At 39.3% G+C, this 72,089-nt stretch overlaps 3 protein-coding genes and 4 long non-coding RNA genes across 9 annotated transcripts; 4 read left to right on the forward strand and 3 right to left on the reverse strand.

Annotated features, from left to right (window-relative positions):
• The first annotated feature begins 3,425 nt into the window (after window positions 1-3,425).
• Window positions 3,426-9,994, forward strand: LOC309496791. Its single transcript, XR_014205243.1, has 2 exons — window positions 3,426-3,592; window positions 9,621-9,994. It is a non-coding gene; the product is annotated as an uncharacterized lncRNA (long non-coding RNA).
• On the forward strand, window positions 5,645-9,122 carry LOC309496206 (uncharacterized protein). The gene is made up of 4 exons (XM_082166166.1): window positions 5,645-6,202; window positions 6,300-6,419; window positions 7,100-7,659; window positions 8,649-9,122. Exons 1-3 carry the CDS (start codon window positions 5,681-5,683, stop codon window positions 7,367-7,369), a joined length of 912 nt encoding a protein of 303 aa, XP_082022292.1. The 5' UTR covers window positions 5,645-5,680; the 3' UTR covers window positions 7,370-7,659; window positions 8,649-9,122.
• A 2,734-nt stretch (window positions 9,995-12,728) lies between the features above and the next one.
• Window positions 12,729-14,681, reverse strand: LOC309497521. The gene is made up of 2 exons (XR_014205597.1): window positions 14,034-14,681; window positions 12,729-13,361 (listed from the first exon to the last, which is right to left on the reverse strand). It is a non-coding gene; the product is annotated as an uncharacterized lncRNA (long non-coding RNA).
• A 12,895-nt stretch (window positions 14,682-27,576) lies between these two features.
• On the forward strand, window positions 27,577-29,908 carry LOC309497471. The gene is made up of 3 exons (XR_014205542.1): window positions 27,577-28,977; window positions 29,203-29,271; window positions 29,556-29,908. It is a non-coding gene; the product is annotated as an uncharacterized lncRNA (long non-coding RNA).
• Window positions 29,909-30,779: 871 nt separating this feature from the next.
• On the reverse strand, window positions 30,780-33,951 carry LOC309497434 (uncharacterized protein). Its single transcript, XM_082167721.1, has 4 exons — window positions 33,609-33,951; window positions 33,383-33,433; window positions 32,910-33,041; window positions 30,780-32,391 (listed from the first exon to the last, which is right to left on the reverse strand). The coding sequence occupies exons 1-4, from the start codon at window positions 33,916-33,918 to the stop codon at window positions 32,090-32,092; spliced, it is 795 nt and encodes a 264-aa protein (XP_082023847.1). The 5' UTR covers window positions 33,919-33,951; the 3' UTR covers window positions 30,780-32,089.
• A 2,529-nt stretch (window positions 33,952-36,480) lies between these two features.
• Window positions 36,481-51,903, forward strand: LOC309497457 (uncharacterized protein). Of its 3 annotated transcripts, XR_014205527.1 has the most exons (7): window positions 36,481-37,495; window positions 38,034-38,149; window positions 44,455-44,550; window positions 45,139-45,234; window positions 45,749-45,844; window positions 47,792-47,905; window positions 49,063-51,903. XR_014205527.1 is itself a non-coding variant. In XM_082167758.1 (5 exons), exons 1-5 carry the CDS (start codon window positions 38,075-38,077, stop codon window positions 47,837-47,839), a joined length of 411 nt encoding a protein of 136 aa, XP_082023884.1. In that variant the 5' UTR covers window positions 36,481-38,074; the 3' UTR covers window positions 47,840-51,903. The 3 variants fall into 3 exon arrangements, 1 of the variants encoding a protein (XP_082023884.1); XM_082167758.1 differs by having other exon boundaries at window positions 36,481-38,149; window positions 47,792-51,903; XR_014205526.1 differs by having other exon boundaries at window positions 36,481-38,149; window positions 44,455-46,046; window positions 46,129-47,905.
• A 2,351-nt stretch (window positions 51,904-54,254) lies between these two features.
• On the reverse strand, window positions 54,255-54,919 carry LOC309498046. The gene is made up of 3 exons (XR_014205832.1): window positions 54,893-54,919; window positions 54,745-54,813; window positions 54,255-54,455 (listed from the first exon to the last, which is right to left on the reverse strand). It is a non-coding gene; the product is annotated as an uncharacterized lncRNA (long non-coding RNA).
• Window positions 54,920-72,089: the final 17,170 nt, after the last annotated feature.

Consider the following 72,089-nt stretch of genomic DNA (forward strand, 5'->3'; position numbering starts at 1 on the left):
AAAAAAATGCAACAGAAAAATGGATCTATCCGGAGCTCCCGAGAAGAAAAAGCGTCTTTGTTCGTATAATAAGGAATGGGAGAAAAAGTATACATGGTTAAAACCAGTTACAGGTGACCCTAAGAAAGGAGATTGCAGTGTATGCCGCCGAAGTTTCACCATCACGCATGGAGGTGAGGGGGATATAAGGAGGCACGGAGATGGGGAAAGTCACAAGAGAAATGCACAACAAAGAAATGCTAACGCTAGCATGACAAGTTTTTTCTCTCCACCGAAAGATAGCAACCAAAATAAAATCACAGCAGCTGAAGTGACAAGTGTCTACCATAATGTGCAGCATGGTTTATCGTATAGGTCAGGCGACTGTACTACTAAACTTGCCCCAGTCATTTTCCCCGATTCAGAAATAGCAAAGAAGCTGGCTTGTGGAAGAACGAAGAGTGCATCTATTGTTACAGGTGTGCTTGCACCAGCATCTTTAGAAACATGCTTGAAACAGTTAAATGTACGCTAATGATTGCAGATAGACCGGATTCTCTTCCGCACTTCTCCATTGCGTCTGATGCATCAAACCACGGAACAACCAAGTTATTCCCGTTAGCATTAAGATATTACACACCCGACCTAGGAGTGCAGAACAAACTGTTGGACTTTTATGATGATTGCAAGGAAAACTCTGATGCGATTTTCAACCAGGTCGTTTCAAGGCTCGAGGAGAGAAACCTGGGGTTAGAACGGATCTCTGCATACTCGGCTGATAACGCCAGCGTCAATTATGGTGTGCATAACTCTGTGTATAAAAAACTGACGGACAAGAATGCATCAATTATCAAGGCCAACTGCGTGGCCCATATTCTGCACAACTGTGGGAGGTATGCAGGCGATAAGCTGAGAATTGACATTGAGAACATAGTCACAAAAGTTTACAACCACTTTTCGTCTTCTGCTAAACGTGTGCAAGAATTAAAGGAAGTGTTTGAGTTTGTGGACGAGGACGAGGAGTACGCGGCTCTTTACAAGAATGTGCCGACACGGTGGATAAGTTTGTGGCCTGCTGTCAAACGTCTGCACGACTCCTGGCCAGCTGTCAAAAGCTATTTTTTATCTCTTGGAGAAGAGCGCTGTCCATCAGCACTTCGGAAATTGCTCGCAAATTGTGAGGATGGAGAAGACGTGCCCTGTGAACTCCAGGCATACTTGTTGTTTTTGCAAAATAGCCTCAACGTTTTTTTCGACGCAGTGCTTAAAGTTGAGGGAGACGAGACAACTGTGTGTGAACTTTTCGAGTTGATGACCAATCTCAAATTGAAACTAGCGCAAAGGGAAAAGGATCGATTCTTTGGATTCGAGACCAGTGCTCTCCTGCAACAGTTTCCCACCGCACAGGTTGCTGTTATAGAGCAGGACTTTCTTATGTTCTATGAAAGAGCGCTTGCTTACCTACACAAGTGGTTTGATTTCACTGATGGCAACTACCTAAAGCACATCTCATGCCTGGCTATCAAGAGGGAATTTAGCTTCCAAGACCTCCGTGGAGCAGCTGAAGCATTAAAAATGAGCTTTAAACTGGACATGAACCAGTTGTATGATGAATTCTGTGTTCTTATGCCGCACGTAAAGGAAATCGCAACAACAACAAATCCTGTTGCATCTAAGTGGACAGCTCTGTTGAAGCACGTCCGTGCCCCAAACATAACAGCTCTGGTATCTTTGGCTTTGAGCATTTCTGTCACCAACGCGTTCGTGGAGAGGGTGTTTTCTCTGATGACTGCTACGTGGACAGAGACAAGGAACCGCGCAACTGTGGACCTCATAAAAAGTGAACTCCTGGTGAAAGTGAACTACAGCTACACCTGCCAGGAGTTCTACAGACACATAATGAATGAGAAAGCCCTACTCGAAGCTGCCAGATCAGACAAAAAATATAAATTCAAGATGCACTGAATCCGGTAAGAACGCATTTAATCTTTCCTAATGGAATTTATGTGCTTATTTGGAAATGTGCTTTTTAGCGATTGGATTATTATTTTCACTTAATTATTTAGATTGAATAGACACGTGCTATTAGTGACGTTCACAGCGCCGGTCAGCGCCGTCATTAACATTTTTATAAAGCCTATTAGCAATTTAAAACATCACTGCAAAAAGACATCTAATATAAAATCAATATTTTTTCACCTAGTATAATAATAGTAAGTTCTCTCCCTCGTGTCCCGCATTGTCCCGCAAAATCAGGTCTGCTGACCTGCAACAGAGCAATAGCCAGGTGGTCACCCTACACGCAACTGACGTATCAGGTGCAAGGTTTTCCTGACGTATCAGGTGCAAGGTTTTCAGCGAATCAACGATCAGAGAATACTGCAGTGAGAACGTTGTAGGCAGATGTTACAGCTATGTGCCTTAAACTCCTCTCCTGTCATTAATACGCTATGGTATAGTCATCAACAGAAAATTAACTGATTGAGAGGGGAGAAACCTGGATTTTGGCGTGACATTTCTTGCGTGTGCGTGAGAGCGTGAGATTGATGCTGAGAGCGTGAGTGTCACGCCAGATGCGTGAGAGTTGGCAACCCTGGCCAGTAGGAAGTAAAACCCTGGAAGTGTTCGAGCGGCCATCTTACGATTCCCTACCAGCAGAGGGCTCCAACGCCGTTATACAGAGATTGGTAGCTCCGACGGCACTTTTAAGATGACCCGCTGTGCAGCATACAAGTGTAAAACGACGTTCACAAAAGGATGTAGAAAAATTGCCCACAGGTTGTAATTCAAGCCCTATAAGTAGTAATTTATATGCAAAATTGTCGCTATGCCCGTGTTATTTTCTCCGAGGCAAGAGTAATGCTGCTGCTTCTTCAAAAAACAACGATAACAGTCAACAGTAGCCTATAAGAAACCTCAGAGCAGCAATAATCACAATTAAGTGTCCAATAGCGACACCATTTGACAGCTTCAAAAGAGCTTCGTACAGTGCGTTTACCGTTACATTAACCCATACAATTTGTATTATGCATTTCCTGAACATGTACTTGTTAATCAAACACTTTATATGAACAAACTACTAATCTATAAAACACAATCGGTCTTCCGACCTTTTACTATTGTGTCAATTGATGTTGATATGCGCGAGGGAGAGAGAGCAATACAGCGCTCGTGTTGTTTGAAGGCGGTGAGAGTGCGCGCGGCTGGGGCTCGCTCTCTCTCTCTCTCTCTCTCTCTAGCTGTGTCCCAATGTGAAGGCTGCATCCTCCGAAGGCCGTATTTGAAGGCCGATTGGCCGCATTTGAAGTCCGATTGCGTCACAGCGGCGCGACGAAGGACGTCCCAATTCAAAGGCTGCATCCTTGGAAGGTCGCATTTGAAGGCCGATTGCGTCATGCGACGCGACGAAGGCTACCCTGATTCAAAAGGGACGCCAAATGCGTCCTTCGTTTCCCCGTGAAAGGAAGGATACATAAATGAACACTTATCGGCCTATCCTACCCTATTCTACCCCATAAGTCATTGCGCGCCGTTGACGACAGCATTTATTTATTTATTTTTAAAGGCGGTCGAGACTAGAGATCGGTGGTGGACAGCAAATTCACATTTAAATGTAAGTATTATGTTTTCATTTATTTAAATGGCTAGCGAAACCGAGTTAAAGTTTATTATAAACTTCATCTTAACTCCTTCGTCACCATTGCGTGGCTTCATTTGTCAGGTAGTTTGAGGCAAAACTTGTGCTAATATTAGTTTAACGACCTATTTGTAATATTTGCATTAGTCTATCTCACTTGTGTATTAGGCTAAAAGAAATATGCTAAAGAAGTAAGCCCACAACAATAAGAAAAGCAGTTGATAAGGCAATGGGGTTTCACTTTTATGTGTTTTTGTAGTGCTGTCATGCAAGCTATGTGGTTTTAACCAAATTTGAGTAAATAGAAATATGATTTCTTAAGTATTTTGTATGCATGTCTTGATGTGTCATATTTTGCAGTGTTAACAATGCACTTAAGATCGCACCCCTGTATTAAGCTTTTTTAGAGCAATTCAGGAGAAAAAAACACTTCTTTGCTGAAATGTATTGTGCTGTTGTTGTTAAAGGGAACCCCGATTATTAAGACACATAGGCCTAAATATGCTACAATTGCTCTCTCCTACAAAATACATAGTTATAAATACATAAAATATTTTCGTTATTTAAAAAATCCTCAAAGTGTTTTACAGAATTTGAGCTACGAAGGCCACCATTATTTTAGCGCGCGCAGTGCATTCTGGGTCGATGACGTGTATTGGTTGCGTTCAGAGCAGAGAGAGGTGAGCTAATGACGCTGTAAACTGTAGCTACATCCTAAACGTTAATATAATGCCACATTGTGCAGCGTTTGGTTGCAATTTCCAATCCAAAGGAAATAAGGGGAGTGATGTTAGCCTCCACTGCTTTCCAAAGGAGAAAAAAATACGAAAAGAGTGGGAAGTTGCTTGTGGACGAGTACAACTCCCTAAAGACCCACGGCTGTGTTCCCGTCACTTCAGCCCTGATGCATTTGAGGCATTTAGTCGGCTAAAAGAGTTCACAGGTGCAGCTGGTTACAAGCGAAGGCTAAAACCAAATGCCGTGCCTTCAATTTTCCCCCACAAGGAGCCTAAACGTCCGCGCGTAGCGAGTGAAAGCCACGCTAACAAGCGTCAAAGGCAAGAGACTCTGGACACTCTCCTGCTAAGATGTAAACAACCCACTCCTTTCGTCGCGGAAGACGAATCATCGGACACGACGCCGATCATGGAGGTAACCGACAATCCACCAGATGCTGTTAATAAATTCGTAACTGTAGGCCTACAGTGTTCTCCAAGTATGACCAATGCAGCAACGCAGACGGATGTTTACAAGTCGGATGCAGCGGTACAGTGGTCAGCTGATGTGGACTACTCGGTAAAAAAGGACCATACTTACACAGGTAAATATGAAATTGAGTTGGGCAAACCTGTACAGGAGGATGACGTTGATAACTCCCAGGATCTGTTCCTCTCAGATGATGAACTTAGTGAACAGAGTCAACCACAGTACAGTCACTGTGATCCGGAATACATTGCAAGTTCATCTGAGTTTTCTCAAAGCACCCAGGGATCACAAGCTTCAACTAACACACATAAAGAAAATAGGATTTTTCTAGTTTTTGAGGAACAGTTAAACCAATTGCTTCAGCGTTGTTTAAAGTGTGGCTCCCTGATTGTCCAGGAAGAAGTGAAAGAGCTAAAAAATTAAGGATCACAGTTGACACTAGAGCTCACATGTGCTAACAGCTGTAGTTACAGATGGCAGTCTCAGCCTACTCTGAGCGGGACTAAAGGGACAGGAAACCTGCTTTTAACAGCATCAGTTTTCTTCAGTGGCATCCATTTTGCTAAATTTGAGTGTTTCTGTAGTAACATGAACCTCAAAACAATAAGTGAAGACACATACACATCACTGAGGAAGAAGTTTGTGTTTCCTGTCATTGAAAAAATGTGGATTAAAGAGCAGAGTACAGTGTTAACTAACATGAAATCACAAGAAGTTGTTGAACTCTGTGGAGATGGCCGGTGTGACTCTCCGGGGCACTCAACAAAATACTGTACATACACTTTTTTAGATGCACAGAGTGAAAAGGTTGTGGACTTCAAGGTAATAAGCTGCACCCAAGTTTCAAGCTCTAATACCATGGAAATCAAAGGTTTTAAAGATGCTCTCAAAACCATAGAAGAAAATGGAGTGAAGGTCTCAACCATCTCCACTGACAGACATCCACAAATCATCAAAGAAATGAGGGTCAGTAATCCAGAAAAACACCATGAATTTGACCCTTGGCATGTGGCAAAAGGAGTGTCCAAAAAATTGGCAACTGAAGCTAAGAGAAGGGAATGTGAAGGCCTGGGACAGTGGATTCCATCCATTATAAATCATTTCTGGTGGAGTGCACAAACCTGTGAGGGTAATGCCGAAGTGTTGAAAGAGAAGTGGATATCTGTAATACACCATGTTACCAACCGACACGACTGGCCAGGGAACAGGCACTATCACCAATGTGCTCATGAGCCCCTTGATGAGACGGACCAGAGAAGAAAGCTTTGGTTAAAGCCAGGATCTGAAGCCCACAACGCACTTGTGAAGGTTATGAAACACAAGCGGCTTTTGAAAGACCTGGATCATCTGACAAAGTGCATCCACACAACAAAACTAGAGGTATGATCAAATACAGACATATTTAATAATTATGCCATTCATTATGATGTGACTCACATATTTTAATAGTTTAATTTCATATTCAAATTTGTTTCAGGTGTATCACTCCATGTACCTGAAATACCTCCCAAAGAGAACACATTTTGGATATGATGTGATGATCCATGCCTCTATGCTTGCTGCTCTGGATCATAACAACAATGTGAACAGGGAACAGGTGTGTGAACTGTAATAAATCCTATCATTTGCAAGCACTATGGCTGCGTTTACACTTGGCATTAACATGCGATCACCGTGATCCGATCATTAGCCAATCAGGACACGGTGCGTTTACATTTGATCATATAAAGTAGCCTCTGTATCTGGATAACGATCGGATTTCTGTTTCCTGACTAATATTTAAAGGGATACTCCACCGTTTTTTCATATTAAACTATGTTATTCCCTTATCTAAGACGAGTTGATACAAACCTCTCTCATCTCAGTGCGTGCACTTAATCGCTCAGGTGCGCGCCGACACTTTGATAGCACTTAGCTTAGCCCAGTATATTCAGTGGTATCTAACAGCAATGAATTTAGAAGTGACCAAACACATCAACGTTTTTCCTATTTAAAAACAGTTACCTTTGATAGCACTTAGCTTAGCCCAGTATATTCAGTGGTATCTAACAGCAATGAATTTAGAAGTGACCAAACACATCAACGTTTTTCCTATTTAAAAACAGACCTTTATATGATCAAATGTAAACGCACCGTGTCCTGATTGGCTAATGATCGGATCACGGTGATCGCATGTTAATGCCAAGTGTAAACGCAGCCATGGTGACACTGGATATTGCACATCAAACTGTTCCTATCACCTTGTATCTATTTTCCATTTTTCTGTTTTTTGAACAGGCTGTTTTTCAAGATGGGGAGAGTGTTGGAGAACCCAAGTTCAAAATCGCATGGAGCAAAGTCCACAAGGCATTCAGAGCAAGACCAGTGCCTGTTGAAAAGGACTATAGCTACATGACAGCTATGATTGCAGATGTTCTCTCCTCTGTGTTAGATTCAAAACAAGTCATGGGCATGAGAGTTAATCCAACACACGTCATGGCTCCACAAGACAGACTATCCAGATCACAGATCATTTTTCAAACACAGCAGTTTTCACGTTTCAAGTAGCTGCATCATTACGAAAACATGACATACACACCAGCATAGTTCAAATGTACAATATCTTTAATTTTGTATTCTAGTCAAGCACATGTAGTACTTCAAACAAACATTTAATATTGGAGTACATGCAACATTTTTATTTAAACCATAAACATTTGGTATGATACCCTATTTTGTTGCAAGCATAGCTTGTGCTCTTGCCAAAATGTCAACTATCCAGCTATATGTTATTAAAATCCCTCCATGCCTCATCTACTTCTGCACGATCATTGTCTTCATATTCAAACCCTGTATAGGCGGATCTTTTGTGACGTCATTGTTTATGTTTGTCGCGTTGCATCATGGGAATCGTGTGGCAGGAAACACCGCTAGATACCTCTAATTTGATTGTTTTGCACGTTTGGAGGAGGATTTAGAGAAGAGGATGGTTCACTCTTGCTGTGTGGTCGATTGTACGGCTCGTTGGGGGCCTGATAAAAAGTTTTTTCGAATTCCCTCCGAAAAGGATCGCGAAAAACGAAAGAAATGGTTGCGTGCAATTAGGCGATTGAACCTGGACGCTCCGAAGAAAGCCTGGATTCCTGCAGCTAACGTTACTGATCGAGTTTGTGAGGCTCATTTTGTTCATGGTAGGCCTAAGTCTAGTGACTATGTATTTATAGAAGATTGAATAAAAAAAATAATAAAACTGAGTCAAATCAACCGAGTCATATGTTTTCGCGTTCTGATTCAGGTGTCCCAAACCGCGATCCACAGCACCCAGACTATGTTCCTCACATCAAAATGGGCTATTCTGGATCGCAAAACTTAAAAGCAAAAGAAAAGGCTGTTCTAACCTCTGCTTTTAGCACGATCACTGCTTTCTGTTTGGCAGAAAAGATCGGCCCAACTTTTTGAAAAAACAAAATAATCATAGGCCTCCAGACTTTTGAAAGCCTTTAATCTTTCATGAGTGAAGGGTCCAGGGGTTTCTATTAAATAAGAATAAATGTCTCCCCAGCAGATTGGTGGCCAAGACACGGGCAAGTCGGACCAACGTTTTTTGTCATCCCAGATCTCATATGGGCTTTGAATAACTTCGATTTTGTCACCAATACAAATTTTGAGCTTCTCTCCAAACCTCCTCCGGTCTTCAGATGTTAAAGTGCTTATATATTGTGGATTTCGCCCGCTAACTCTCTTGAAAGTGCTCGTCGCGTCTTTACTGCCCGCAATACTGTTTGTTTTGTTGCCACACAACCACTCGCGCATGCGTACAAAGATGTCAACAAAGATCCTCCTATAGATTCCACTTGGTTCAGAGTAGACGTTTCTTATTTTGTTAACAGCACATGATGGAATGACTCTGCGGACTCTTCTCCCTAGCCAGCGATGCATCCACCATGTAAACTGACGATATGAAGCATATCTGTAAGACCTAAAAGGCAGAATTTTTAAAACAATTATACTATTACGTTATGAAATAATGATTTAAGCTGCTTGTCTTAACCAATAAAACAACTGAAGCCTTCACTGAAAGCGCATAGTCCAGTTAACTTTTTTTCCACTATTTGTAGGCTACTATGTAGGCATACTCAGATAACCATGTTCACGTTTGACTTGCCTATTACTGACCTGGTTACGATTTGGTAGACCAGCACTATGCCGGTCATGGAGGCTGACGAGGGCCGCCAATAAAACATCTTTATTGAGGCAAACTGCATTAAAGTTTTCATGTGCTGTGATACACGGAGTATCTGTAAATACAATCAAAGCATGTTATAGCTAAAAGCTCTTTACAGCAAACGCTCTCGTTCTCGCTTGGCATTGGCAAGCAGTTGCTGCACAGACACCATCTGTTTTGCCCCACTCTCGCTTCCTCAACTCTCTGATAATCTTCAGGCCTATTGTCTTCCGCGCTATTCTCCTGATCTAAGCCTACGGTGAGCTCGGGTTCAAACTGAAAAGGCTGAACGGCAGACGTGTTCATCTCGCTAGTCGCTACTGTCAAAACTTAGCTAGCTAGCCGGTACTGCTGCAATCCATTGACAGTAAGCAACCTTTACACGTCACTACCCAGAATGCATTGAGACGTAAATGACTATGGCGGCCTACGAGTGAACGGATTTTCGTCTTTTTTTTAATAAAAATAAAACCATTTGAAGTGTTTTTGTATCACCTTTTTATAGCTGACGCCTACGTTAATCTTATAAGGCCAACATGCCGCACAAGTCGGGGTTCCTTTTAACAAGCCATGGTTAATTTGCTCTGCCCTTAGGATTGCAAGTGTCCTGGGACAGGTGAGGGTGTGAGTGGGAAACCCACTGCTGAAACTCGGCCCTGGTTTGTCCTCAGGGCCCAGTTCGGCAGTGGGTGCCCACGGTGAGGAGGAGCCAGCACCAGCAGAAAGGCAGAGGCGAGGAGAGGAGGGAGAGGATGGACAGGCTGTTTTCTCTTCTTGAGAAAATGATTGATTTTTTTTTTCTACATATTCTTTAACTTTTTTCATTATTTTTTAAAAGGAAAGAAAATCTGTACATTATTTTTTATGCAACTTTAAATGTGTAAATAAAAGAGAATGAATTGTTCTGGACATTGTTTATTTTTTTGACAGTCATAATTTCTACTTGAAACAAACTCTTGTATACCTTTTTTTTTTTTTCAAATAAAATTGGTAAATGAAAATCATTTGTTCCATGGGCTACATTAAAGTACTTTTTTCCAACTATTAACAACATACGTTAAACATATCAAAATCAACAAACATTTACAGTACATAAAATAAGAAGGAAAAAAAACGATGTAGACTTTTATTAGAATTTATTAGAATAATAATTAGACTTTCAAAAAGAGTAATTTCTGAAAAAAGTACTTTTAATAAGTTTTTAGTATCAAGAGGACATTGATACTAACAACATTAACTAAAGGTATGTATTCTGCAGGGGAAAAAACTCATTGTCAGGGTTTTTATTATAGTTTGTATTTATATTATGATATTCCTGCATTTTACTTCTGAATATTTTCAAGGTTGTTACATTATATACTTTTGTGTAGTTTAATGTAAAATCATATGTGAGGGAAAAAAGGTACTTCAGTAGGTTACTTCACATTTGTACGTGAATATTTAATGAAATATGCAGTTCCGAAAATTAAAGTCTCATATAAGTTTGATATGTCCCATATCAAAGGGCGCATCTGAAGCGCTCGGACCGGTCTAGCCTACGGAGGATTGTTCTTGTCGCCTGGCAACCGTGACAGCTGCCGATGACGAGCGCGAGAAATACTGGACTTTTTTATATTCAATTGGGTTTTATATTCAAACAGGGCTAAACCAAAAATACATGACCTGGCAGCGCCGGGGCTGAAACATACTCACCATGTCCTCCAGTAAAATATAAAACATAAAAATGACAATAGCCAATTCTGGCTCCATAGCTGTTTACTCAATTAGGCTATATCAAATGAATGATCAGGATGGCAGCTGTCCTCTCGCACCGTTGAGGAGCGGTGATCAGAAACACCTGGTTGCGCAATTAGGAAATCCTATGAAGGCTACATGGTGCGTCCTTCAGAGGACGCAAAGGCTGCATCCTTGAAGTCTTCAGTCCTTCGAAGGATGCAGCCTTCACATTGGGACACAGCTTATGTCTCTCTCTCTCTCTCTCTCTCTCTCTCTCTCTCTCTCTCTCTCTCTCTCTCTCTCTCTCTCTCTCTCTCTCTCTCTCTCTGCTCAATCTTATGCGCCCTGTCCACTGATCTAAATAATTAGTTGTTACGACGACTTATTTGTTCCCTTGTTTTAATAAATCGTGGACACGTTGAACTAATTCCCTCCCTCATTTTGATTTAATGAATTACAACGTGGCCACAATATAGTAAAACAAGGGAACAAATTAGTATAACGTGCTGAGGTATTATTAATTCGTGGCCACAAAACAATATTGACCTGAATATTCACCAATTCACAAAAATATAGGTCTTTAGCATTCACTATTTAATGAATAGTATCAAACTGTTTTTCTTACCTGTAAAGATAGCTCTTCAGTGAAGGCCGACTAGTGTTCTCGTACAGCTTTTTATTCCTTTTGCAAAGAAATTGCTGTTTTTTAATAAGCAGGAAGTACCATTGACTTCCATAGTAGGAAAAAATATATACCATAGAAGTCAATGAGACCAGAAACTGTCTGGTTACTGACATTCTTCTAAATATCTTCCTTTCTGTTCAGCAGAAGAAAGAAATTCATAAAGGATTGAAACAACATGAGGGTGAGTATATGATGACAGAATTTTCATTTTAAAGTGGAGTATCCCTTTAAACAAATACCCATTTAAATGCTTAGGATGTTTGCGTTGTGAGAATGTACAGGGAGACTTTAGATTTAAAAACTGTCTCTCGTTAGGCAATGTTTTTTCAGTCAAATCATAAAATTTCCTATTGATTCAATAGAACGCATGAGCTCACTAGGGAATACCAATATGGTGGCGCGGTGGCTTCACTGTTTATGACGTCATGAGCTATCAAGTCATTCTATATAGATCAGTCTGAGGCACTCAGAATGTCAACGAATGCCTCAACTCGGTCATATGGGCCCGATGTCCAAAAACAGTCTTTGTGGGGAAAATAAAGAGTTGAGGCTGCAGCCAGTATGGCTATTTCTATATTTAATGAGGGTGCCTCTGCCATGCTGGCTGTGATGGAGAAACTGTGGCTTCAGAGCACAGTCGTAACTGTCAATGCAATGAAGGATGACAACATGGTTAGGATTTCAAAAGCCAATAGTGTCCATTCTGCTAGTGCAAAACGTAGTGCAAAACGGAGCCGTAAAAGTTTAAGCACAGCCAAAAAAGTGAAAAGGCACCAGCAGGAGATGGAGGAGGGCCCTACATATGGTGCTGGCATGGATATGTAGACTGTAAATTAACTTGGGGGAACTAGGTGTAAAGGTTGTGTTCTGTCAGTTTGAAGTTTGTGATGTAATGGTCTTCAGTTGAAGGCCATGTTGATGTGTTAATCCAAACAAGTTCATTTAGCCTACTATTTGTATTTATAAGTGATTCTTTCTTATACGACAGGTTTAAAGGGTCATGAAACCCTAAACCAAATTTTCTGAGATTTTAACAGAGGTATGTGTGTTGAACACCATTGAAGACAATGTTAGCATCTGTTAGATTTAATAGTAGGGGGAAAATGGTTACATTTGAGTTTTTTCCGCTATTTTCATCTTCCGGGTTTAACCCTCTGAGGTCTGAGCTGTTTTCTGGGCCCTGGAGGTGGTCTGACATGCTCTGACATTTGTGTTTTTTTCTGTTACTAGTGACATTTTCATGGCTAAAGTCTGATTACACTGTATTCAGCACAAACTCTGCTAGAATAATATATCAGCAGCATGTATGTAAAAGTTTGTAGTTTTGAGATAATGACATTTATGCGTGGTTTGTGAAAATACAAAAAAAAATTCTCACTGAAATAAGGCCATGAAACCCATACTGATTATTTCTTCACAAGACTTTTGAAAATTGTATGACATAGCCTAGAATATTTGCTCCAAAACTATGTGAAAATCACCCTGACTGCTCATTCAGATAGGACAATATATTGATTTAAAATTTCTAAGACGTGTTTTGTGTGACAAAGCCATATGCGAAGAGGCGTGATCATCTCATGAATATGTAAGCTTTTAACACCTGAGAAAGACAAAGACACTCCCCTAACTGCCCTATTAGGAGCGATCAGGCCCTGTCATTCAGAGCAACCTTGCACAAAGAATGAGGAGATTTAAAAAAGAATGGCTTTTAGATTGTTTGGATTTATTTACAACACAACACAATCCAAAAATACAAATGACAAAAGAGCACATTGAAAACAATGATCCAAAGACAGAGACCTTTGTGCCATTCCTAAAAACATTGTAGGCTACATACCTTTCATTTCCAAGGTGTTTGATTTTCACTTTACCATGTTCATGTACAGAGACTCATGTGAATGTTGAAGTCAGCAGGACTCAGTTGCATCTGGTCCCTGAAAGAAAAAGAAAAAACTGTGAACATACTGATATCAAGAGAAACTATAGGGCTGCACGATTTTGGGAATAGATTGTAGATTTTTCTGGTTAAAATTTCGTTTTAAAATTCACAGAATACACACACACACACACGTTTCCAACAATATATAATGAACACCAGGTTTGTTGTGCCTTGTAGGCATAGGCTACGCAGTGCTGCATAAAATAATAATAATAACAATAAATTAAATCTTCCAAAAGATTTCAAGAACAACTACGCTAGAGAAAAATATATTGATTATCATATGTTACTTCAAATGTTTCCATTCGTTATGATGATATGAAATGAGATAATAGTAAAAACATAAAGCCTAATGTTTGGTGCATTTTTCCTTTCAAACGCAATCGCGCTCCAAAATATGATACATTAAAACCCACAGCGCGCTCCAAAATATGATACTCAAACCCACAGCACGCTCCAAAATATGATACATTCAAACGCCATCGCGTTCCAAAATATTAAACATTATGGTTATACATATCTATGTTTGAGCAGATATCCACAAACAGTATTTAACAGGAAACACGGGTCTAAATAGTATAATATTTACCATATATCTAGCAACAGTTCAACTGCAATGTGAAGTTTATGCAACAATACCATAAACTAATAAGTAAGAATTTCTTACCTTACATCTTTCTTGTCTTCAAATCGTGTTCTTCTTCTTCTGAGTTAAATCCAATGTAAGCTCAGACGTGTCTTCCAAACCCGACGAAAAGCAGAGACTTGTGAAGTTTTTTGGTGTTTTGTGTTTGAGGTAACGAGGGCGTTCGCGTCCCATGTGGAGATTTGCATGTGAATCTCTTTTGCGCGAGTGGGCGTGTCGAATTAAAAAGTAATTAGCAAGCGTTTGAGATACTGGACATCCTGTTGGTTTTATACAAATTACTTAAACAGAGAATATTTGTTTTCAGTTTGAATCCGATCATTTAAAAGTACACACTTAAATGTGTATAAAGGTATATGGCTCATAAATGTGTGAGAAGTATTCGCTGAGTTTTGTTTCAGTTTATAGACGTGCTCAAGAAAAAAAAGTTCACCGCGACGGAGAGGCAGAACGCACACCCTGTTTATTTTCTTTATTTTACAAAAGCACAATGTTTTGATTTGATTGTAAGTGGACACATACAAAAGGAGAAATATCACAGATTCTTTTTTTATATTTCTTTTTTCTGTATGACCATAAATGACGGAGTAATTTAAGTTTATGTTGCTGCTATGTGAAAAAAATCCAGCAAAACGCGTCGGCGCGTTTCTCGACCTCAGAGGGTTAAAAACTTCATCGTGTCCACAGAGCACCATAGTACTTTGATGACTCATCGGTGTCTCATAATTATTCATGACTGACACTTGCTCTTAACCCTCTGGGGTCTGAGGGGTTTTTGGGGTCCTTGAGATGTTCTGACATGCCCTGACATTTGTGCTTTTTTCAGTTGCTTATAAACATATTAATGGCAAAGGTATAATTACACTCTATTTAGTGATGTGAAATTCATCCTACCTAAATCATTCACATAACACAATACATTAATTTAAATCTTGTAAAACACTTTTTGTTTGTAAAGGCAATATGCGCAAGGGGCGTCAACGATTCAACAGCATCATGCATATCTAGTGATTCACACCTGAGGAGACAATGGGGCCCGCATACTTAATGAGCCATTTATTCAGGTGTGTCACCTATAGCCACAAGAAAGAATGCAAGAGCTATATATATATATATATATATATATATATATATATATATATATATATATATATATATATATTCTACCAAATTGGTTCACAGTTGGAAGCATGTCAATTTTTTTTTCATTCAGGTGTGTCACCTATAGCCACAAGAAAGAATGCAAGAGCAACAGTTGGAAGCATCTCAATTTTTTTTTTTTTTTTTTCACAAATTGTGCTTGCAAATTGGCCTATAATATCCAAGGAAAACATGTCTAGTAATTGTGCAGTTAATTCTTATACTGTATTTTCAGTTTTGGAATATGTATCCTCTCCCCAAATTTGTCACTAATAAAACACAATAAAAATTATTTAAAGAAAAGGATTATATTTACCTTTTAATAGTTTGTTTACATCTACCTTGTAAATATTTTTTTTATTAAAAAGGTTACAATTACAACAACAATTCAAGTGTAATCTTTCTTTGTAAAAACTAAAGTATACATTTTATCATACATATTTCAAAGTTAAGGATTTGATTGATTATTTTTGACAAAACATACTTTATTTAACATATGAGCAAAAATTGGCAAAAAAAAGCTTATTTGAGGTGGCAGATATTTTACAGTAAAAATGTGTAATCTATCCAAAACTAATCAACGAAATGTTGTCTTTCATATGTCTGTAACATAGGTCTTTCGTTTTTATTATAAGAAATATAAATGTTAATTTGCAGTTTAATACGTTGCTTATACAAATACATTTTATTTAAACATATTTCAGTCGATTTTTACTCAATACAGTTTGCTAAAAACTAAACATTCATTCTCACACAGAAACGCCTGAATGTAACGTTGTTTTTATGAAATATTAGGGCATATAAATGTTAATTCGATTTTTACTCATCTCAGTATAGCAATACAGTTTGCTAAAACATCATAATTCATTCACACTCAGAAATGCGATTTAAATTTAAACTGTCTTTTTGCGAGTTGTGGTAAACAGCGCATCTCTGCCGTTCATTCATTCACAAACAGAAACGCGATTTACTTGAGAATGAAAAAAAACTTACTACAGTATTCCATCCGTTGCTCCTCGAAATACCAGCACTTCTGAGGTACATTATCCATTATTATTATTCCTCACAGCGCTGCGAGACGGTGTAAACAAGTACAATGATCTGATTAAACTTGTGTTTTCTCGGGCGTTCACAGGTTTGCGTGGATTGCCTCAGTAATTTGCGTTTGAATAGCGCGCGCTCTCCGTGGGCGGGGCAGATTAAAACGTAATGAGCTGAGATGAGAACGACTGACATCTCGCTCTTTTCTTACAGATTACATGAACTGAGAATATTTGTTTTTTATATAAATTACTTCATTTAAAAGAAGAGAATTCAAGCTTCATGCCTGTGTGTCTGTATGCCTGTTTGACTGAGTATTCGCTGAGTTATTGTTCATTTTCGGACGCGTTTCAGAATGGACTTCACTGACAGAGAGAAGGCAGAACTCGCTTCGTGTTTATTTTTCTTTATTTGTCAAAAAGCAAAACACTTTGTTTTTATTGTGAGTATACACAAAAATAATACACATTTAACAGAATCGATTGATGTATGAAACGTGTTTGTAATATCAAAGTCAACAGAGCAAAATGAATCTCTTTTGAACTGATAAAAAAAAAAGCGAGCTGGTATCGCTGGCAATACCGCCCGACCCCAGGGGGTTAATTATTCATGACACCACGTGGAACTTTCCAATGACAGACATGTCAAACTAGGCTTGTTTGAGATGAGCAAAATCTGCGCAGAACCGATCACCGGTGATCACCGCGAGATGCATGCCGGTTAGAAATGTGTCCGAGTGCGGTCCGATTTGCTCTGATGTCATACTGACGTATGTCAAAAAACTCTTGCGATCGCAAGGCGGATGTGTCAGATTCTGTAGTCGAGCGCAGTTGCTCTCCACCGACTGCGCTGATCAAAAGCATGATGGGAAACGACTTGCTGACGACACAGCTTATTGCTCATTGGTTTAAACATCCGTGATGTAGGCTATTGTTCTCTTTTAAAATGTTTGAATTTAAAACTCTGATATCGTGTTTTTATGTGTATAAATTATGTGTGAGTATTCCCAAACTCTCTGACAGTGATCTCTATGGGTTATTTGATTGTTGTCATATTTATATATAAATATGTATATATATATATATAAAACATGTCTGTAATTAAAGTAAAAATTATTGATAAACACGTCTTTGGGGTATGTAATTAGGTTACACTTTATTTTGATAGTCCACTTTAGACATTCTACTAACGATAAGTAACTTTTCAACTTCATGTCAACTAACTCTCATTAGAGTATTAGTAGACTGTAGTAGACTGGTAGGTTATCACTCGTTATAATTTTTTTTATATTTCGATAATATAGAACGTATGCTTAATTTGTACAAATTTCTCTGTCACTGTCCATCTTTATTATGTGGGTTTAGGGGGCGCGTAGATCTAGGCTACGGTTTTTTTTTTAAGCGGAAAATGTATTATTTTCAAATATATGCATAGTGTCATGATTCTGCCTTCTTGTCTCTGATTTTCCCTGGTCTTGAGGCAGGATCATGACAGGCCCATGTTTTGTGTGTAAGCACATGGCCATTTGTTTGGCTGTGTGCTTGCGTTGTCTCGTCATGTAACCCCGCCCCCTTGTTATCTCATCTTGTTATCATTATTGTATCATCGCCGTCACCTGTTTCCCTCATTAGTTTCTCCCTATTTAATCCCCTTGTGTTTGCTGTCCTGTGCCGGTTCATTGCCAATCTTTATGTGAAGATTCATTTGTGAGTAACCTGTTGAGAAGTCTTGTGAAGTGTTTTGATCCTGTCTTAGCTGTTAGTTTTTTGTTCAGTTTTCTGTCAGTCTTAGTCTAGTCTTGTTTGTCAATCCTGTCTTGTTTTGCCCCCTCGTGGGCTTTGTTTTTCCTGTTATTTGTACAATAAACTGTGTTGCTGTGACTACTGTCTGCAATTGGGTTCATCTCCACACATCCTCATAACAGAATGAACCGGCCAATATTGAACCCAGCAGACAGTATGTCCTTTCCTGCCAAGCGACAATCTTTTGAAGGGACCCGGTTGGTCGTGTTTCGCGGGATCCGTGGAGGCCGCAGTAGAGGAGGTGATCGAGAGGGTTCTACAAGGTCTTCTTCTCCTGCTTCACTTCCTGTGATCCCTGAGGGTCGTCTGCTAGCCGTCGCTACACATGGGGACCAACCCAGCCCTGCCGCGACTCCTGAGACACCTTCCACGTCCATCAGTCTTCATGGTAAGCGTGGAAGGCACCCGTCGTGGGAGTCAGCATCAGAGTCTTCCTGCCCGGAGTCCTCCTCGCCTGCGCTGAGCTCCCCAGTTCCTTTAACGGTTCCTGCTTCACCTCCCTCTCCTGTCACCAGTCCGTCCATGGCATCAGCTTCGCGTTCAAGGAGAAAGAAGAGGAGAAAGGGAGCCTCTCGCTCGTCATCTCTAGCTACTGTAAGCGCTGTTCCAGAGCCCCTCTCCTGCAAGCGCTGTTCCAGAGCCCGCTCCTGCAAGCGCTGTTCCAGAGCCCGCTCCTGCAAGCGCTGTTCCTGAGCCCGCTCCTGCAAGCGCTGTTCCAGAGCCCGCTCCTGCAAGCGCTGTTCCAGAGCCCGCTCCTGCAAGCGCTGTTCCAGAGCCCGCTCCTGCAAGCGCTGTTCCAGAGCCCGCCACTGCGAGCGCTGTCCCAGGCGCTGTCCCAGAGCCCACTACTGCAAGCGCTTTCCCAGAGCCCGCTACTGCAAGCGCTGTCCCAGAGCCCGCTACTGCAAGCGCTGTCCCAGAGCCCGCTACTGCAAGCGCTGTTCCTCAGCCCACTGCCGTGAGTGCTGAGGAGAAAGCTGCGGCCGATTCAGCTGCTGAAGCAGTTCTTCAAGCCGTATCAGCCCATCAAGACTTACCTGTTGTTGTCGCGGCAAAGACCTTATCTAATTATCTGTCATGTCTAGTCAAGATCCTTGAGGTCCCTGTCAGTCCTGTCAAGTCCTCTAGTCCTGAATCCACAGCTGCAAGAGATCCGGTTCCTGAGTCAGCTGCAGCCAGTGTTGATCTGAAGCCCGCTACTGCAAGCGCTGTTCCTGAGCCCGCCACTGCAAGTGCTGTCCCAGCTAGTGTGTCCAGCCCCGTCCCAGCAGATGTGTCCAGTCCCGTCCCGGCAGATGTGTCCAGTCCCGTCCCGGCAGATGTGTCCAGTCCCGTCCCGGCAGATGTGTCCAGTCCCGTCCCAGCAGATGTGTCCAGTCCCGTCCCAGCAGACAGGAGGATGTCTGTGTCCAGTCCTGTCCCAGCAGATGTGTCCAGTTCTGTCCCAGCTAATGTGTCCAGCCCCGTACCAGCTGTCACCCGACCTCTGTTTGTTTCCCCGGACACCCCTGTCACCACTTCACCCCGGTCTGTTTCCCCTAAGACTGTTCCTCGTGTTTCCCCATCCAAGTCTGCCCGGACCCCTCGTCCTCAGCCATCGTCCTGTCAACCCAAGACCCCTAGTCCACCTGTTCACCCTGGACTGCCCCCTAAGAACTTTGTGTTTCCTCCACCTCCCTTGCCTTGTTTATTGTATTTGATATGTCACCCCAACCCTGTTATTGTTTTTTCATGTCTGCCTTTATTGTTATTTGTCATGTTTTGTTGGTTTGTGTCCATGTCTCAATCCGTCATGTCACGTGTTAAGTGTTCCCTTAGGGAGCGTCTGGAAGCCGCTCCTTAAGGGAGGGGTTCTGTCATGATTCTGCCTTCTTGTCTCTGATTTTCCCTGGTCTTGAGGCAGGATCATGACAGGCCCATGTTTTGTGTGTAAGCACATGGCCATTTGTTTGGCTGTGTGCTTGCGTTGTCTCGTCATGTAACCCCGCCCCCTTGTTATCTCATCTTGTTATCATTATTGTATCATCGCCGTCACCTGTTTCCCTCATTAGTTTCTCCCTATTTAATCCCCTTGTGTTTGCTGTCCTGTGCCGGTTCATTGCCAATCTTTATGTGAAGATTCATTTGTGAGTAACCTGTTGAGAAGTCTTGTGAAGTGTTTTGATCCTGTCTTAGCTGTTAGTTTTTTGTTCAGTTTTCTGTCAGTCTTAGTCTAGTCTTGTTTGTCAATCCTGTCTTGTTTTGCCCCCTCGTGGGCTTTGTTTTTCCTGTTATTTGTACAATAAACTGTGTTGCTGTGACTACTGTCTGCAATTGGGTTCATCTCCACACATCCTCATAACACATAGTGTGTATATAAACAAATATATATTTTATAATGACATAATTATACATATACATGTACATTTATATGTTTTAAATACAATTATGATTACTGTAGGCTGTATGTAGCAGTGCATTCAGTTACTTTTGAAAGGACAAAAATAAGGTGTCAGTGTATTTCATTACGGTACACTGTTAACCCTTGCTGTAAAAAAAGGCCAAATTCTGCTATATGGGGAGGCTGCAGACCTGGAGCCGGTAGATCTACGCCCCTAGCAGTTTTACGCCCCTGGCAGTTTTACGCCCCTGCTGTTCCTGATGCGTCCAATAGGGGGATATGCTGCGAAATAACACCATTAAATCGATGCTCAAAACTTACACAATAATAACCGTCCAGTTCATAGATTTTGCCTGAATTTGTGGTTTTTGTTAATTTAAATATTACACGTTTTAGTATAAATCTGCACTGCACTATGGATTAAAATATCTCTAGATATTAGGTTGGGCTTCACTCAGCCTATACAGAAGACTATTTGTTTTCATGAATTAAAAAATAACACACATAGTTGGATCAGATGACAAGTAATGATATATGACCTACTATAGAATAGTTAATTGAATATTGAATACATTAATATTGAATAAATAGTAATAATAATAATACTAATTAATAATAATAGAATATTCACTGTATGTTTTTATACAGGAGACTGAGTGAAATATGTTGTTGTGAATTTATATAAAGTTACAATTAGATATTAAACATATTTAGCCCATTAGACATACAGCACCGTGTAATCATATGGATCCTGGATTAAATATCTGCTGTACTATTCACTTAGTCATCATACAGCTACAAAACAGTGTCCTTCATAGCATTTTATGAAGACAAACACAATTTATCCCTTTTCTAAAATTCCAAGGGCCATTTATAAGAAAGAGACAATATTTTTGTTCACAAAAACATTATTTATCAACACCATTTATGAATTATGATGACTCCCCTATGGCTTGCCACTCTGCTTTAACTGTTTTTCTATCCTCCTGTCAAAGTGCTTCTGCTCACTGATAAAAAATTAAAATAAAATTAAACAAACAAATGTAAAAAGGACATCCATGGTGAATTTTATTTTGTCAAATTCACAAGCAGCAGGACTCACTGTTAAATTTTGTATAAAATTCCTGAATCCTTAATTTTTTATCACAGTTGCTTTTGTTCATCATTATTCATTATATCAATTCATTTTTTCCTTCATTAGTGAAATTCTAAATACACCTCCGCAATTCATCAATTCAGGACACATTTACAAAATAAAGTGTAATAGAAATGTATTGAAAACATGCTTAACAGTTTATGACAACTAGTCAGCCATTTTGCATTTAATGACTTATGCAAGGAACTAATGCCTAGATGTTTTGAGGAGTATGACAATTCAACAGAGAAATAGTATAATAGGCCTATATTTTGATCAACAAGACATAAAGAGTTGATAATGTAGGAAACAGCAGACAGTTGTACATTATGAATTGCATGAATGTACCAAAGCATTTGCAATTTGTATAAAATGAGAAATTGCTTTTATGATGTGCACAAGTGAAAGATGATGTGATTTCAGGTGTGATCTGAGAAATGCACCAAAGCAACTGAGATAAACTATAATACTTATTGGAGACCCTGCAGAATCACTGACCCCATGAGTCACAGACCACATAAAAGAAAGTGTTACGAGAACACAAACTGCCTTTTTAATTTGCATTTCATGTGTGTATTTCATTAAAAAAAGCTAAACTTTAAAAAAATATAAAAAGGACATCCATGGTGAATTTGATCTAGTCACAGTGTGTGTGTGTGTGTGTGTGTGTGTTGCCCAGAATTTATGTCAGATGAGTGTGGATTGCATCAATTTGCTCCTGATCTTCAAAGTACAATGGCACAGGTACTTGTTGGTGGAACACTTTTGGAAAAAGTGTCAAGACACTTTGATTTCTTTTGGCCACTGATGATGGACTGTGCAGAGAAAATTAAAAAAATGACATTAAAAACATGTCCTTGTATGTCTCTGTAAGTCATTTATTTACTAGACAAGCTATTGGTTTGGAATGCAGTTAAAAAAGAGATGGGTGTTTATAGTTTATAAAAGTTTCGAGAGAGAGAGAGAGAGAGAGAGAGAGAGAGAGAGAGAGAGAGAGATTTCCATAGCTAAAGCAAACACACTGGGATGCATCATGCAAGTTACTTGGCAAAGAAAAATCCCACTTTAAGTGCACACAGCCTACATTTTAATCCAGATCAGTACGCTATTTTAAGAAAAATGTATATTTAGATATAAATGAGATAGTTAGATCTCATTTTATAAGAAACAACTCAAACCAGAAAGGAGTAAAGGAGTCTTACCAGAAGAGGCAAGATAAAGACGGGCAACAAAAGAACATTCAAAAGAAAATTAATTTTGAAAGTGAGTAGAGAAGACTAGGGGCAGCTAAACTTACACGTGGTAAGCTATAACTTAAATTTAAGCCAGACAGAACATCAACCTGACCGTCCAGAACTTTTTGTCTCTCGAAATAAATGATAGACCTATCCATTGATATAAATAAATGAATTGATATCTACCTATAGCTCTATCAAGCTATTCGTTTATAAATAATAAATGTTGCATCATTGCTAAACAACAATAACTTTAGCGGATTATTTATTATAACTCAATCAATTCGTGTCAATGTACAGCCTCCCCCTACTGGACGCATCAGGAACAGCAGGGGCGTAAAACTGCCAGGGGCGTAAAACTGCTTGGGGCGTATATCTACCGGCTCCAGGTCTGCAGCCTCCCCTTACTCAAATTCTGACAATATCATACCATTTTCCATTAAAACAGTAATATACCGTAGAAAACAAAACTAGCCTACAGGAATATACTGTGAATTAACAGTGCTCAAAGTCGACACTCAGAGGCTGTTTTCCCAATCACACCCTATACCGTCATTCACTATTGCCTACATTAGTTCACTAAAAAAGTCCCCTTGACAAAGTGAATGAAAAGAAATGAGTGAATTGAGACACTGATGAACACCTGATAAGCAGAATCACTGAAGGACAGAGAAACAAGAACAGAAAAAAGAGAAACACAAAAACTACAATTGACTTCCAGCGACACTGAGTGTGAAACCAGTTTACGATTATTTCTTTCATACATGTACAAAAGTTCTTGTTGAGAATTAACAGAGATATAGTTAATAATAAAGTTTGTTGTCACCATAATGGAGATCAGTATTTGCTTTAGTTGGTCACTTGTCCCTTGACTTCTTACCATTCATCTCTCTCTGGCTGCTGTAACAGTGAGTTTATAAAACACATTTGTTATGGCAAGAAAGAGCAAAGAGGAAGATGATCAGGTGTTTTTGGCTTTTGTGATGATGTCACAGTCATTCTGGACATGTCTGATTCTCTGATCTTTTCTGTATTTATTCTTTGAATTTATGGGTATTTCATATTTAGCATATATCTGTAAATCTACAACATAAAATCAATACTTCTGTAATAAGGTCTTCTAAAGAATATTGTAATTATATAGTGCATTAAAAAGCTCCTGCTTGACTCAGACTAGAGTTGTGACGTTCGCGAACGATCCGATTCTTTTGAACGGCTCATAAACATGAACGATGGGAGCCGAGTCGCGGCTGGAGGGGAGCCGTTCTTTCTGTCGTTCTTTTTTTCCTATGCGTGTTTCACACAGATGCACACAAATTAGTTCCTCCGCGAGACAGAACAGTTATAGGGGACGCACATGGCACCCTTTAGCGTCAATATGAGACGCAGATAGTCTATCTGCGTCTCATATTGACGCTAAAGGGTGCCATGTGCGTTCGATGTAGACGAAATGTCAAAAGCGTCAGTATATGACGACTTGGGATGAGAATGCGTTGGCCGAACAGCATGATGATAGTTGTGCACGCATCCTTCACGTGAGTACTCCAGTGGAAAAAACCCTGCGTGCCTCTGTCATTGGGTAGGAGCGGAGGCTGCCTTCACATGCTTACTCCAGTTTAAAAAAAAACAATAAAAAAAAAAAAACACGTGCGAGTGCCTCTCTGTCTCAGTGCCAACGTCAGTAATAGCGGGTCGTTAGGTATTGTGTGAATAACATAAGTCAACGTAGCTTTACACATACACACACTTTGTACTAAAGGTAAATCCAAAATAGTGATGTCACTGTCTAAGCAGAGGGATGTTGTGCAACCCTATGGAATATAGTCCACACATGACAAATGAGGTAATAATCAATATTTCAGAATAATTCAAACTCAGATATTGGTGTGTGATATCTGAGTTTTAATTATTTGACTACAAATCTCACCTCATAATTCCTCCCAGTGATTATTTCCAGGATAAACTGAGATGCCCCCAAGCTGGCTTCTTAATACTGACTAAATATTTTAAAAGAGCCAAAAGAGCCGTTCTTTTGAACGGCTCTTTGAAAGGAACGGATCGCCAAGATCCGGATCCCCTCAAAGAGCCATAAATCCCATCACTAACTCAGACACACACAGACATCAACAATCAGCACATGAATCTCAACAATGGTGACAATCAAAAGTTTCATGTCGCAATGCATGCTGGGTTCCAGGATAATATAAAACTCCCAGCATGCACTGCTGCATGAATAAAAATATATATATTGCCACCATTGTTGAGATTCATGTGCTAAATTGTGATATCTTTGTGTTTCTAAGAGACAGTGTAGCTCTGTTTCTTTGGTTATGCATGATGTGTTAAAAAAATGAATCATTGTAATTTATTGTTGTGGTTTCACAGTGGTGCTAATGTAACACTTTTAATTGAGGATGAATTCCTTAGTGAATGAACAGGCAATAATGATGATTTTGTCATCATAATCATCATAACCGCAATTATTCATAAACTGTGTGTGTACACAAGTGTGACTATTTCAAAAACACAGCTCAAGCAGCAAAAGAAAAACTAGTGTTTTAGCATCAGCATCCCAACTAAAGCAAGCACTGATCTCTATAATGGTAACTTCAAACAAAACATTTTCAATTAAACATCTTAATAACAACTTCTGTAGATGTATGAAATAAAGTCATACTGGTTAATAATAAGTGTAATAATGTGTAATGGCTGGAAGTTAGTTGTATTTCTTGTGTTTCTCTATTTTCTGTTCTAACATCAGGTGTTCATCACTAATGCTCAACAATCACTTACATATTCCCTTAATTATCTCACTGCAACACTGTCTCAATGTTACTTTTACTCTTTGTAGTGTGGATTTTCCTGTGGGGTTGAAAGGGTTAACAGTGTAAGATAAAAAGACACACCCACAAAATGTATTTTAACAGTAATAAACTGTAAGCTAAAAAACAGGTATATACTGGCAACACTGTTGCCAGTAGTTTACTGTAAAATGTATTTTTTGGGTCACCGTTGTGCAGAAGAGTAGAGCCTGTGCTTCAGTCCAGGAGAAGGTCTATAAACATTGATGATTTGCTGCATGTTGCTTTATTTAACAGGCGGTGACTGTGTAGTTGCTGGTCCAGTGGAAATCTCTTTATTTACAAAAGTTTTGTTGTGGTTTCAAATGAAAGAAGTTCACAGTAATACTTTGCTCATGTTATTAATGCATTATAAATTTTAGTTCATACATTTAAATGACAGTTGGTCAATTTAAGGCAGTCGGTTTCTGCAAGTGAAATTAGTTAACTCGAGTTTTAATTTAGTGCATTTTTACAGTAAAGAACTGCACAATTAACAGTAAATTTCTGGCAACAGTGTTGCCAGTATTTTACTGTAAAAAAACCCGGTAAGGTCTAACAGTGTACGTTCACACGGGGCGTCAGCGTCAACGCTTGACGGAAGGCGTGGCTGAAGTTTGGCACTGACGCCATGGTCATAGCAGCGTCAGCCAATGATTTATCCTCAGTTTGCTGCTCTTGAACAGGATGAACGTGATGAACGTGATTGGCTGCCGCCTGGCTACTGTATTTGCATAGAGCGATCCTGATTGGCTGACGCTTCCGTCTGCGGCGCTTCACTGGCGTTGCTCGCGGCAGAAGTTGAAAAATTCTCAACTTCTGCCGCGAGCAACGCCAGTGAAGCGCCGCCGACGGATCCACAATTCTTTTCGGCAACGCTTGACGTCACCCATTCAAAGTCAATGGGAAGCGTTGACGCTGACGCCCCGTGTGAACGTACCGTTAGACTTTAACTTTGTCAGCTATAAAAAATCTAGCATTTCCTCACGTTTTACCACTGATTTTTAGTGACAGTCGATATGCATGGGCCACTGGCGATGACAGTCATGACTGATGACTGTTTCTGGGGGACGAGTCTGAGGGAAGAACAGGAGACAAGGGAAAGGAGAATGCAGAAGACAAAAGGTAGGCAAAATAAAAAGTGAATCCCCAGAAACAGTCCCACGGACCCGGACCCAGCCCCAAACCCCATCTCTGCAATAATAATTAATAAAGGCTGGTTTCTAAAGTACTTCTTCCTGCCTCTATGTATTAATGCTCATGGATAGCCTAAATGGGTTCCATTCAGACCTTAACATTAAGTATTTTACTGTTATGTGTCAAGAAGATTCAACAAGACATTTTCACCTGGCTATACCCAATGTTTAGATCTGTTGTGGTATTTATGCAAATTATGACATACATAATTAGATTATGCACCGTTTGTTCATGTTAACAAACAATAAAAAAAAAAACTTGTAATAGATGTTTTGTTTGTCTTCATGTAAGTAATCAACTCAGTAATTTTCATGGTGATGTCTAAAGGTTACATTTTTACCCAATTCACGTAAGAAGAAGAATGAATAGGCTATATTTGGGTCTTTTTCTAAACTTTCCCCTAATGGAATTATTCGGGGCTTTTTTTTTTCCTTACTCAAGACATATTGAGGATACAAAATCAGTTGAGTTTGCTTCTGTTGCAATTTGTTCAACCTTTTTTCATAAAATGACTGGACTATTAGACACTAACGACATCTTGTGGTCAAAACATGGAAGAATCCGCCTTTCTCTCCGAGACGACCCAGCCATTTTTAGCCTATTTCATATAATAAATCCAAATAAAAAATACTCTTTCAAATATATTTTTACTTAAAAATGTTTATTAAATCAGTCTCTGAATAGGGGATGAAAACATTGTTAATAGCAAAATCTGTCTTGTGAAACGTATTGTAAAATACAACATGTAATAAATAAACACTGGGAAAGTCATTTAACCCTCTGGGGACCAAAAACGCGCCCGCGCGTTTTGCTCGTTTTTTTTTTTTAGCAATGAAAATAAACACTAAATGCTCTGTTAATTTTGATCTTTCATTTTCGTGTAATACATCAATCGATCCTGTTCAGTTTCAATTTTTTTTCTGTATATTCACAATAAAAATAAAGTGTTTTGCTTTTTGACAAATAAAGAAACTTTAACATGATGCGATTTCTGCCTTCTCTCTGTCAGTGAACTCCCGTTTGAAACGCGTTCGAAAATGATCTATAACTCTGCGAAAATTCAGTCAAACAGGCAAACAGACCCACGGGCATAAAGCTTGAGATCGCAGCTTTTAAATGAAGTAATTTATATAAAAAACAAATATTATCAGCTTCTGTAATCTGTCTAAAAAGAGAGCGATTCCAGTCGAGCTCATTACGAGCTCATTGACTTTAATTCGTTCACGCCTACTCACGGAGCGCGCTATTCATAAGATAATGTGTTAAGCCGTCTATGCAAAACAGGTAAACGCCCCCAAGCAAATGCATTAAAAGCTTCAAGTTTCATCATTCAGTCACCTGCGCGTTGGGAAGATGACACGGTACACCGGTGCGGAAGCCCTTCAGTTCGTCCTGGATACTAGCGACGAAGAGTCCACATTTTCATCAGAAGAGGAGCGCGACTACTCTGATGACGACCGTTTGTATTTTGAAGAGCGTCTTGATCCAGCCGTGGATAGAATTTCGGATGAGTAAGTATTTATTCTTACTTGCATTAGTTGACAAGCTATTCAAAACATGAGCTTACATATTATACTGGGTGGACTTGCCATCCAGAGTATTGACATTTGATATCTACCTATATTCAACACGATCTAATGAAAGTGCATATCTATACCATGAATTTAATATCTCGTACCATTTCAACGTCAAAAATGTTTTGTTTTGTTTTTTTTGTGTACATATGCTATACCCCTTGGTTAGGAAATTTGTATTTGTATGTGTAGCCTAAATGATATGTTTAGATCATTATGTATGAAAGATAGAATTTAGAAAGTAGGCCTAGTAGGTGTTTAGATTATATTTTGACTATATAAATGCTGCCTCATTATCATTAACGATGCATGCTCGCAAATATCAGTTGTAAATGTGTGTAAATGTGCTGAAATGTGTAAATATACCCAGTTAATGAAGTGCACAAATGTGTTAGGCTAATGTTTGCGGTGTGCCTCTCCGGTAATCGCCCATTGACACGCATATAGGCTTATTGCACGCGTCTAAAATTATTTACATCAGTTATTCATTATAGACTAATTCTACTATAGTTATATTTATGTAATAATATTCTTCAACTTTTTTAAAAGGAATGTAGCGTCATCACTACGTCCGCCTGCAACTCGGAGTGCGCTTAGCAACACAGTCAGAAATCAGAAAGAGTAAGTACATATTTACCCACTATTTTACAGATGTTAGTTACATTTTGTTTATACTTAGTGTTAATAATATGAGCCTGTATGACTTTATTATTTATTTTGGGAGATTGGTTGATGTTACATATGTTTTATGTTATCAGCATTGCTAAATGTCCATCAGTTATGCATGTGCTGGAATGGTACTCTGTAAAATATATGATAATAACAGTTTTTAACTTTTTTTAAAAGGAATGTAGCTTGTTCACTCTCGCCTTCCACTGCAACTCGCAGGACAGGCAGCAACGGAAATCAAAAAGAGTAAGTACATATTTACCTACTATTTTACAGATGTTAGTTACATTTTTGTTTATATACAGTACTTAGTGATGATACAAATGTAGCCTATATGTGCCTGTGTGGCTTTGCAAAAAATGTGTTGTTATGCATGCACAATATAACAATTATTGATTGGTAATGTTAATATAAAAGAGCTTATATTGTGTTGCTTTATCAGCATTGCTAAATGTCCATCAGTTATGCATGTGCTGGAATAGTACTCTGTAAAATATATGATAATAACAGTTTTTAACTTTTTTTAAAAGGAATGTAGCTTGTTCACTCTCGCCTTCCACTGCAACTCGCAGGACACGCAGCAACGGAAATCAAAAAGAGTAAGTACATATTTATCTACTATTTTTTTACCTACTACTGTGGCTTTGCAAAAAATGTGTTATGCATGCACAATATTACAATTATTGATTGGTAATGTTAATATAAAAGAGCTTATATATTTTTTGTTTATTTATCGCTCACAATTGCTTTGTTTATAGCCGACTGATTATTTATTTTGGTCACATTTGATTTGCTTAGAGCTCGCATCAACGGAGCATAAGCATTTACTGTGAGATACCTTTTGTTTTTACAAAATTACAATAAAACAGATTGAAAAACAAAACATTTGAATCTCCTCATTCTTTAAGGCTGCCTCACTTGATGGCCCATTAGCACTTGGGGGAGCGTCTATGTCACACCCCTGGTCTGAATCTCATTAATATTGATGACCCATTACCACTCCCACGCATAAACCTCTTCTGACAAAAAAACTGTTTTACAATGTTTAAATCAATGTTGTGTTTTATGTGAAAGATTAGGCAGGATGATTTTCAGATCATTTTGAAGCTAGAACTCAAAGGGACAACATCAATTAATCAAAAGTCTTGTGGACAGATATTTAATATGTGTTTTGTGGTCTTAATTCAGCAACTTTCATTTTAATTTTTTCCAAAAACCACGCATAAACATTATTCTCTTAAAAATACAAACATCTACATACACGTTGCTCGCATATTATGGTAGGCCTGTTTGTGCTATATAGAGTGATTTTACACCTTTGCCATTAACATGTTTATAAATAACTGAAAAAAGCACAAATGTCAGAGCATGTCAGAACATCTCAACGACCCCAAAAACAGCTTGGTCCCCAGAGGGTTAAAAAGAAGTTGTTTTCCGTGGTAGGGGCATTATACTATTTTACTGTAATTGTAGTTGACTAATAGTGGCACAAACACATTTATACATATTTTTTTCGTCAAATAAACATTAGAAAATACTGCTCTGAAACAATTTGTGTTGAGAAGACCACTATATAATGACGTAAAAGTTGATGATGATGCCAAAAAGATTTGCATGTGCAGGGTAAGATTTGTGGAAGTGTACGTAAGATTGTAAATTAAATTTAAATTCATATTTATGTTTATGTCGTTAGCGTGAAGCTGCAGTTTCACAATGCATGAATTACACTCACAGTACAGTACAAAACAACAGTAAATGTTGCAAACCTATTTTATTACGCTTGAAACACAATTTACACCTTTACACCTGCCATTTTATAATCTTTTAACATACCATACCAACATTTTACATTTGATTTTTGTGGCCCCCCAGAGGACTATTTGTTGATTAAACATGATGAATGTATTTATGATTATTAATGTCCTGCATATAACACATTAATTTAATCTATAAACAGTACTATTATTATTGTTATTATTATTGTGTATATATATATATATCAGTGGCGGCTGCTGGTCTTTCAAAGAGGGGAAGCTCATTTTCGGCCTACATCATACAAATTTTCTATTTATTTAAACGTAAATTCATCGTTCCTTTTCAGGAAAATGCTCTGTGACCCTGTCGTACCAACTCTTCAACTCAGTCTTTTCCAGTGACTTGACCAGTGTCCTCTCAATGGCCAGCAGAGTTAAATATAATAAAGGTATAAATAATAATATAATATAGTATAATAATACTACTACTAATAATAAATATTTTTTATTATCTTAATAATTGTTTTTTAATTATTACTACTACTAATAAAAATATATAAAAAGTAATAATATAATAAAGGTATAAATGTATAATTGTTTGAAATGTATTATGAAAATCTTTCGACTACACTTGAAAAATCCGCGATGGGACTGAGCTCGAACAGCTTCAGCGTCAGCGACTTTTTATTGTATGAAATCGCTGTCAATCAAGAGGAGATGCAGTCTTTCGACAGACCCTCCAATCATCAAGCAGAAGCCCAGAGTCCAGGCTAGCCCACTCCTCATTCACCCCCAGAGACGCTGAGCATCTGCGGGCGGGACATAATCGCAGCATTTATCCAATGACCGTCTAGTTTCAAAGCACTGAAAAAAACTGTTCAAAGCAGACCCACTGAAGTCAATGGACGCTGGGCTTCAACAGGGAAATGCACTGTGACGCTACGGGAATGTATGAGAAGGAAATTTGAGTCAGCTGACCTGCTATATGTAGCTGATTCTGAATGAACTCGTCTTTGAGATGAACGTTTTCAAATGCATTTTTAGTCATAAAATGTGAACACAATAGTACATATTTGACCATTAATATTTTGACATTATAGGGGAAGCCGAGCTTCCCTAACAGTCTTAAAGAAATCCCCACTGATATATATATATATATATATATATATATATATTAACCCAGCATTTTTTTTGAGTGTACAGTAAATTTTAAACTCACACATTATACCTCATTAATACAGGTTCATATGTTAATGATTCTTCATGATTTTCATCTTAAATCATACACTGAAGGTTCAGAATTATTGGAATCACATTCTGCTAAGCTCCTGTTCTCTTAAAGGAAACAGCAGGAAACCACTGAAAGTGCTGCGGTTATTCTGGTCATCAAATATCCTTGTGGTAGGCCAAAGTCTCACATAGACAACATCTCCAACCTCCAGGATCAACACAACTCCATTCGAGGAGTTTAACACATTCTGAGGCTGATGACCATATGCCAAAACCACACGCTCTCCATTCTTATAAATGGATGCAGCTGATGCAGTTGGGCCATGACCATATACAGAGACTCTGAACATGTACGCTCCTTTCAGCAGGGCTGTGAAAATACCTAAATCAAATAACAAGAGATACAGAATCAGATGTTTCCTGTATGATTGTTTAATTATCAAGCACACTATGTAATAGTTTCAAAAGATGGCAGATCATTTCAGGCTGTTTACATGATAACAATGAACTTAAAATGGAAAAGTTTTTTCTTTGCATTTTTTGCGGACAGATGTTGTCAAAACAATCCCCATTAACACGGATTTGTGGAAACTACTTTAAACGCTGTATTCTGCTGCCTAGCCAGTAGGTGGCAACGTCACTTTGTAAAGAAACACCACGCACCTTTAGACTGATCACATAATCACATTTTTGTTTTTTACATGGAGACGATAATGGTATTGTTTCCAAAAACTTGCACTTCAAAGCCCAATTTTCCAAGTGTTTAATTGAAACTGGGTGTCGTGTAAACAGCCCCTAATTCTCTTATACACATTACACAACTGCAGAGAGGTCTGAATGGAGCAGAAGGGTTTTCATTATTATAAATTGAGTTTTATGACTCATTTCATTGATCATTACCTGTAACTGGGTTGTAGGCGTTCCCTATGTTTGTGATGACGTTCCTGTAGGTTAGTGTGATTTCAGAGGTAAAAGGACCAATATATCCACTGCCAGATTGCATCAGTGAAGCTGAAAAAGCTATTTCTCTGTCTGTTATTGAAAAACATAAGCAATATTGTGATATATTACTCTATTACACTGAGAATGTACAGGTGAAACTCGAAAAATTTGAATATTGTGCAAAAGTTTGTGTATTTCAGTAATTCAAATTAAAAGGTGAAACTAATATATTTAGTATATATAACTATATACATATGCATGATTATACTTTTCAGATGGCTGACATTTCTGTATTTAAAATCCTTTTTTTATTATTGTTTTCATAAGCTGTAAGCCATTATCATCAAAATTATAACTTTTGCACGATATTCTAGTTTTTTCGAGTTTCACCTGTATAGACTGAATTTAACATCATTCAAGCACACTTTCACCTCTATTTTCCTTTCTCAACTCCACTTGACCCAGAGTAAGATTTGATATTTCTGTGAAGGAATAAAGATTCTGTTAAATGACATTTACACTGCTTATTGTAATAAATAACACAATTTACACAAGTATACATTCAATTTTAACTCTAACATTTACACTATGCAATGTATTGCATGGTGTTTTACTTTGAGGATCATTGATAAAAGAATGAATGTTTTGGTGAGATACCATCATTTTTCTTGTTCATCTCATCCCTCAGTTGCGTCTCTAAAGCTCTGATGTTTGCTTTCTGCTCTGTAACGGTGGCGGTCAGTTCTCTCAGCGCTGCATGGATGTCAGTGAAGAACAGATGGTAGTTTTGTTGGCTGTCAGTTGAAGCTTCATCTCTCAAAGTGTCTGTTTGAGGTGGATTCTGTCTTCCGTCCTCAGATCTGAGCTGTTGACTGATCTCATTCTCATTGAGTCCTCCATCTACCTGATGCTGTACGACAAACACAAAGGTTTCCAACAGCAGCAGTAAACATACTAAACCCTTCATTCTTCACTGATGTTTGTTTCCAGCTCTTGCTCTGTCATCCTCACAGCCTCTCATGTTGCTTTTATAGTGTCCTGATTTACTGTCTTTTGTAAATGATTTACATTGCTTCAGAAAAAAATGTAGTTAAAGTTAATTGTTAATCATAATCAAAGGAATGTTCCGGGTTAAGTAGATGTTTATCCCTGAGTCAAATTTTCTATTTCACAAATGTTGTGACTAAAGTTCAAGATCAGCGGTCGTGTCCTTATAGGATGCAGAGGGATAATCACAGATACACCTCTGGTCATTTGAATCAATTGTCATGAAGGGTTAAAATCTCACACTTTAATAGTACTTTAAAAGTTTCTTTTATAATAGCACCTAACATAATAAAACAGGCTCTGTGAGGAATGATTACCTCAAAACGTACATATGCAAGTTAAATACATCAGCTATTGTCACGTGTTAGTGACCCATGGGCCACTTACTGCTTGGCATTATTTAATCATATGATTATTTTAATCATAATCAAAGGGATGTTCCGGGTTCAGTAGATGTTTATCTCCATTCACAACATTTGTGGCACTATGTTGATCTCAACAGAAAATAACTTTGACTCATCTTATATATATATATATATATTTTAGTTATATTAGAATTATTATTATTGAATTTTTTTATAAGATCAGCGGAGGGATAATCACAGAAACACACACCTCCGGTCGTTGAATGGTTAAAATCTCACACTTTAATAGTATTTATTAGCACCTAAGAAAATAAAAAAGGCTATGACTGTGAGGAATGATTACCTCAAAATGTACATCCATATGAAAGTTTGAGTGACTTTATTTAAACTAAACACATCAGCTATTGTCACATGCCGGTGATTATCCTGACCTCTGGATAATCACCAGCATGGTGATTTTCTGGTATCCATGAGCTTATCTTACAAAAGTTACCAGGTTTATCAGATTTATGTTGACAAAATGTTGCTGATGGAGTTTAACTTGTTGAATCCACAAAATTCCTTTAAATTCCCCCACATGCAACAACATCCTATATTAACAGAAGTAGAACTGAATAAATGCATGATTAACTAGATGTACTGCTTGGCGGTACAAAATATGTACAAGAATGCCCTAGATTTTGGGTTTCCCATTAACTGGTTTACAATAACTTGTTTTATGGTACAATAATGTGAGCTGTTGTTTCGTGGTGTGTACTTTGACCAATCAGAATCAAGTATTCCACAGAGCCGTGTAATAATAAATAATGAGGTTAAAGGTGTTAAGATCAATAGCACCATCCAGCGGTATGTTATTCCCAGATAACAATCGCTGAAAACAGAAACACAGGCTCATCCGGGTTACTGAAGTCAGCAGTGCTATATGCTTGCTAGGAACAGGTTTTTTGGGGTTTTTTTTATTGCCCATATTAAACATTGCTGGCAATTTATGCTATAAGGAACAGTTTTTCTTTGTGGTAGTTTTGCATTTGGTAAGCTTATAAAATATTAAAACTTAGTCAAATCAATATTTTGTGTACAGTTAATTAATTATGCCATCCAGTATCATGGTAGGCTCGCTCTACCGTTTCATACAAACGAAGCCGCTGCCATTTTGTGACTATTGTTTTGTACACTGTCAGATTATAAGAAAGAAATGGGTATGACTTTAAAACAGTTTAATCTGAAATCAATATCTCCATAATTATTTAAGTGGCGAAATGCTGTGTAATAAGTGGTATGACTGTATACCGTATCACTTAAATGTCTGTCTAGTTTGAACTTGCCGCGTTGCAACTGCTCTCTCCGCGAAGCTTTGCGTTTAAAGACCTATTATTATATTTCAACTCAGATAAATATTTCAAGTGGCCGTGTAATAAGTGGGATAATGTACATCCAGCCGGTGGTTCTCGCAAAATAAACCCACTTCAGTCTGATGGAAGACCTCATGTACATCACCTTGTTGGGGGTTTATTCTCAGGTTAGGTAAAGTAAGTCAAGTCTTGCTCTCACAGACACTCATTCTTAGGGGCGGTTTACACGACACCATTTTCAACTAAAAACGTATGCATTTTGGGCGTTTGTTTACACGACAACAGCGTTTTGGTTGCCTGAAAACGCAAACTTTTGAAAACGGGTTTCAAAGTGCAAGTTTTTGAAAATGGTCTCCGTGTAAACAACAAAAACGTAAGTCTCTGAAGACCATGAGGTCATGCACATGCGTATTACGTGTTCAGTCTATAGTGTGTCATCGCCATCTAATGGCCTGGCAGCAGAAAACAGCATTTTTTGTCGTTTTCGCAGATCCGTGTGAATGGGGATTGCTTTGACAATGGTGTGGTTAGTTCATGCGTTCATGACATCAAGGCTAGATTATTGTAATGCTCTTATGGGTGGTTGCCCTGCACGCAGAATAAACAAACTACAGCTGGTCCAAAACGCAGCAGCTCGAGTTCTTACCAGAACCAGGAAGTATGACCATATTAGCCCCATATCAACACTGCATTGGCTCCCTGTTAAACCCTTAATCACTGTTAAAAAAGGACAACACTTAAGGTGTTTGGGGTCATTTTGACAAGCTTGTTCCATGTTGCATATGTGACATTTTATAGATTTATGCCAGTTTAGTTGATTTTATTTGGCAATTTCTATAAAAATGCTCTCTGTTGCAGTGACATACATGTGTGTGTTTGTGTGTGTTTGTGTGTGTGTGTGTATGAGATAGAAAGTTCGTTCCACTTTGGGTTTATGCTCTAGGACCAGACCTTGATTTAAATGTAAATTTTTTTTAGATTTATGCCAGTTTTGTTTATTTTATTTGCCAATTTCTATAAAAATACTCTCTGTTGCAGTGACATACATGTGTGTGTCTGTGTGTGTGTGTGTGTGTGTGTGTGTGTGTGTGTGTGTGTGTGTGTGTACTTGTATTTCTTACTTTGTGGGTCCCAGTCACCGGGAGCACACCAACGGTATGGGGTCCAACAACGTTGTGGGGCCCAAAATGGTGGGCCCCACACCGATTTCAACGTAAACTGCCTCAGTAGCCTCTGCTGATATGCCTCATGCTTTTTTTTCACTTTCCCCACAAGGTAATAAAAACCAGTTTTGAGTGTGTAAGTGTGTATGCTCTCTATCGCCCCTGTAGCTGGGAACGTGGTATTGCAGCAGATACACACTCCCGGATGTGTGTGTGGCTTTAGCCAATGAGAAAGGCCCACGGAGAGGGAGGGAGGAGCCGTGTAGTTTTATTGGATGCGCCCACGCACTCACGCACTGACGCACTGACGCACACTGTTTCTGGGTTGTAATCTTTAATTCCTCATGTTTTGACTCTGTTTCAACGGAAGAAACACTTCATGTAGACTAAGCAATAATTTGCTGTAATCCTATAGTATTTAACTAAACATTTGATATAGTTTCATGTGTATTTCTAGTCGTGTGAACAGAATAATGCTTAATGAAGTAACGTTAAGGTTTTAATCAGATGGCTAACATTAGCTGCTAAAAGCCCACGGACACGGTCAAGGACGGCATTTTAAACCGGAAGTTCCACGCGCTTCGACTCTGAACACACTCTCTTCATGTGAGAAAGAGGTAAGTGAAGTTATTTGACTTTGTACATGATATTCGTTTCAATTCTTACTCAATTTCGTAGCGCAACTAACGTTAAATGATAGTTAATGATGTAGCATTTTATTCAGATCGATAGATGATAATGTTATGAGCTGGTGATGCTATTTATAGATCGATAGCTGATAATGGCGGCTGCGTAAGAAGCATTTTATTGCATTACATGATAATTTGACTCCGTTTGCTTTATAGTTTTGCAAAAATCCACTAATGTATTGGTTTGACGCTTATATTTTAATTGAGCAGACATGATTGCAGATCGTGTGCAGCTGACAGACTAACTTAACTGTTTATTGATCTATCTTACAATATTTACAATATGCCTGAATAATCTAATTATCGTTTCTGTTTTATATCTGTTGTCTGGCCTGTGCAAGCTACATTTAGATCTTAAACCACTGAATATTAACGTTACATTACTTGAAATTGTTTGATTTAATTATTTTTTTTGTTTCCCCATGATAATGTAATTGATTTTTATTGTGTATGTAATTATTTTCAGCACCATAATGTTGAAAAGGAAGACGAGGATAAGGCCTGTTGATGATGCCAGGACACACATTCTGTCTTTTAGGGACAAACCTGGGTTTACGGAATGATTTATCGATAGTAACAAAGGTATGGGACAGCATATTACACATTAATTTCTTAGTACTGATCGTTTGCATACGCTTACATGATAATCCATGTCTTTGTAGTTGGAAAATGATAAATTAGCATTGGTTTTGTAAAAGTGTCCACATTGTGTGTTAATAACCTGAATCATTAGGGGTGGAACAGTACACAGAAGTCACGATTCGGTTCAGACATTACGGTTCGGTAGGAGTTCGGTACAATGGAGGGAAAAGCAAAACAAAAATGCAGAAATTTTTTATTGTGCATGTCTGAGGCTGTACCATAGTGTCATACGGTCTCTCCCCTGAGCTAGCTGCAACAGCCTGCCCTGAAGTGTGTAAAGTAAGATGTAAACAAGACAATCAGCTATAAAACTGAAAATAAAGCATCTCTTATTTATGCGAGGGCGCGTGGCAAAAATGTCGTCATTGCGGTGTTGGCGGTCGTGCGCGTTGGGTGTGCAATAGGGCTGCAACTAACGATTATTTTGATAATCGATTAATCGGACGATTATTTTTTCGATTAATCGATTAATCGGATAGGTTTTTTAAATTCAATTTGATTTTTGTTTATAACTAAATAAAACCCTAAATCAGGGTATTTATGTGTAAAAGTGTACTTTAAAAAGTGCAAAAGCCACACATTGAGTTTTACTAATATAATCTTTAATTTTTACATTTTAAACCCCAAACACAAAAGTTTGTCCAGTTTTTAAACAGTAAAACTTCTTTAAATATCCAAAATATAAATAAACAAAACAAAATATTGAGTTGCGCTGCTCATATAAACTTCACATTATGAAATTAGGACACAAACATGTTTGTAATAAGATATTAAGCAGCAGATTTTGAATTCCAATGTAGAATGCGATCTGTTATTTCTTGATAACAGACCGCTGCGAAGTATAACACACCAGAAAAACAGAGCGTTGCTATGGACGCAGGATTCTAACCGTAGAGACGGAACGGAGTATTTTCTTTAGCGGAAGCAATACAATCATTTTTAAATCAATAAACTCCTTTTTAAATCAATATTTTGTGTAAAATTATTGATTTATTTGGTGGGTAGCCATGTAATAAGCGGGATTATCCCTTACATAGTAGTAGACAAATGCTATAAAAAGAGAGCGGAATGGAGGTACGCAGCTGACAACAGGCTTGATTAAAAGTACAGGAAAAATTATGTATTACTGCACAAGCATTCGCTGAAAACCACTGACTACAGTGACTAAAAAACAATATTTTACTGCTGCTGTTATTAACTGCCTTTATATTTAGTGCTTCACTTTGTAAATACCATTTAATTTAACCTATTTATGCGGTAGCGCTATTTTAATCCATCACTTATGTTGCGAGCGAACTGATTGCGCAACCTGATGCTCGATACAAAATAGATCTAGTGTGACTGTCCCGAAGTTAGTAAACAAAGCTGTTTACACTGTAGTATTGAATTAAACTAGACTATACCATTTTCACATCATCATATAATGAGAATATACAGTTTTTGCTTGCCGTGCTGATGTTTCTCTCCGATTACTCTCTGCCATTTCGCGTGACTGCGTTGTCATGAAAGGGACGTCATCAGTAACGCTCCCCGTGACGTGAGCAGACCAACTAATCGACAATGACATTCGTTGACAACGATTTTCATAATCGATTATTATCGATTAGTTGTTGCAGCCCTAGTGTGCAAGGCCACATTTCGCGTAGGGCTATCACGATAACTGCAATATTGTATTACCGCTCTACTGACAAGCCAACCGCAGAGGAATTCAAGTAACCACAGCAACCGCGATATTTGCGTTTTCTTTTTTCATAAGGCTACACCCTTCTTGATTTGAACTTTGTGCATGTGTATTGAATGTTAAATAAGTTAATAATGATAATAAGACATGGTGATCATGGTTTTATCGTGGTGATTTGTACAGAGGCTTCGTGGAGTTGCACTTAAGCCTAAACGGACAGTGAATGAGAGAGATCGACTGAGCGCGTGCGATTACCTGCGTCTGTCTTTGAGGTCAAGTCATATTCGTGAAAAGGTTGCCGTGTCCAAGGAAAGTTAAATATTTGTCCTGTCATCCTTTGAACGTTTAAAATAAAGGGTATTTACCATGAATGGCATCAGCGACATCGCTGGTCAGCATCCACAGTGCGAGGAACTCGCGGTCGCGGGAAACAAAACTCAGTGAGTCACGCATTGAATCAATGCCATTTGTCTCTATGAAGCTTCAGCATTTCCCATGCGACGCATTGCTGGTCAGCTGAGCCTTGAAAAGTGGAGCTCAAAGTTAAAAATAATTAACCTTGTTTCATTACTATCTTTTAATGAATCAATCAGCGTTTTTGAACGTGTTGTTGAATGAATGGTTTAATGACTCACTCAACGACAGTCCGTTGCCGTAACAACTGCGCGCTGAGTGACAGGCTTTCAATGCGCAGAGACGCTTTTTAGTTTCGGTTTGTTGTTTACTTAAAATGTTCTCGCTTTTGTGCATACTGACCACATCGTGACACTTATTTATATAGCAACAAATACATCTAAATAAATTAATAAATGCGGTAAAACCGCATATCGCGCTATTGGCCCACTGAAAATTACCGCAAGGGAAAATCCTTCACCGCGACAGCCCTAATTTTGCGTGGCGGTGTGCAGTGCACGGTTTTTTAGTGTGCACGGCTCCGCATCCGAAGACGCACAACTTCGAGCCGAATCTGGCCAAGCATGTACATCTCACAGCACCGGCAGCCAGTTCTTGCATCTAAATGAGTTGCTTAATGTACATTAACAAAATAGCAGACATAAGCCCTTTAAATAAAAATAAATAGCCATGTTTTATAAAAAGGTTCACAAAACTAAATACAAATGTTTAGAAATTATGTAAGATAACGTTAATTTAGTTGTAGGTTACGTTCTCATATCCATTTTCTTCTAATGTCACGGAATAATCTGGTTTCCTGCTTTACACGATTCTTTTGTAGTGTGGTTTTGGTGTACTAAAGGTGTTGTTGTAGGCTACTAAAATAAACATTCACTAGTGTACCTTATTTCTCACCGCTGATTCCTGATGGACAGTTACACCGAGTCGCACCCTGTCATTTCAAAGAATAGTACACCGGCGAACGCAAAGTATAAATGCCTCGTCCATTTGGGGAGGCGCGCGCGCGCGGTCAGCGGAGGCTCGCGAAAGTATAAACAAACCTAGCCTAAGGCGGGGCTACAGATTAGGTGTCCCTAAAGAACCTGCGTATCTAACAGTAGTTCTGCATTACATTAATTCATTTGAACGCGAGTTTTATTTATTTTTATACTGTGTATTCTGTGTGTAAATTCATGCACCGAACCATGACACCCGTACCGATTTGGTTCTAGGGATGCACCGATCCACATTTTTTCACTTCCGATCTGATCCCGATACCTGAATTTGGATATCGGCCGATACCGATACTATTCCGATACCAGAGCTGTGTTTGCTTTAATATTATTATTATTATTATTATTATTATTATTATCATTATTGTTTATTTTATATGATGCTGAAATAAACTTCTCTCAACAGGCAAGTGTGATATGTACGTATACGCATGTATGTCCCAAAAGGCAACTTGAGAAGTATAAGGTCAGAAAAGGAAGTCAGAAAAACAGGAAATCCTGTTAACAGGAAAAATCCCATTCTGAAAACAAATATACAACTGTAAGGGTTTCAAATTGATTGTCATGTCAATATTTATTACATTCCCAAAATGTCAAATACTTGAGTCTTGAAATATAAGAAAAGTGCAAGTGTAATGTTAAACATCTTACACACACACTATCTAAAGGGTGATCCTCGTTCCGATGCGGTAACTCTCTCGATGAATGCTCGATCAACATCAGCCATCTTGCAAACAGACAAGCGGATTTCGCCTCAGACGTAGGGTTGGGTATCGTTTTAATTTTAACCATTCCGGTTCTGCTTATCGAATCCGGTTCTTAACGATTCTTGGTTTCAATTTCAATATTTATTGGAGAGAAAAAAGAGAGCAAATACTTGTAAAAATTCTACCTTTTATTCTTGTCACATTTAGGCTATTACCAGTAAAACTGTGACAATGCAAAGTATTTATATTTATAATACTTTAAGGAATTATCATGAAAAGCAAAAACATGAACATAAAATATGTAACAGAAGTAAAGACGTTACATCATCAGATGTAGAATCAGCAATTCTTTTGAAGAAAAATCAGCATGTCTGCCTTCTCTGGAACGAGAATCATTCATTCAAAAGATTCGTTCAGAAATGGTGAATCATCCATTAACTAAACAAGTATTTATGGAGTATCAAACAAGTATTCATTCAAAAAAATACATTTAATAGACTCGACTCGTATTAATTGTCTGATGCTGTCTTGCTCTGCGGTGTTTCCAGTGTGAAGTATTTCCACACAGCGGACATGTTGGCTAACCGCAAACTGCGGAATGGATTTCCTGAGCGGGGGCGTGTCTCATAACGCTGTGTCTCATTGAGCTGCGCCTCCGTTCGGGAAATCCAAATCCAAAGCTAGCAGACTAGCTGGCGGGAATCACTTTTGGAGTCATTTCAGCAGACAACGTTAAAGTGCAGACATGACTCATGGATATCGGATATCTCCGCAGGTTGGATCGGGAAAATCCGATGCGTGAATTACGCTGGTATCGGTCCCGATACCGATACTGGATCGGATCGGCCCCATCCCTAAATACGAATACATGTACCGCTCCACCCCTATGAATCATAGCTCCAACTTCTGTTGATTATCAGGATGTCTGCCAATCTTTAAGTTTTTAATTTGTTAATGTACAAATAATGCCTTAATTAGCATTTCAATGTCTTAAATCAAAGTTTCAAAGATCTTAAAATGCTAAATTGCAATGAACCATGACAGGCAGCCCTCTGTGTGCACACAATCGAAGCGTGTGTACTGAAAAGTCTTCTGTCAGCGCTAGGGCTGAACGATTAATTGCATTTACGATAATATCGCGATATGATGAAACGCGATTTAACCGCAAAAGCTGCGATTAAACTTTGGTCACGTGACACGCGTCAGCAGTAAAGCAGTCTGCACTACGCCTACGGAGGAAGCATCAACTTGGCACGCTACACATAGACCTGGCATAGGCTACAGGAAAGAACAGTTTGTGTTTAATTTATGTGATATTGTGTTATAGATTCTCTCCAACGATTTTGTATCTATTCAGATAATTCAGAATAGAGTCTGATCTTAGTTTTAAACACAGATAGCCTACGTGATGACGCTGCGTGTGCTTTATAAACAACAATATTCTGCTTGCTTCTAATTCCTCTGTCTCACACACACGCACACACGACACCACTCGAACCTTCCGAAAAATAATCTTTCATAAAGTTCGGAGAAGTTGAAGCGAATTACAAGGACATTCGCGGGCTGCATTGCACAAGATGCGCTATAAGATACGCATCACGCGTGCTTTGCTTGATGTTACTCTTGTAGTCTCGCCCGCCGGCGCCGGTATTTTCCTTACAAATGCTCTACGAAGGCATCATATGTCTTTTGGAATACAGTTGGCTTATATATTAAAAATATGAAAATCACTGACAGAAGCTGCTTTCAGTTTCAAATACTCACGCGCGCTTTGCGAAGAGCGCTTGAGCATGCGGCTGTGAGCGACTCCGTCTACGTGGTGAAATGTACTTGCATCTCAAAATGCTTTTATGACGCGAAATTAATGTAAACGCAGTTAAGTTATTTTAACAGACAGGACAAACCACATCTTATATTTCAAAAGAGATGAAAACGTTCAGACAGCCTACCCTTAAATACTGAAAGCACTCATTGTTTATTGCTTGTAATGTTTTTAATGTTTTTATTTGATTTGCTTTTATGTTTTGGAGCTATATTAGTTAAAATTCTTAACATATAGTTGTATTATTTAGTTTTTTTTAATGTGTATTTCTTTTTAAAAGTACTTATAATTATAAATATTTTAAGTTTTATAAAAAAAAAAGATTCCCATCCTATTTTACAGTGATGTATTGCTTGTTTTTGTTGAAATAATAGAAAAGATAAAGAGCTTAAAAATAATCGCATATTAAATCGCAATCGCAATATTGGTAAAAATAATCGCAATTAGATTATTTTCCAAAATCGTTCAGCCCTAGTCAGCGCTCAAGCATCCGCTTCAGTTCTTCTGCGCTTTACCCATTACATACACACATTCATCTTAAATGTATGTAAAAAATGATTATCTATGCATAGCTATGTGATCTCATATATGCATGATCTGTTTCTTAGAACTTTTTGTCTGATTTCCAGGAGCCAAAGCAGCAGACTTCTGTTCTAGAGACCAAAACATCCCTAACAGATCACTCTTCCCATGATGCCTCCATCAAATATGCTTTTGTCACGCAGGTAAAGGAATAATGTCGACTCTGTCATCACAATCTATTCTAGTCTTGCCCTCATGCTGCATGTCAAGCGCTCACACACACACATTTCTAGTCTAGGCCTTATGGGGCCCTCCCCTCAAATGAATGAATTCACAGTTAAGCTCACACACACACACCATTCCAGTCTAGGCCTTATGGGGCCCCCCCACACACACACACATTTCTAGTCTAGGCCTTATGGGGCCCTCCCCTCAAATGAATGAATTCAGTTAAGCTCACACACACACACATTTCCAGTCTAGGCCATATGGGGCCCTGACGTATGGATCTCACTCTTAGTGATTTTACATCATTGGGACAACACCTGTCAATATTTAAAGTAGTGTAATTGCAGGTGTAATTCAACACTGATCAAGCTGCTGCATGTTCAGAATGAGTATTTTGGATGTAATGCATTGCAACATATTATTTGTTGCTGTGACACTTGCTGTTACCTCTAGAAAAGACAAATGTATGCTCTTATATTTCAGCTGTGCTAGATGAGAAACTGTTTTCACATGAGCTAACTTTTGTTACCTTTGGTTTCTGTTGTTTTTTGTCTGATTTCCAGGAGCCAAAGCAACAGACTTCTGTTATAGAGACCAAAACATCCCTAACAGATCACTCTTCCCATGATGCCTCCAACAAAGATGCTGTCGTCACGCAGGTAAAGGAGTAATGTTGACTGTCATCCCAATCTATTCTAGTCTTGCCCTCATGCTGCATGTCAAGCACTCACACACACGTTTCCAGTCTAGGCCTTATGGGGCCCTTCCCTCAAATGAATGAATTCACAGTTAAGCTCACACACACACAATTCCAGTCTAGGCCTTATGGGGCCCCCCCACACACACACACATTTCCAGTCTAGGCCATATGGGGCCCTGACGTATGGATCTCACTCTTAGTGATTTTACATCATTGGGACAACACCTGTCAATATTTAAAGTAGTGTAATTGCAGGTGTAATTCAACACTGATCAAGCTGCTGCATGTTCAGAATGAGTATTTTGGATGGAATGCATTGCAACAACTTATTTGTTGCTGTGACACTTGCTGTTACCTCTAGAAAACATGAGTGTATGCTCTTATATTTCAGCTGTGCTAGATGAGAAACTGTTTTCACATGAGCTAACTTTTGTTAACTTTGGTTTCTGTTGTTTTTTTTGTCTAATTTCCAGGAGCCAAAGCAGCAGACTTCTGTTCTAGAGACCAAAACATCCCTAACAGATCACTCTTCCCATGATGCCTCCAACAAAGATGCTGTCGTCACGCAGGTAAAGTAGTAATGTCGACTCTGTCATCACAATCTATTCTAGTCTTGCCCTCATGCTCTACATGTCAAGCGCTCACACACACACATTTCTAGCCTAGGCCTTATGGGGCCCTCACACGCATTTCTAGTATAGGCCTTATGGGGCCCTGCCCTCAAACGAATGAATTCACAGTTAAGCTCACACACATACCATTCCAGTCTAGGCCTTATGGGGCCCCCACATACACACACATTTCCAGTCTAGGCCTTATGGGGCCCCCACATACACACACATTTCCAGTCTAGGCCTTATGGGGCCCCCACATACACACACATTTCCAGTCTAGGCCTTATGGGGCCCTCCCCTCAAACGAATGAATTCACAGTTAAGCTCACACACACCATTCCAGTCTAGGCCTTATGGGGCCCCCACATACACACACATTTCCAGTCTAGGCCTTATGGGGCCCTCACGTATGGATCTCACTCTTAGTGATTTTACATCATTGGGACAACACCTGTCAATATTTAAACTAGTGTAATTGCAGGTGTAATTCAACACTGATCAAGCTGCTGCATGTTCAGAATGAGTATTTTGGATGTAATGCATTGCAACATCGTATTTGTTGCTGTGACACTTGCTGTTACCTCTAGAAAAGATGAGTGTATGCTCTTACTGTCTATATGGAGCATCGGCAAGATAAGATATGTCAATGATGCTTAGGATCTGTTGCGTACCAGCTACTTCATCATTGTCTTATCAGTCATTTCTCCTTAAGGCCCGATATACTTCAAGCGAAATCGAATAACGAACTGTGACGTCATTCAACAAAATCAGGCCATAACAAAGTTTGTTTTGGGATTTCAAAGCGAACTTTCCAGAAAAGTTTGCTCGGGCTGGTAAACACCATCGTACTACCGTTGGTCCGTGGCGATTGCGTAATAGGTAGGTGTGCGTGGTAGGGATGGACTCTGAGTACTCGCAAATGACAGCGACGATCAATCATGAAAACGATGATCGCGATGTGACTAGTATTAAGTCTTTTTTTTTTTTCTCTAAGGAAAGTTAAAAAGCACAGCATTGTCCATCTATAAATCGTTCTCTTTTAGAACAGTAGATAGTATTTGATAAGTAATAGAATATAATTGAATAGAACAGAGTAGAAATTTTTGACCTCAACATACTGAAGAAGAGGGCAGGTTTTATTGTTATAGTCATTTTGTATACTCTTGACAGATTGCAGTTTCAGTTTTACAACTCATTCATATTCTATTACTTGCCGTTTTAGAGACTGTTGACATGGATGGGTGTTCACAAGAAAAATTTGGTTATGAAAGATATCTCAATTAAATTAGACAATTAAATGTAGATGTTATTGCACAATATTTATGGGATTCCACATATTTGGTTGTTGCATTAATATAACCTTTTAGTTAATTTATAGTTGACATGTTTTAGACATGCTGCCTGTTGCATGTGGGGAATGTTTGACATTGTTTCCAGTTAATTGTGTGGTACAGTAAGCTACACCACAGGTATAGTAGACGATCCAAAGGTAGACGATCTCCTCAACGTTCTCATCCCATTGCTTCAGGGCTATTGCCACTGTAATGTGTTCTGTAAGTTGCTTTGGGGAGAAAGTATCTGCCAAGGGCATACATTTAAATTGTGCTCCCAGTGTGAGTGCAAGTATGATTAAACCCGGCTCTCTCTACCACTGTATTGTAGAATTATGGAACCATGTGAAATTTGTTCAATTCGATTTGTTTATTTGTATAGCGCTTTTCACAATACATATCATCTGCAAGACTCGTGCCGTATACTGAATATTTATAAACTTGTACTGTTGATCATTGCTCTTGGTCACCATGACACAAATGTTATGCATGATAGATCCTAATCCAGTCAGTGTTGCTTACATTTTGATTTATCTTTCTTTAATAAACTTTTTTTTTTCTTTGCACTCAGATGACTTTATTCCAGAAGCACAGGAGACTGAAGTTGAGGACAGTGTGACATCCACACAAGAACCTACTTCCACGCTGCATTCCCAATACCAGAGAAAGTCGGCAAAAAAGAGAGGTGAGCTTAGAAATGTTAAGTAGATTGATTGTCCCGTTCGTCTTGAAGACACAAGCTTTATTCTGAATTATATTATTTGATCAAATCTTTACTCTTGATCACTGTACATTGATAGCTGTCACAATAGGTATGTTTACACAGTCTAATATTCTGATTATATTTGGTTTACAACCTCAAACAGAATTATTGAGCGTAAGGTTTAAAGGGATACTTTACCCCAAAATTTTTATTGTCATTTACTCACCTTCATGTTGTTCCAAACCTGTATGAGTTTTTCTTCTGCTGAACACAGAAGACATTTTAAAGAATGGGGGTAACCAGACAATTGATGGCACCACTGACTTCTATAGTATTTTTTTCCTAATTTGAACGTCAGTGGTGCCGTCAACTCTCTGGTTACCCACATTCTTTAAAATGTCTTCTGTGTTCAGAAGAAAGAAACTCATACAGGTTTGGAACAACATGTGGGTGAGTAAATGATGACAGAATTTTTGGGTTAAACATTTTCATTATATGATCAAAAGGAAAATTGTACTATGTAAATGTATAACACTTTGCTTAGATTTCATTCTAAAAGTGTGGGATGCACAAAGGGAAGATTTTGCGTTCGCACAAAAGTTTTAATACATTCATCTGCATATAATTTCCATATGCATATTCCCATCGATGTGAGACTGCCATGTTTAACAGGACAATACGTAAAATATGAGATGCGGACTGTAAAAGTCATTGCTAATAATCCTTGTCTTGTTTTTAAAATAAAAATGTCCATAAAACAAAGTACATTTGCCAAAATTGTATAAAGTACTTTAAGTAGACGGTCTACTAATGCTGTAATGAGAGTTAGTTGACATGTAGGTGCATTGTTACTCAGTTAACAGAATGTCTAAAGGGGACCATCAAAATAAAGTGCTACCACACATTTTACTGGATTGCACTGCTTTATTATTATTATTATTATTATTATTAGTCAAAAGTTTTATTCAGAAACAAACTAAAAGTGTATTTTTAGTCTCTGAACCAAGTCAATATGGCAATGAATGGCCTGTGTGATCAATCCAATAGTCTTTCAGTTCAGATTAAGGTTTAAAAATCCTAAACTTAAGACATTAACCTAAACTTAATAACATGTTATTTTTTTGTATACTTGGGTAAAGAAACTGCTGCCAAAAGAAGCTGGACAACAGATGAATGTGCGGCAGTAGAAAGGCACCTAAGGAAATTCATTGTGAGGAGCCAAGTTCCAGGGAAAAAGGACTGTCAGCGCTGCGTTGATGCAGAAGCTCAAGCTTTAGGAAATCGAGACTGGAAGGCGGTCAAATACTTCATCAAAAATCGTATTTCTGCCATAAGAAGGAAAGTACGGGGAAATACAGGTATCTCAACGTATTGGATGCCTTCCCACTAGCATTCACATCGGGACATGTGTTCTAAGTGTTTTCAACAAAGTTGACATTTAGTTTTTCATTGTATTATCCTCTTAAAGGGTTAGTTGTCATTTACTCTCCTTTGTTATTCCAAACCCATAAGAAATTTGTTCATCTTTGGAACACAGATGAAAATATTTTGAATGAAACGAGATATTTCTGTCCCTCCATTGTTCATCCTAAACTTCAACCTCACCCTAAACTTTCAAGCTTCAGAACATTTATAAAGTAGTAGTAATCCATGTGGTTTAATACCAATTTTATGAAGTTAGGTGAATGCACTTTCACTTAATCCACTTACTTAACATTATACAACAATGACAATAACAGTGAACTGGACTTTGCATTGATGCAGCACACACAATTATACACATTTTCTGGTTAATAGGGATTCTGTTCAATGATTCAATGAGTTGTGAAACTGCAATCTGTCAAGATTATACAAAATGACTACATAAATAGCTGAATAGACTAAAATTGTCTAGTTAGTCACATTATAACAATAAAACCTGCCCTCTTCTTCAGTATGTTGAGGTCAAATACTTCTACTCTGTTCTATTCAATTCTATTCTATTACTTATCAAATACTATCTACTATTCTAAAAGAGAACGATTTATAAATGGACAATGCTGTGCTTTTTAACTTTCCTTAATAATAAAAAAGACTTCTATATCAATACCAGTCACATCAAGCTGAATTTCATCCAGATTCTTCCCCTTGTATTCTCCTAGCCGTCCCTGTTCTGTAGTCTTGAGATTCAGAACAGTCGACAGAGTAGCAATGTGTTTCCTAAGTTTTGTTGAGGTTAGCGCTTTGGGATGTTTGATATCATCACATTCATTCACAAACTGCCTAATGCAATCGGAACCCCTCAAGTAATGGACAGAGAGCGGCAATGCAAACAAGTATCCGTTTTCACTCAGTACTCCACATTCTTCTCGCTTTTCAGAGTATCGAGCGATTCTCTCATGACCGGGGTAAGGAGAACAGGAACTTTCCTCCCTCTCTTTCCTACTATGGCAATCCGAACAAAATGTTTGCAAAGCTTCTGCTCCAGTGCTGTAAGTGCTAGGTTAACATCTTCGTGTGTTTCTGATGTATCCTTCTGCTCTGCGTCGGTTGAAGAGGATAACTTGCGCCAGGGTCACTTTAGCAACGTCCTTCCAGTTCAAGGGAGAAGGCTCTTCTTGCAGGGCATTCAATTGCTTCTGCTGTTTCTCAGACAAATAGCAATGCAGTCTGTGGACATCCTGTGTGAATGGTAGAATCTGAGGAGAATTCCACTTGGTCTGGTTAAGCTGAGTTAGCGCTTGACTTGCAATGTCAAATTTCCTACTTTCTTGGTATAGCAGTGCACATTCCTCAGCATCTTTGGCAGTCTGTTGATCTTTCATCTTCAATCCTTCAGATTTGATAAACATGGCTAAAGCATGCAAGCCATGTCCAACTTTGCGAGCAAGAGACGGACGTTTATATTTGCCAGTTTCATCATTGAGTCCAGCTAGGCATCTTGCAGCCCGAGACATGACTACTTTTCAGGCTTTATGAGTTCTTTGATCCAACAATTGCAACAACTGTAAACTGGACTTTGCATTGATGCAGCACACACAATTATACACATTTTCTGGTTAAAAGGGATTCTTTGCCTCATATGCCCTTTTCCTTGTTTGTTGTATATCGTTTTGCCCTGTTTTTGTGCTGTTGTTGATCTCACGTAATACATCATCCACAAATGCAATAACTGTGAACTGGACTTTTGCATCGCTGCAGCACACACAATTATACAAAATTTTTCCTGGTTACTAATGATTCTTCACCTCATATACGATTTTTCTTGTTTGTTATTTGTCGCTGTTCCCCGTTTACAAAATATGTTATTGCTGATCTCTTGCACAACATGAAATTGCAGTGTTGATTGTTCTCAACCCTGGTCCTCGAGGGCCACCGTCCTGCAGAGTTTAGCTCCAATTTGTGTTCATGAGTAAGATTCATGTGTTGATCTGTGGAAGTGAAGACAGATCTTTTTTTTTTTTTTTTTTTTTTTTTTTTTTTTTTGGCACACGAAACATTGACATTGCTCCATAAAATTGGGATTAAACCTCTGGAGTCACATGGATAACTTTTTTCTTTATGAATGTTTGAAAGTTTTGGATGAACAGTTTTTAAATGGAAAGATGGAAATCTCTCAGGTTTCATTCAAATATCTTCAGTTGTGTTCTGAAGATGAACAAGTTTCTTATGGGTTTAGAATGCCTTGATGGTGAGTGAATGAAGGCAGAATGTTCATTTTTGGGGGAACTAACCCTTTAAAGTTCTTTGTTGTCTTATATTATAAAGTAGACTGGTAGATCCATTCAAATGTCTTTTTTAATTTTAAATGTTTTATACCAAAAATCAGACTGTTGACTCATGCATTGTAATGCCATGAGTTTCTTATAGCATGTTTATTACTGTTACATTGACCAAAAGCTTTATTTTTTTACCCATTTGAAATGTAAAATGTTGTCTAACCTCTTTTTGTATGGAACTGGCCATTGTGTATTACCAAATACATTTTCATTGAGGACAAATCATGTTGTAAAGTTGTTGTTTTTTAATCCAGTGTTTAGTGTAAAAATTACTCACGGTATTAGTGCTATAATTCCACAGGGTCTTAAAGTCTTTATGCATCAGATGAATAGGGAGTTTTCATGTGAAGTCCTCAATTTAGGAGTATATTATCTTAGGCTGCAGTGAACATGACTGGCTAGGAACACAACTTCATTAGAAATAAAAGAAAAATAACCATGGGACAAACAAGATCCCCTTCAGCAAAACCGCACAGTTCATTCAATGACCAATACAATGCAGACAAAGTACAGTTGGTGTCCTGCAGACTGAAGCAGGTCAGGCTGTGACCAAAATTTGAGGGCTCATTGATTTAGAAAAGTCTCTGGATTGGCTTTTTATGCCATGTTAATGGCTAAACTGATATATACCAAGGGTTCACTCTAAGCATGGCGAATCTGCTTTTAGCTATTATGCCAGCCACAGCTGGAACCAGCTTCTAGAGGAGATCAGATGTGCTCCTACAGTGGTCACATTTAAATCCAGACTCAAAACACTTCTGTTTAGCTGTGCATTTACTGAATGAGCACTGTGCCGCTGTTCGTCCGACTGTTTGTACTGTACTGTATTTAATTTTTCTAAACTGTTTTAATTATTCTTATTTCTTTATTCTATTATTATTTTAATTTCTATGTAAAGCACTTCTATGCTATATAAATAAACTTGCCTTGCCAATATAGATGTGTGCAGATTAATTTAGAGGAATATACATTATAATATAAGAAAGTTTATATGGTAATCAAGGGCAAATAATAGAAGTAGTTGATGTTTTACAGATAGTGACTTTGGTCCCTTCTAAGATATAAAGATTAGAAATGTGTGTGTATTGGTCCCTTCGAAGATATAAAGATTAGAAATGTGTGTGTATCTGTGAAAGTGGACCCCACAACTCCTAAAAGTTAGATCCGGGCCCCACAAGTGACACAAAAACGCATGTGCAAACAATTTTGTTTGAATTTTGGTATATTGAAGTGATATTTCTTATTAGGAATTTTTTGTTATCTTGCTTGATTTTTTACAAGTCTGTAGAACCACTGGAAGTGGTGGACCCCACAAGTGGGCAAAAAACGGTGGTCCCCCTAATGGTAGAAAAACAAGTATGTGTGTGTGTGTATGAGATAGAAAGTTCGTTCCACTTTGGGTTTATGCTCTAGGACCAGACCTTGATTTAAATGTAAATTTTTTTTAGATTTATGCCAGTTTTGTTTATTTTATTTGCCAATTTCTATAAAAATACTCTCTGTTGCAGTGACATACATGTGTGTGTTTGTGTGTGTATGAGATAGAAAGTTCGTTCCACTTTGGGTTTATGCTCTAGGACCAGACCTTGATTTAAATGTAATTTCTTTTAGATTTATGCCAGTTTTGTTTATTTTATTTGCCAATTTCTGTAAAAATGCTCTCTGTTGCAAACACATACATTTGTGTGTTTGTTTATGTGTGTGTGTGTGTGTGTGTGTGTGTGTGTGTGTGTGTGTGTGTGTGTGTGTGTGTGTGTGTGTGTGTGTGTGTGTGTGTGTGTGTGTGTGTGTGTGTGTGTGTGTGTGTGTGTGTATGAGATAGAAAGTTCGCTCTACTTTTTATTTATGCTCTAGGACCAGACCTTGGTTTCTATGTAGAAATTTTCAGATTTATAATGGATTTACTTTTATTTTTTTGACAAATAAAAAAAAAAAAAGTCATTTTTTTCATTTTCCCATTCATTTTCAATGTGGGGTCATTTTGACCCCAAACACCTTAAAAGGTAAAAAAAAATGTACACACCTTTAGAACAACCAAATCAAGCCCAGTTTTTTTGTGCATGTTTAGATAGATTATTTAGGAAAAGTCCCAGAGTTTCATGCCCCTGAGATGAAGTTAACACTTTAAAAAAATGAAGGAAAAATCCAATGGGGTCAGTATGACCCCAAACACTAATTACATCATATAAATTTTTAAATATTGCTGATTACTTACAAAGCACTAAATGGTTTAGCTCCACAGTACTTTAGCGAGCTCTTAACACATTATAGTCCTTCACGTCTATTGCGATCTCAAAATCCAGTTGATAATATCTAGAATTTCAAAATCGACTGCTGGCAGTAGATCCTTTTCCTATTTAGTGCCAAAACTCTGGAACAGTCTTCCTAACATTGTCCGGGAAGCAGACACACACTGTCAGTTTAAATCTAGATGTAACCTTGCCCACTGAAGGAGCTCACAGGTAAATCATGTATAAAATGAACCAGCAGTCAGGATTTTGATATAAACGCTTTTACACAGCAGTTTTATTTAACAAAGTCCCTTCCATAGGGACACATAAAAGAAACATAATAATCAAAAAGAACAAAATAAGACAACCCAGGCAATACACTGAGGTACAAGTGGAGTGAATAAATAAATAATACTCCAAGCAAACAATTCATTCACCACATATTACCTATATGTGACACCCTCACACCAAACCACTGCATTCACTACAAGTAAACGCCACACGTGCGCCCACTGCCCCTCGAGTGCCACCGCCTGGGAAAACCTAACAAGAACAAACACAAACAGCAATCCTTCATTCTCATGAACACAATGCTATGTGTGTCTAGTCAAAAAGAGGGACTCACTCAAATTATGCTGAGGACACTTAAAACACAAATTCCAGTGAGTTCAAAGACTCATTAAAAAACACCATATTAGATTAAAAAAACTGTAGAAAACAAAACTCTCAATTAGACAGATAACAATCGGTGCCAGTCCTACAATAAAAAAGCACAAGCAAGTACATTTGTAAAACAAAACAATGAAATACCAACTCTCGATACGGCTAATACCTGGTTTTAGTAGCTCATCCTATCCACTGATATATTAGTCATCAGCCCCATTCCTGAAGCATCAAAATGCTGCAACAAACAAGGAACATAACATTACGCTTAAAAAACAATAAACAAAAGCAGTTACTACCTTGCCTTAGCAGCTTACGTTATGCACTGCAATAATCATCAGCTCGCTCCTGAACGATCAAAGAGCTCAGCTTCCCATTCACCTTCTACTCTTCTGATCGTTTTGTCTCCCTTTAAATTAGTTCTTTCACCTGGTCTAATTTGTGTGACAATTATTAATCCAAGTAGCACCCCTACCGGTGGTCATGCCTCACACAATTCTTCCCCAGGTCTCAGTGTCCCTCTACCTACCACATAGACTAAAAACACATCTCTTTTACCTAGCATACACATAACACATTATCAGCTTCTATAATTCAATGTTAGGGGACCCTTCCCATAAATCCTGATGTACTCATTACATCATAAGAAGAATAGCGTCTATGCTAATATTAGTCTCTCTGTTTATCCCGAGGTTTGCCACAGTCTGCCGGATCCAGTCCGTATCCAGATCTGATGAAGGACCTGCGCCTGGACACGATGATATCGCAGTCCTGAAGTGTCAACTAGTCTCTCCCCTGTGAAGGCCTCCTTCCGTTCCCTTTACCTCTGTTCAAATAAAACGTTCTCAAAATTATTCCAGTTCACATGGATACGTGGAAGCGACACAAATATTTTGTATTATGAATTTTTAAGGCCAGACAAGTAATTTGGTGAGGTCAATTTGTAAAGAAAGACTACACGCCCAGGGCCCTGGATCCAACAGGCCTGAGCAATGCCTCCCATGCTTTCATGCTCCAAAAAGGGAGACTGCAAAACCGCAAACCTACCATCACTGCACCGTCCAACGATCAACTCCTTGCCTTCTCGGCACTTCAGGAGGCAGCACCGTTCAGCGTGCACTCAGCAGGCCAGGACAGCAGGCTTAGACTCACCACAGCCATGTGCTCGAAGCCACCATGCAAGTTCCGACCCACAACAGCGTCGGAACCACATGATGGCAACTTGCACCATGACTTTTGACCCTCACGGACCCACCAACCCATTTTTCAACCACTTCAAGAATTGTCCACGAGTGCAACTGACCATGCAAGTATCAATTTAATGAGGTGCTCTGAAAATGACCAGCTGATGGTTCTTTTCATACTGAAATAGATCTTGCTCCATAGTTTTATCTCCTGCTTCCGGTTCCATAACACTCACCCCTTTACCTATGCATGTAGGCTATGTATGGATGAATGTATGTATGTTTGTTTGTTTGTTTGTTTAGTGTTAGTTATTAAAACTTGTGCACAATATGGATGTGGTTTCTAAGTGTCTCTGCTTGCATACAAAGTCCCTTTTACGATCTTGATCTTGTTACAAGCTCTAAGCACTGTACATGCTAAGGAATAATTATTTTTCAGTGACCATGAAAGATACACTTTTCTTAGAATAAACAAATAATCAAAGAGTTCGTTGGAACTGATTAATTGATTGTAATATTAATTGGCTTACCTCAAAGTTAATCTAATTAACTGACCCAAATATTCATAATTAATCATAATTTGTAATTATGGATTATTATTCATATTTCCCCTTTGAGCTAATATCACTACAGTAGAAATGTTTATATCTACAACTAACTTACCATTGAATCTACACTTGAATAAATTAACATATTACATTTGTCTTATATATTTACTAAAAACCTTTAATAGCAGCATTTCTTTTTCCAGTGAAGAGGGCTTCATTAGCCACTCTCCACTCAATGAGAACACGTGTGTGTTCATCAGCCCCTGCAAAATCAACACAGAATTTAACGTGATGAACCATGGTCAATCTATTAATGTTACATGGAAAAGCTGAGGTAACGTACACTTGTTAACAGTAGCTTGCTATTTAACCAACAAATATTTCATAATATCAACACTGGTAAAGGAGAAATAAAATCGTTTTAATTTACTGTAGTTTTGTAACCATCTCATTAAACTGTTTTAACCTGTTAAGCTGCAACCCCACTTTTGAAAAATCCCCAGAAATGACATACCCAAACTGAAACAGATACAGTTCATGAACCCTTTGCACTAAAAGCACAAGTATGATCTCATTTGAAAGCTGACACCTGGTAGTTTATTGTAAATGTAGAATTAATTATTGTCATAATGAATTTTTTATTTTTTTTTATCTTAAAAGTTTTGGAAAGTTTTTAGAAATTGATTTTTATGAAACATATTCATGAAAATAAAATTGAAGTTGGCACTGTAGCAATCTAGAAATGCACTGCAGCTAAAGCCACATGTGTGACCATGTTATATTTAAAATCTGAAAATGATAAGTCTAAAACTCTGTTTTTAGTTAAATGTTTTTCAAGATCATGTCAAATTACTTTATTTTGATTAGACTCTAAAAATGCTACTGATGTTTAGTCATCATCAAGTCATCTATTTTGTGGTGCAAACGAGCCCCATTCAGTCTCCCCATGCACACATTCACACCTCTCCAGCCTGGTTATGGCTCTAAATATGCATATCTTTTGTCTGCATTATAGTTACTATCGACTGGCTATTCATAGGGTTTCAATCCCTAATTCATTTTATCAAAGTTCTCACTTACATTTGAAACTGTATCAAATGCACTAAAACATTTCAGTAAGCATTACTCTTTAGAAAAAAAATCATAAAAGTATAACTTCTAGGTGGCAGGTGCACCTGGCCTAGCTAGCATGTTAGCTTAGCACACCATCAATACACAACCATTTATGAGATTAAAACCATGTTTGTGCTCCAAACTTTCTTTATAACGCAAGTCGAGTGTTTTAAATAATCTTCTGTGATCTAATTTGGCTTCAGATAAAAAAAAATCATACAGAAAATATATTATTTATAGTATTATGCATGATGATAAAGTCTATATCGATTAGCATTACATTATAAATATAATCTATTATTATAAAAATACCTGGCATTGCTTAAAGAACACAGGCAAATCAAATATCATTGCAATCATGTTTATTGTCTTCAAAACGTCTGTATCTGCATATTACAGCGATATCTGTTAGCTTTGTGTGTATCACATGGGCTGCGTTCGAAACCGCATACTCAACGAGTAGGTACTTCTTTTCAATAAGTACTTACTTAACGAGAGCTAAAAGAGTAGGTAATTAATAGCCAAATCTCGTTGAGTATGAATGCGGTTCGGACGTCATCCGCCATGTTGACGTTATCACAAGCGCAACAATTTAAAAGTTATGAGCGACAGGTGTGCACCACCGACATCTGATTGCATCAGTACCACCTAACCAGTCCAGAACGGTTCAGCGTCTGAAATGGTTGGCATGTCATCAATAGTTAGAAGAATAATTTGTGCACAAAGGAGACATCGGGTAGCTGCTCGAAGATCTCGCCTTTGGAGAAGGTTGATGATTTTATATTCAAACAAGGCAAGTATTACTACTTAAAAAATGAAGTCTACCCCAGAATGAATTGCATTACTAGCCCACCCCAGCACTTATGCACAATACTAATGACAAATGCTGACCAACACTTATTTATATAACATTTTCTGGTAACACTTTACAATAAGGTTAATTTATTAAACATTAGTTAATGTATTAACTAACATGAACGAACAAATAGTTAAAGTATTTATGAATATTTGTTAATGTTAGTTAATAGAAATAAAGCTGTTCATTGTCATTGTTTGTTCATGTTAGTTCACAGTGCATTAACTCATGTTAACAAGATTTTAATAAATTATTAGTAAATGTTGAAATTAACATTAACAAAGATGAATGCTGTATAAGTGCAGTTCACTATTAGTTAATGTTAACTAATGTAGTTAATGTTAACTAATGTACCTTATTGTAAAGTGTTACCCATTTTCTTAATGAAAATGATCTATTTTGGTAAAACAAGCAAACTGTTGTATTGTCATATGACATAGCTATGCATGAATACACACTAGACAAATGCAGCTGATGTGAATACATTTTTATTCAAGCAATGATTAATGCATGAAATTAATTGTTTTATTTACTGAAAACAATATGAAACATGAATAAAAATAATTAATAAAATAAATAATCACAATAAATAAATACATATACGAGTCAATACTACATGAAACATCGCTTTATTCAAGCTTTTTGTTCTAACAAACTATCATGTTTTTACAGGCGGTGAACCCCACATCTTACTGCCATCTCAATGGAGCTGTTCCAATTCTGCAGTTTTATTTTGATGAAGCAGCTGACCACCGTGCCCACCTTCGCCTGTCTCTTCCGTCCATCAGGTCCCTGATTGGTGTAGTCAGACAGGAATCTGACCATGGATGGGAAAGGGACATCGAGGTGCTTGTGTTCCTGCACTGGCTGGCCCATGCAGCATCTTACAGGGTGGTGTCGCAGACCTTTGATATCCCCAAGATCTCTGTGCATGACATTATCTTGCATTGTTTCTGATGCAGAAAAGTTAGTTCATGCATTCATGACTGGATTACTGTAATGCTTTATTAGCTGGTTGTCCTGCATCCTCAATAAACAAGCTACAGTTAGTCCAAAATGCCGCCGCTAGAGTTCTTACTAGATCAAGAAAATATGATCATACAACACCGATTTTATCATCACTGCATTGGTTACCTATAAAGTTCCATATTAATTACAAGGTATTGCTACTGACTTATAAAGCCCTAAACGGCTTAGCTCCAGTCTATTTAACGGATCTTCTATCGCCCTATAATCCATCGCGCTCTTTAAGATCACTAAATTCAAGGCTTTTGGTCATACCTAGGATATCCAGAACCACCAAAGGAGGGAGAGCATTTTCACATTTGGCTCCAAAACTCTGGAATAGTCTTCCTGATACTGTTCGTTGCTCAGACTCGCTCTCCCAGTTTAAAACTAGATTAAAGTCGCATCTCTTCAGCCAGGCATTCATATGATCCTACAGTTCAAACTACAATCCGGCCTCTAGCTCATAAATGCCAGAGGAGAACTGGCCCCCGACTGAGCCTGGGTTCTCCCAAGTTTTTTTTTCTCTCCATTAGGTCACCTGATGGAGTTTTAGGACACCATTAGGTCACTTGATGGAGTTTTTCGGTTCCTTGCCACTGTTGCCTTTGGCTTGCTCATTTGGGGATATTTAATTTTATCAATCAATAAATTCCACTTGAACAAACCTTGTTGTATTATTTTAATGTAATACTGTGAAGCTGCTTTGATACAATCTGTATTGTGAAAAGCACTATACAAATATACTTGACTTGACTTGACTTGACATTGTGCACAGAGTAAGCAAGGCCATCATAGGAATTTTGAGGAGGGTGATTTGCTTTCCAACCGGTGATGACCTGGAGGCAGTGGGAGCAGGATTTGCACAGCTGTCTGGATCACCAGCTTTCAGCAGAGCAGTTGGTGCGATAGACGGCTGTCATATCCGTATTAAACCGCCAGCAAATAACTCCCACTGTTATTTCAACCGGAAGCTGTTTCACTCCATCAAACTCCAGGCCATCACTGATCACCGGGGGAAATTCCTAGATGTCTTTGTGGGATATCCTGGGTCTGTGCACGATGCCAGGGTGCTGAGGAACAGCCCTGTGTATGCTGAAGGCCTTTATCCATCTGCAGGCAAATGCATCCTCGGAGATGGAGGCTATCCTTGCCTGAGTGCACCCATCTGCCTCATCACGCCATACAGAGAGCCTGTACAGAACCCTGTGCAGGCTCGCTTCAACAGCAAGCACTCCCGTGCCCGTAACATCGTGGAGAGAGCTTTTGGGATGCTGAAGACACGCTGGCGCTGTATCTTCTTCAAGACCTTGGAGGTGAGCCCTGCCTTCGTGCCTGAGGTTGTTGTGTGCTGTGCTGTTCTTCACAATCTCGCTCTGGTCAATGGAGATATTGTTGAGCCAGAGGATGAGGATGACCATGATGACGGCCCCCCTGAGCCCCGCAACCTTGCAGCAAGAGTGGGAGATGATGTGCGGGACAATCTGGCTGCTGCGGTGTCTGCTCCAAACATCCCTGTGCCTGCTCTCCATGAGCATGACTACCTTTAAAATATTTAGGAAGATTAAAATGTTTTTTTTTTCAATTCATGTTGTCAGCATTCCATTTCTTGTCAAATGTCATTTTATAGGTTAACAATTACATGCAAATATTTGTTAGAGCTTTACTACCTTTGTGGTGGAGTGGGCTAAACCAGGGGTTCCCAACCTTTTTTGTGCCAGGGACCAGCATATTCATAAAAAAAATTCCAGGGACCAGTTGTCAATTTTAATGCCTCAATTTTAAGATGCATCATTTGGAACATATCACGGTGTAAAACATAACAGATAATTTATTTGCATATAATGAACTAGGTGGCAACAAAGGCTAATTGTCTATATCTTTTTGAACTTTCAGACCGGTTCACAAAATGTTTCCCTTTTCTCCCATACAATTAGGTCTACTTCAAAAGCAACTCAAAAAGCACTCACTCACTAGCAGGTGGCATAATGGCAAATTGTATGAAAATACCAGACCATTTCACCTGACAAATCTCTCCAGAACAGTGCCGGCCCGAGCCTTTTGGGGGCCCTAAGCAGAATTTGATTTGGGGGCCCCCTCCCACCACGCAGAGTCACCTGTGCTTGACGATTATTGACACAATGTCACGCTATAATGTTACATTATAAATTGATACAATGAGGTTATGTATTAATACAAAATAAATACTTAATACAAAATAAATACTTAATAAAAAATAGATACTTAAAAAAGTTTTAACTTTTTCTTTACCTTTTTACTAACTCTTGGAAACTTCTGAAAACAAACTGTCACAAAACATTAAAACAATTATTTGCAAAATATATCCTCCAACGTTTTGCAACACTTTGCAGTTTGAATGATGTCTTGTATGAACATGACGGAGTATGTTTTTATGTTTCCACTGTTCGATCGCGCCCGCGACTCACACACACACATACACACACACACAACATATTCCAGCTTTGTAATCTTCCACTGTGATGTTTCCAAGCACATTTTTGCGCGTGTGAAGAGGACGATTTTTTCTGTCGATATTGGAACGTGAGTGAAGTACAAAGCCTATGATAAAGAATAGTTTACCATCCAAATCCATCGCAAATGTTGAAACATTTTGATTCTAATGAGAGAGATACGTGAGCCCAACGCCGCTTACTTTCACTTTCGCTTTAAATTATTTCGTTTTGGCTTGTTTATAGTTATTTTTTTATTCTTGTTCTGTTCTGAATATCAATACATTTAAAGGAGAAATCATTGATCAAATCAAATTTTTGTGACATGGCTTAACATTACCGTGACTTTGCGCACAAATTGTCTATGCACGCGAGGTTATGCGCATGACTCAAACACTGGCAGACACAGCAGCAGTTGTAGGCACTAGGCAGGTATATTGATCATGAAATCTGAATTTTCTTGTCTTGAATTATTAATCCTTTCATTCATTTATGTCACTTGTTTAAGTTAATTAATATGTAAAAAAAAAAAAAAAAAAAAAAAAAAAACTCGGTTGGGGGCCCCCTGGTGGGTTTTAACCACTAAAGACAATCACTTCAACAGCAACTTAGTGTTTTCACACACCAACAGGTGACAACAAAGGCTAATTGTATGAAAATAATAGCCAGTTTCAACAGTCATAAAGTTTCAGAATACAATAGCAAACATTCATTAATCATTTTTAAAAGTATAAAATTAGGCTTTAACCTTTAACAAAAAATACTAGACCAGACCAATGAGAACAAAACTATTTTAATGTGAGCATGAACTGCTTATTGATATTACTATTTTTGTAGCTGTGCACAAGACAAGCTGTTCTTCCTGGGCATCCATAAAAACATATCCAAAACAATGCACACAAATTCCAGGATACAATAAAATGACATTTAAAAAGGTCTGCTTCACAAATATGAACGAAAACCAGCTTATAGTTTTTCACCACAAATAACACACAACGGATTTAGCTCCACGGAATCGCCTGTTGTCGTAAAACCATACCTAATGTATGAGGTATTGTATTTACGATTGAAGCTTGACTTTTTTTTCTCTCGCTTGCTATTTTCGAGTTGGCCATCGCCTTTCCTTTTACCGGAACTGTCCGCAATGAAATTAGCCATTGAAGTTTGCTGAGGCCCGCTCATCTCTCCACTCTGTCACTTCAGGTGCAACGCGCTTTTTTTCAGTCCGTTCAGATACGACGCGTTGCTAAGCAATCGTAAGGCGCTCAAAGAAACACATTTTCACAAAACACATCTATTTATTGTTTATGTTTTTGATTAAATACGATGACATGTCATAGCACTTAAAGTATTTAAAAAAGACAATTATTATTATTATTATTAAAAAAAAGAAAAAAGAAAGGGAATAAAAACATTATTCTAGGAATATTTCAAGGCCCGGTACTAACGGGTCCACGGACCGGCACCGGTCCGGGGACCGGGGGTTGGGAATCACTGGGCTAAACCACTGAAATGGTTAGCAGAAGATTGCTGGTTGATCAGCAAGGCTCTTTACTCCAGGTTTGTCCAGGGTCATTGTCCCTGTAATAAATGCATTTAGTCACTTTGGATAAAAACATCTGCCAAATCTGAAAAAAGTCATTTAATAAATTCCAATAAAACTGTTGTTTTAAAGTGTGTTTTTTTTTTTTACATTACACCACACATTCACTAATGAATCATCACTTCATAAATATTTAATTTATGAATTTTATCAAACTAAAAGTATGACTAAATTTATAGAAGTCTGTAATGTACTGTGACTGCCTAGAAATAGTTTGTTTTACATAACATTGTATAAAAGTCTTAGGCCACCATTTGTTGTTGTTGTTGCACAGTACTGTGTGTGTGTGTATATATATATATATATATATATATATATATATATATATATTCACATTAACCCAAATGTGTAAATGACCATAAGAAGTTTTTTTTTTTTTCACAGAATTTATTTCTTAGCAAGGATTTCAAGGACAAATAAAAATCGTTCATCCCTTTCTTTAACTTCTCGTTCTCTCCTTTCCTCCTTCTCAATTGCCTCCCGGTGCCATCTCTCCTCTCTTTCTCTTACTTCTCTTTCTTGTCTTTCTTCTCTCTCTCTTCTCTCTTGTTCTCGTCGTTCCTCCTTCTCCTCCATTTCCCTCCAAAGCCTCTCCTCCCTCTCAGCAGCTTTCCGCTCTCTCTCCTCTTCTCTCTCCTCCATCTCCCGAAATAATGCCATCACGTTATTAGGCCTTTTCCGGGCTCTGGGCTCACTGAGGACAAAGATGCCACAGCAACATCCTGCCCACATGAGGCAACGAGGGCAGGAGGAGTGATGGAGGGTCTGCCCCCAATTGCCTCATCCATGGCAGTGTACCACTTCCAGGATGCTGCTGTGGTCTCTCCATCCTCAGTGCCCCTTCCTGTCTGCGTACATTTCAGATCCTGCAAAAATGCACAAGCATGATACAAAAGCATTCATTTTAACATCACAATATTTAAATTCTGTATTAGAAGTGACAAAATGATCTTACTTTGTATTTCTGTTTAAGGTTTTCCCTTTTTTTTTTTTTATACAAATGCCGCTGTCGCCTTTCCATGTAGGTCCTGCTCCACCACAAAGGATCTGCAGCAAATGCAGAGAAATCAAGAATTAAAATAGTGCTGCAATATCTCTGTTTGAAAATACAATAACTGAAATATACTACAAATGAACAATTAAATAGATTTTTTATCATTTCTGTATACTCACTCAAAGCCTTTGATGGCAGCATTACGCTTTCCGGTGAAGAGTGCTTCATGAGCCACTCTCCACCGGATAAGTTTGCGTGTGTGTTCATCTGTCCCTGTAACATCCAGACAAGATTCACGTTACCTCTGTGATTTATGAGCTCAATACTACATTTACATGTTGAGGTTGTTGCTGATAAGTAACCTAGCTTTTTATCCATCATAAACGTTCCACAATTGTTCAACAGTAGGCTACTAATGGACAAATGAAATAGATTACTTATGTTTAGTTACTTAATCTAAATGTATTAAACATTCGTCTAATGAAAAAAAAATATTCTCCTAAACAATAGTACACATACATCACTCAGATGTCTATTTCATATCTATTAGACGTAGTAGTAATCTGCAATTCTTATAGAATATTTTCTTGCCAGATATATAATAGACATTTAGTAATTTATTTAAGATGTATACAGTTTAAAATGTATGCAAATCCACTTTGGTCGAGACGTATGTGTCCTTACTAGAGCTCCTCTGTTAGCTATAGATAATAAAATGTAATTTACAGCAAAATCACAAATGAACCATATTATATAGCGTCTTTAGACCTTCAACAATTCAACAGTTTACTGTACAGTATTCAACACATGCGATTTGGTTTGTAGGCTAATACTCATATTTGAAAGACCTCTCCATTTGTTCAGCCATGTTTGAGTATGACGTATCTTTTTCTTCTTCTTCTTCTTCTTCTTCTTCTTCTTTTATGACGTATCCTCTCGCGTGGCCTCCTGGGATAGAAAAGTATCCATGGTTGAGCACTCAAAAATCCGGGCGGAAGTAGTAAGCCATCCGGGAACTTCTCGCCTACTCTTTTATGAATACTGATATGTTTCGAACGTACTGCTTCCTTCACATACTGTTTTTGCCTACTATATAGTAGGAAAGTAGGCATATTCGAACGCACTATAAGTATATGTACGTCCGAATCTCGCGATAATTAGTACGTCACCCAGGTAATTCTCGCCTACTCTTTTTACCATACTATATAGTAGGGAAGTATGCGGTTTCGAACGCAGGCATCGTGTATCAGTGACGTCCTGGAATGTCACATGATTATGGCTCTTCTTCATGTTCCATATATGGAGTATTATTGTGCATATAGCGCCCTCAGGCTATTGGTATGAATTGAAAACACAGCACATCTCAGTAAGAAGCGCTCATAATGATTACATCGACGCATTTGGGTATAAATTCAATAAATATTATTCCTGTCTATAGAAATATGATGTGAATCTATGAGAATCTATCAATATTTATCCAAGTCTGCACATTTTTGAGCTAAAAGCCCTGAGGGACGTTGTTTTGTGAAGCACTGTCATGACGACAGCACAGAGTTTTTTTTCTGAATGGACCAGCTGACGCTCATAATTCATATTAAAGGTAACGACTAGGGATGAGCGAGTACAGCATTATCTGTATCTGTATCTGTATATGTTAACCATATGAATTATCTGTATCTGTACTCGGACTGGGCGGGGCCTAACCCGGAAGTGGGCGGGATTTAACCCGGAAGTGGGTCGGGTTGTCTTGAAATGGGCGGGGCTTTAACCGGTATGTTATTTTAAGCATGCAATTGATATGGGGTTGATCAGAAATTGTTATATTTATTGCTGATTAGAAAACTATTTACATGACCGCATCAGCATTGAGCTTCAGATCAATGGTTTTGATCACGATAACAAACGAACTATATACAGAACAAGTTTTGCAACAATGAATACAACACATGCGGTTGCAATTATGTAGTAAAATGTAATGAACAAGAGTTTTCATCTCATCTAGGGCTGGGTGATATGGACCAAAAGTCATATCCCAATATATTTAGGCTGAATTTCGATATACGATATATATCCCGATATTTTTTATTTTTCATGTTTTATTTTTTTCAAAATTTGTTAACACACACACAAGTACTGTCCCCCTTTACTTAACATAAATTGTAAGAATATGACTAATAGTAAAGACTAGTACTAATAAACATTAGGCCTATGCTAAAGGTATTAAATAGCAGTCCCAAACTAGTTTTTGTTAATACAATGTTGGTATGAGCCACCAGTCATAAAAAAATAAAATAAAATAAAATACACAAAGAAAAATAGTGGCATTTTGGGGTTAATATGGAAACGACAGTTACCATGGTGAATACACAATACTAACAAGAACTGTTAATGAAACATGGAAACTGCTCCTGGTGAATAGAATGAAAATCATAGCTGCATTACTTTTATTTTGTGTAATTTACAACGTAACGGCGTTGCATGCTCGTAGTTTCTTTTGCACTTTATATACAGTGAGGCGATACACAGCGCGCGCCGCCGCATTTGCGCGTGCAATTGAGTGTGCGCTACGACTACAGTATAACGGCTGACAGGACAAGAAAGTCCGTTTTTCTGAAGTGAAAGATTTTATTTCATGTTATAACATAACATGCTCTAAACGCACGCAAAGTAGAAAAAGAGGGGCGGGGGCGCGGGGAGCAGTGCAGAGAGCTCCGGGTCAGCTAGCTTGGAGCAAGGATCACAGCGCAAATTTGAATTATATCGATATATGCGATATGGTCTAATTCCATATCGCATAAAAAATATATATATATATTTTTTTATTATTATTATTTATTTATTTTATATCGATAAATCGCCCAGCCCTAATCTCAACATAACTTTCTTTTTTTTTTTTATCCGAGCACAGATATTGACTCGTATTACTCGTATAATACTCGTACTCGACAAAAGTGCTTTATCCGTACCGGATACTCGTTTCAGCCGAGTATCCGGCTCAACTCTAGTATCGACGCATTTTTTCATTTCATAACTCCTGACACAAATTAAGACACAACTGTCACTATAAGTTTCTCAGAATACAATAGTGGTCAAATACTGAAACTTGAGTCTTATATCTTTTTAATGATGTATAGTTTATCAAGGTATAACATTTAATCTGATAGTAACTATGAACTAAAAAAAAAAAAAAAACGCTTCAGTGCGCCGACACACTGGTGAAGCTTAACAGGTTAACTCATTAAACTGTCTTTGTTTAAAGAAAACGTACTCGGTTACTAACGTAACCTCGGTTCTCTCTAGAAGAGAGACGCCTAGGGGAACGCTAGGGGAAAATCCTTTTTCCGCGAGATATTGAAGCCAAAAATTATCCTTAATTTTGTAATAATGCAAAACGCGTTGCAGCAGCAATGCAGACATAGGCGAGACAGCTCGCGCGCCTATTGGCTGCTCTGCGGCAACTGCAGCAGCCTATCGAGCGAGGCCTGGCGTGACGTCAGACCCAATCAGGGCACTTCGCGCCCGCTGCGTCACGTCCCGCCGAAATGGGCGTGGTCTAGGCCTATAAATATCGCTCGCAGGCAGCTATTATCTGGTTTTTCATCATCGAAGCAACCAGAGCGTGTGCATGCACGGCAAGATACGCAGTACTCGTTCCCTCTTCTAGAGAGAACCGAGGTTACGTTAGTAACCGAGTACGTTCTCTTACGAGAGGTCTCTCGTACTGCGTAAGATATCTTACGCTAGGGGACCCAGTGTAAAACGCCGTGCATGCTGAGATCTGACACCAAAGACCCAAGGGCGAAAGCCCGGGGTACATATAGTGCACAATCACTCAGTGAACTCACAGAGAGTCCGGGAAGAAGGAGGGGTGCAGCCTCACTTTTCCACATAAAGTAGCGTCGAAGGGACGCAAATTTCATCATACAGACAGGGCGGGGTACGGCCTGAACTGATGGGAAAAAATGTGGGTCTTACACAGTTTGCCCAGCTTTAAACTGTCGAAAATTGAGCTGTGCTCAGTAAACGCAGCATTCTGAGCTGAACGCATCAGGTCAGATAATACTGGTAGTTTAGACCGACAGCAGCCTGGCCTGCAGGGCGGGAACCTCTAGGTTATAAAACCTTATAAATGTAGACGGGGAGGCCCAGCCTGCCGCCATACAAATATCTTGCAAGGCAATCCCACTCGACCAAGCCCACGAAGAGGCCATGCCTCTTGTGGAATGCGCTCTGACACCCAAAGGGCACTGCATGCCCTTGGAGGCGTATGCCAGCGCTATAGCATCAACTATCCATCTGGATAGGCTCTGTTTCGACGCGGCTAGTCCCTTAGAACGTCCGCTAAACGAAACAAAGAGCTGTTCCGTCTGTCTGAAAACAGACGAGCGAGACACATAAGCTCGTAATGCCCTGACTGGGCAAAGGAGGCTCGCGTCTCTTTCCTCATCAGGGACCGGTAGGGCTGACAGAGAGATAATCTGCGCCCTAAACGGTGTGTTGAGGGATTTTGGAACATAACCGTGCTTAGGTTTGAGTATAACTTTTGAGTCATTGGGCCCAAACTCCATGCACGCCGCGCTCACAGAGAGCGCGTGCAGATCCCCTATGCGCTTCACCGAAGCGAGAGCCAGCAAAAACACCGTTTTGAAAGACAGGTGTTTCAAATCGATTGACTGTAAAGGCTCAAATGGCGCACCTTTCATGGCTTCCAGAACCGTAGAAAGGTCCCATACGGGGACTGAGGGAGGTCTGGGAGGATTCAGTCTCTTAGCTCCTTTAAGGAAGCGGATGACTAAATCGTTCCTTCCTATTGACTGACCAAGCGTTGTTTCTGAGAACGCTGCTATAGCCGCCACATAAACTTTGAGCGTGGAGGGGGCCCTGCCCCCATCCAACAGCTCTTGTAGGAAGGAAAGCACCTCCGTCACATCACAATTTGTGGGTGACACGCCACGGGCTGTGCACCAGCCCGAAAACACTGACCATTTCGAAGAATAGAGTCGTCTTGTAGACGGAGCTCTAGCCTGCGTGATCGTGTTTAATACTCCTTTAGGGAGTCCAACATGTACCCGTTGATGGCCCAGACATGAAGGGACCATAGATCCGGGTGAGGATGCCAGATCGAGCCGCGGGCCTGTGAGAGGAGATCTCTCCTCACTGGTACTGGCCACGGGGCAGTACTTGCTAACTGCATCACGGCTGGGAACCAAGGTTGGTTTTTCCAGAACGGTGCTACCAGCAGTACTGAGCATCCTTCTTCCCTGATCCGTTCTATCACCTGAGGCAGGAGAGAGACGGGGGGAAAAGCATAGAGCGGGCGGCGGGGCCACACATGGGCCAGCGCGCTCCTGCTCTTGGAGAAAAATTCTTGACAGTGAGCGTTTTCTTGAGACGCAAACAGGTCCACTTCCGCTCTGCCGAATTTCTTCCACAGCAGTTGGACTGTCTGTGGGTGTAGGGACCATTCGCCTGCCGGAACATTGTTCCTGGACAGTCTGTCTGGTCCTATATTCATGATCCCTGGCACGTGCGCTGCTCTGAGCGAGCGCAGGTTGCACTGAGCCCATACCAGGAGGCGTTCTGCTAGCCTGTACAGTTTCTCGGATCTGATGCCGCCCTGGCGATTTATGTAGGATACCACAGACATGTTGTCCGAGCGGACCAAGACGTGGTGACCTTTTATTTGGCGACAAAAACGCGTCAGCGCGTTGTCTACTGCCAGCATTTCGAGGCAGTTTATGTGCAGGAGCTTCTCCCGTTCTGACCACTGGCCGAAGAACGGTCTGCCCTCGAGCAGCGCTCCCCATCCCGAGGTGGACGCGTCCGTGGACACCACTTTCACCCTCGAGGAAGTCCCCAGGCTTACACCTGATTGGTACCAGTCGTTCGCTTTCCAGGGTTTCAGAGCTGTAACGCATTTCTGATTGACCCTGAGGCGAAGCAAACCGGGTGCCCACGCTTTGCGTGGGACTCGCGCTTTCAGCCAAAACTGCAGCGGGCGCATGCGGAGCAGACCCAGCTGGAGTACTGACGATGCTGAGGCCATGAGACCTAGCATCTTCTGAAATCTTTTGAGCGGGACAGACGCGCCGCAGCGAAAAGAGTTCGCTGTGCGTCGAATGTCTACCGCGCGCTGTTGTGATAGTCGCGCTATCATGGATAGTGAGTCCAGTTCTGTGCCCAGGAAAGATATTTTCTGACTGGGTGACAGGGAGCTCTTCGCCCAATTGACACTCAGACCCAAATCCTCGAGGTGATCGAGTAAAATGGTCGTGTGTTCTATGAGCACTGCGCGAGATTGCGCTAGAATCAGCCAATCGTCCAAATAATTCAGCACTCGCATGCCTCTCATTCTGAGGGGTGCGAGCGCCGCGTCCATGCACTTCGTAAATGTACGGGGTGCTAGGGACAAACCGAACGGCAGGACTGTGTACTGATATGCCTGGCCCTCGAAGGCGAATCTCAAATATCGCCTGTGACGTGACGCTATCTGTATTTGAAAATACGCGTCTTTCAGATCTATTGACACAAACCAATCTCCTTGGCGAATCTGCACAAGGATTTGCCTGGTCGTGAGCATCCTGAACTGTCGCTTCACAAGCACTTTGTTCAGTTGCCTTAGATCTAGTATGGGTCTGAGACCCCCGTCTTTTTTCGGTACCAGGAAGTATCTGCTGTATAGCCCTCCTTCGCTCTGATCTTGAGAGAGGGGTTCTATGGCCCCTTTTCTCAATAGTTTCGTCACTTCGGCTCGAAGTAGATGTGCTACTTCTGTTTTTACCGTGGTCTCGACGCGCGCCACATAGCGGCGAGGGCGTCGGCGAAACTGCAGCGAATAGCCTCTTTTTATAATGTTCAGCACCCACTTCGAAACCCCGGGCAGCTTTGCCCATGCGTCTGCATGGATAGCTAGGGGTCGAATACGAAGCGCGCTCCGCTCGCTCAGCGATGGAGAAGCTTCTGTGTGCTGTAACACAAGCGTGTCGCTCGTGACATTTGAGGCATGGGGCGCGCTGATGACAGCGGGCAGATTGCCCGCGCTCGACTCCTCTACGGTGGTTAACCGCGAGGGGGAGGGCTGGGCGGTTCCCGTGGGAACTGTCATGTCTATGTGTGGATGTGGGCACGGGACAGCGGGCACATTTATCACACCGAAAACATCGTTCGCTTGCGTGAAGCGAGTGCACGTTGGTTTCGTTTTTACAGAAACCGTGAGACGTGCATAACGTGGTGTTAGTGGGCACTGGGTAGTGGGCACATTCACCATGTTTGAAGCGCAACCGACCTGAGTCGGTTTTATGTGCGCGAGCCCTGTGTGACAGGCTGTGCTTATGTGTAGGGATGGGCACTGGGCAGTGGGCATTCTTACTACACACGAAACACCATCGGCCGTGGCCGGGACACCAGAAAATACGCTCTTTTGGGGATTTATCTGGGTAGCCGTGAAAACGGCATTTGTGTGCAGGCAAGCGGGTGACAGAACCGACTTGTTGGCTGCAGAAAACACTGGAACAGTCACATTTTCTGGAACTGGACGAGCGAATAGCTTTGGTGTGAGTCCGGCCGCAGCGGGACTGGAACACCGTCGTTTTCCTAGCTGTGCTAGGACGACTTCGGGGCCTCGGGCTTCACCGTAACCTTAGGTCGCGGGCCGCGTCCTGCGGGGCGGCGACCGGATGAGCGGGAGCGCGGTCTCGCGCTTCTGGCCTGGCGGCGCTGTGAAGTGGAGGCAGTGGACGG

Source organism: Leuciscus leuciscus, assembly GCF_965113295.1.
Source record: "Leuciscus leuciscus genome assembly, chromosome: 4".
Lineage (NCBI taxonomy): Eukaryota > Metazoa > Chordata > Actinopteri > Cypriniformes > Leuciscidae > Leuciscus > Leuciscus leuciscus.

Bases quoted from the DNA above. Each gene is read 5' to 3' on its own strand.
- LOC309497434 (XM_082167721.1), bottom strand. From the start codon at position 33,918: ATGAAGGGTTTAGTATGTTTACTGCTGCTGTTGGAAACCTTTGTGTTT. The intron at 33,042-33,382 runs GTGAAAGTGTGC...TTTCAATAACAG, and splicing joins GTTGAGAAAGGAAAATAGAG to ACAGAGAAATAGCTTTTTCA. The intron at 32,392-32,909 runs GTAATGATCAAT...TATTTGATTTAG, and splicing joins CGCCTACAACCCAGTTACAG to GTATTTTCACAGCCCTGCTG.
- LOC309496206 (XM_082166166.1), top strand. From the start codon at position 5,681: ATGGAAATCAAAGGTTTTAAAGATGCTCTCAAAACCATAGAAGAAAAT. The intron at 6,203-6,299 runs GTATGATCAAAT...AATTTGTTTCAG, and splicing joins TCCACACAACAAAACTAGAG to GTGTATCACTCCATGTACCT. The intron at 6,420-7,099 runs GTGTGTGAACTG...TTTTTTGAACAG, and splicing joins ACAATGTGAACAGGGAACAG to GCTGTTTTTCAAGATGGGGA.
- LOC309497457 (XM_082167758.1), top strand. From the start codon at position 38,075: ATGATGCCAGGACACACATTCTGTCTTTTAGGGACAAACCTGGGTTTA. The intron at 45,235-45,748 runs GTAAAGGAGTAA...TCTAATTTCCAG, and splicing joins AAGATGCTGTCGTCACGCAG to GAGCCAAAGCAGCAGACTTC. The intron at 45,845-47,791 runs GTAAAGTAGTAA...CTTTGCACTCAG, and splicing joins AAGATGCTGTCGTCACGCAG to ATGACTTTATTCCAGAAGCA.